This window comes from Pristiophorus japonicus, chromosome 19 (genome assembly GCF_044704955.1).
Source record: "Pristiophorus japonicus isolate sPriJap1 chromosome 19, sPriJap1.hap1, whole genome shotgun sequence".
In the NCBI taxonomy this organism is placed as follows: domain Eukaryota; kingdom Metazoa; phylum Chordata; class Chondrichthyes; family Pristiophoridae; genus Pristiophorus; species Pristiophorus japonicus.
The window spans coordinates 81,412,175-81,484,009 of NC_091995.1; the positions used below are offsets into that span (position 1 = coordinate 81,412,175).

General features: G+C 43.9%; 2 protein-coding genes across 4 annotated transcripts in view; both read left to right on the forward strand.

Moving 5' to 3' along the window:
- Window positions 1-2,189: 2,189 nt before the first annotated feature.
- Window positions 2,190-54,459, forward strand: LOC139229993 (SUMO-conjugating enzyme UBC9). Of its 2 annotated transcripts, XM_070861700.1 has the most exons (8): window positions 2,190-2,370; window positions 26,328-26,379; window positions 32,505-32,589; window positions 35,512-35,595; window positions 40,304-40,376; window positions 45,097-45,206; window positions 45,291-45,370; window positions 48,370-54,459. In XM_070861700.1, the coding sequence occupies exons 3-8, from the start codon at window positions 32,524-32,526 to the stop codon at window positions 48,431-48,433; spliced, it is 477 nt and encodes a 158-aa protein (XP_070717801.1). In that variant the 5' UTR covers window positions 2,190-2,370; window positions 26,328-26,379; window positions 32,505-32,523; the 3' UTR covers window positions 48,434-54,459. The 2 variants fall into 2 exon arrangements, with proteins under 2 accessions (XP_070717801.1, XP_070717802.1); XM_070861701.1 differs by lacking the exon at window positions 26,328-26,379.
- A 5,548-nt stretch (window positions 54,460-60,007) lies between these two features.
- Window positions 60,008-71,835, forward strand: part of LOC139230505 (ciliary microtubule inner protein 4) — a 19,518-nt gene continuing 7,690 nt past the window's right edge. The window contains exons 1-5 of one of the 2 annotated variants that reach the window (XM_070862331.1): window positions 60,016-60,113; window positions 60,213-60,236; window positions 62,598-62,699; window positions 66,807-67,282; window positions 69,546-69,690. In XM_070862331.1, the coding sequence (XP_070718432.1) occupies window positions 60,086-60,113; window positions 60,213-60,236; window positions 62,598-62,699; window positions 66,807-67,282; window positions 69,546-69,690 (775 nt within the window). In that variant the 5' untranslated portion in view covers window positions 60,016-60,085. Of the gene's footprint in view, window positions 60,114-60,212; window positions 60,237-62,597; window positions 62,700-66,806; window positions 67,283-69,545; window positions 69,691-71,835 lie in introns of both variants that reach the window. The other variant, XM_070862332.1, reaches the window with a different exon arrangement.

The following is a 71,835-nucleotide window of genomic DNA, read 5'->3' on the forward strand; positions in this document are numbered from 1 at the left end:
TTTTTATGGAATGCACAAGGTTGCAGCCCCTGTTCCATTATTTGAAGGGGCTGCTCCTGAAATTCTGGCTGCACTTCAGTCCCACTCTCCTGATCTTTGGGCACCCTGTGCGGAGGGGAGCGGGTAGGTCCGAAGGCCTCCTCGTAGGACTGCTCCTGGGCACGGCCAAGGGTGCCATCAGCCGGTCCAGGCAGCGGGCGGTCGAGGGGGTCGTTCAACCTGACTGCCTGCCTCTCTTCCGCTCTTACATCCGGTCCAGGGTGTCCTTGGAGATGGAGCACGCGGTGTCCACCGGTACGCTCGCGGCCTTCCGCGAGAGGTGGGCACCGGAGGGACTGGAGTGCATCATCACGCCCGGCAACCAAATTTTAATTTGATTTTACGTTTTTAAGTTTAATTTGTTTTAATTGCCGGTGCTTTTAGTGTCCCCCTTCCCTTTTATGGGGGGCACTGGGGAAAATTGTGATTTTAGTGCCCAAAAAAAAAAACCAAAAAAAGAAAAACACAAAAAAAAACCAAAAAAAGGGGAAAAAAAAAAAGGGCCTTGAAAATGTCTGGAGTGTCACCCAGGTCGGGTGGCACCGTGTAATGTTTTATGTTTTCGCAGGTAAACTCAAAAGAGTTTCATGCACAAGGACCCCCAGTTCCCTCTGCACCTCAGCATGTTGTAATTTCTCCCCATTCAAATAATATTCCCTTTTACTGTTTTTTTTCACAAGGTGGATGACCTCACATTTTCCGACATTGTATTCCATCTGCCAAACCTTAGCCCATTCGCTTAACCTATCTAAATCTCTTTGCAGCCTCTGTGTCCTCTACACAACCCACTTTCCCACTAATCTTTGTGTCATCTGCAAATTTTGTCACACTGCACTCTGTCCTCTCTTCCAGGTCATCTATGTATATTGTAAACAGTTGTGGTCCCAGCACCGATCCCTGTGGCACACCACTAACCACCGATTTCCAACCCGAAAAGGACCCATTTATCCCAACTCTCTGCTTTCTGTTAGCCAGCCAATTCTCTATCCATGCCAATACATTTCCTCTGACTCCACGTACCTCTATCTTCTGCAGTAACCTTTTGTGTGGCACCTTATCGAATGCCTTTGGAAATCTAAATACACCACATCCATCGGTACACCTCTATCCACCATGCTCGTTATATTCTCAAAGAATTCCAGTAAAATTAGTTAAACATGATTTCCCCTTCATGAATCCATGTTGCTTCTGGCAGAAATGTTGATGATGAAAGGACACAGATTTACATAAGAACATAAGAAATAGGAGCAGTAGGCCATTTGGCCCCTCGAGCCTGCTCCGCCATTCAATACGATCATGGCTGATCTGATCTTGGCCTCAACTCCACTTCCCTGCCCGCTCCCCATAACCTTTGACTCCCTTTATTTAAGGTGATTGGCCAAAGAACGACATTTGGAAAAACTTTTTTTTTACGCAACGGGTGGTTTGGATCGGGAATGCATTGCCTGATCGGGAGGCAGAATCACTAGCCGCCTTCAAAAAGGGAACTGGATAAATACTTGAAGGAGAAACAAATTCGCAGGGGCGCCGGGAAAGAACGGGATCGCTCTCCGGAAAGAGGCCGGCACGGGCTCGGACGGGCCGAACGGCCTCCTTTTGCGTTGTAACCTCACCACGATGACGATGAACTGGATGAATTTCCACCTTTGAGGAAGTTTAAAAAAAAGGAGTTGGAAACCCCGATGACGTCATCGCAGCATCCGCGTGACGCCATGTGGAGGCTTCTGGAATATTCTTCGGCCTTTCCCCCCCCAAAACTCACCTTTTAACAAATACAATTAAAAAAAATGAACACCACTTTAAAAAAAGCATGTACCTAAAATAAAAAAATGAAATAAAGCAAAAAGGATGAAGTAAAACGGCGAGAGAGAGGGAGACGGTTTTTTTTTCAAACCGGGACCGGATCGGACCGGTTCCAACCGGCCTTTCGAGGTGGCCAGAGACGCGCCTGAGTGTTTAAAAACAAAATCCTTAATAATAAGAGGAATAACGCTGGTTTAATAATGTTGATTTAAAAAAAAAAATGCATGTTTCCAATGGAGGTGGTAGTGCGGGGGTTGGCGGGAAAAGGAAGGGGTTTGATGTTGTTGTTGTGGTTGGCAGGCGGGGAGCTGCCCCGGGGAGCCGGGGGTCCTGGCGGGGTGGACGGGGTCTTGGCGCCGCCATATTGCAGCAGTCCCTTGTTGTCCAGTGGATGTGAATGAGGAGCGAGAGAGAGAGAGAGAGAGAGAGAGAATATATATCAGTGGAAGGTTCAACTCCAGCCTCAAGCAACACCCACCCACTCCCCCCTCCCCCCTTTTCTACCCAACAACACCCCCCCTGCTGAAGGTAAGAAGCTCTCCCTCCCTCCCTGTCTGTCCTCACTTCCCCCCCCCCCCACACCCACACCCACACACACACACATACATACATACATAATAATAATAGTATCTCTACTGGGGTGTGGTTCATAATAAGGGGGGTAAGGCGGGGGGAAATCCAACCAAACACACACACGCACACTTCTGGCTGGGGCTCCATGCACGCTCCTGTGCAAACTGCAGTTCGAGCAGAGGGAGTGAATGGATAAGCTGGGCAAGTGTTTATACACACACACACATCTTCCTTATTCCAGATGTTGTACAGTGCAAGAATCTCGTCTGTTCTGAAGTTGTGTAGGGGTTGTGTATATGTTGCACTGGGATTAAGCTTATTAAACTTCAAATATATATATATATATATAGTATGTATATGCATATGTGTGTGAGTGATATATCACGCGCGTGTGTATGTTGCATTCGAATTAAGCTTATTGAAATTTAATCTAAATAGATGTGTGTGTGATTTGTACATATATATCTGTTGCACTAGAATTAAGTTAAACTTGAATCTAAATAGCTGTATGTGTAAAGTATATGTATATATCTGTTGCACTAGAATTAAGTTTATTAAACTTGAATTTAAATATGTATTTGATATATATGTTTGTGTGTGTATATGTGTGTGTGGCTGTTGCACTGGAATTAAGCTTATTAAACTTGAATCTAAATATGTGTTTATATACACATTATACACACATACAGCTGAGGTATGTGGTCAAATAGTATCTTGACTTGGGAGGCTTTTGCAATTTTTCTGACATTTGGTAATTTCAAATGTGAATTTAAGTGGAAATTCCTTTGCTGGAAGGAATTCAAATTCAATATAATACATTTTAGAAAGATCCTTTTTTATTAAAAACTTAAGTTTGGCAAGCCATGATTTGTAGAGGGGGAGGGGAGGGTACAGTTGTGCTGGACTATCTCATCAATGCCAGTATTCATTTTTCAAAACTTACCATTCACATTGTGTTAAACCACTTAAATCTTTGAAAGCAATTGGGTTGGGTAGTAGTGTTTTTTTTATCCCATAATGTCCTGCTGTCTTTGGATCGAATATAATACTGGATTTACCAGCTCATTGTTGTGTCTGCCCCTGTATTGTGTAAAGACTATAAAATGTACATATGGGAGATGCTTCTGTCAGTGCAGTGGGAGTGTTCTGAAAATGTAATGTTTATTGGCATCCTGGTATAGGAAGGATCTATGACTCTTAATTCTTGAAGTGAGCAGTATAAAGTACTTTATTAAAGTTAACTTTGAAAAAGTATTTATATGTAGTGTATATAGGAGGTGAATGCTGCTAACATTTAATTGAAGAATGGCTTTAGTGACCCCCTTATTAGTATATGTGAGCCTTGTTTTACATATTTGATGTAATCTATGTAGTCTAGTACAGCACAGAGACAGGCCATTCGGCCCAACAGCTCTGTGCTGGTGTTTATGTTCCACATGAGCCTCCCTATCCATTGTACTTCATCTCACCCTAACAGCATATCCTTTTAATTCTTTCTGCCTCATGCATTTATCCATCTTTCCTTTAAATGCATCTATGCAAATTACATATTGTAATATAAGTCAGTATGGGCATGCAAATGGTATATCTGAGCTAAGGCTGATCCTATTCTAAATCTAGGCTGACACTAGTGCAGTGCTGAGGGAGCACTGCACAGTCGGAGGTGCTGTCTTTCGGATGAGACATTAAACTGAGGCCCTGTCTGCCCCCTCATGGCACTATTTCGAAGAAGAGCAGGGAAGTTATCCCCCGATGTCCTGGGGCCAATATTTATCCCTCAATCAACATAACAAGAATACAGATTATCTGGTCACTATCACATTGCTGTTTGTGGGAGCTTGCTGTGTGCAAATTGACTGTCGCGTTTCCCACATTACAATAGTGACTACACTCCAAAAGTACTGTAAAGCGCTTTGAGACGTCCGGTGGTCGTGAAAGATGCTATATAAATCCAAGTTTTTCTTCTCCCCTGATGTCATGTGTTTCAAATAGCAATTAAAACTCTGGCCACTTCTTTTTCTCCTCCATCGAAGCTTCGCTGCTGCCAGCTGTAGCATCCCGACTGTGGTCCTGGAGAAAATCAGTTAATGTATCACAGACCAAGTGTTGAACGTAGGACTCTTTTGAGCGTCAGCTATTCTTGATAAAGTTGTTGAGCTTTTGGGAGTGTACAACATTTTTCACATCTTTCTTCAGCTTTCTCGAGCAGTTATTCTGGACAGTGATGTTAACAGGCTTTTTGGGAGTGTGGAGGAAATGCCAGCTGGGCCCGACTCCATCCTTGTCCCTCCTTAGCTCAGGAGTGCTTACTCCGATTGTTGTGTTCAAACTGCTTTTCCAGTTAACTTCAGCTAATTCAAGGCAGACGAGGAATTGAACCCGAGACTTTCTGGTCTGCATGACTCTGATCATTGGCTGCTTTTACCATCGGGAGAGCCTTGAAGTTCTCTTTTTTTTTTTAAAAGTAAAGTTAACCATTTAGCAACAACTTGCATTTACACAGTGCCTTTAATGTAGTAAATTGTCCCAAGGCGCTTCACAGGGACGTTAGAAAACAAAACTTGACACCGAGCCACATAAGGAGAAATTAAGGCAGATGACCAAAAGCTTGGTCAAAGAGGTAAGTTTTAAGCAGCATTTTTTTTTCTTTTTATTCATTCATGGGATGTGGGTGTTGCTGGCAAGGCCAACATTTATTGCCCATCCCTAATTGTCCTTAACTGAGTGGCTTGCTAGGCCATTTCAGAGGGAAGTTACGAGTCAACCACTTTGCTGTGGGTCAGGAGTCACACATAGGCCAGACCGGGTAAGGATGGCAGATTTCCTTCCCTAAAGGACATTAGTGAACCAGATGGGTTTTTACTTCAATCCGGTAGTTACATGTTCACCATTACTGATGCTAGCTTTTTATTCCAGATTTATTTAATTAACTGAATTTAAATTGCCCAGCTGCTGTGATGGGATTTGAACTCACGTCACTGGATCATTAGTCCAGGCCTCTGGATTACTGGTCCAGTGATCCACTATGTTACCATTCCCCTTGAAGGAGGAAAGAGGCCGGGGGGGTTTCGGGAGGGAATTCCAGAGCTTAGGGCCCAGGCAGCTGAAGGCATGGTGGAGCGATTAATGAGGGGATGCTCGAGGCCAGAATTGGAGGAGCACAGCTATCTTCGGGTGGGGGGGAGAGGAGAGGAGAGATAGGGAGGGGCGAGGCCATGGAGGGATTTGAAAACCAGGATGAGTATTTTAAAATCGAGGTGTCGCTTAACTGAGAGCCAATGTAGGTCAGCGAGCACAGAGGTGCAAGTTACGTGGTGTGAGTTAGGACACGGGCAGCTGAGTTTTGGATGATGTCACGTTTGCGTAGGAGAAACAAGGTGCCTTTAGCATTATCAATTAAACTTGCTGCCTTTTTAGGAATGAGTGTTGTAACTTCAACCTATTAGCCAGATAGAGCAGCTTCTGGTTACTGAGCATTCCCATCTCTGGATGTGTAATGATCAGGCAGTACCATTCTGTTCATAGCCTTTCTTGTGTTGACCTATATGCAGCAACCTCAAAGGAATCTACTTAGTTTGTAAGTAGGTGAGAGGTGTTCTCTTGTTGCACCAATCCAGACTATACCCATATGCGTATGTATCTTGATTTTGATCATTTTATTTTTTCATCTTTTTGAAATGCGTCTTACAATCACAAGCCCAGCCATTTAAAAAAAAGTGACATGTCTCGATGGATCCTATGTTTCGTCCCCCGCCCACTGAAGATGTTGACTTGTGCCTAGGCTGCCTACCGTCCAGTATTTTGCTGCTCTTCACGTGAGACACTAGACAGTGAGTGTTGGCAGGATATTCAACTGTAGAAAGTGCCACAGCTGCCATCTGCCTTCAGTCATGTGCACGTGGAATGAACTGGCACAGATCATTCGATCATGGTTCATTTCCCTCACTTCCCTGCCGAGCTGTGTAACTACCTGCCTCAGATCAGCTGACGCAGAAAGTTCTGATTTACGTTTTATCCACCATTAAGGCAAATAAAGTTTTTCTAAATCTAAAACCAGACGAGCCATCACTTGAGCAATGGAAGTGCAAATAGTCACATGGGCCTTGAGGCTGCATTGTCAGGGCTCGGCTGCACGTGGCTGAAGAGTCTCGGGTTGCACCTTCCAGCCTTGTGTTAACTCGATGAACACGAACATTGTCTTGAAGTTTGTTTAATTACCGTCACAAAATGGTTCTGAAACTTTCCATCTCTGGGACCCCTGCACACAGTGATTTGAGCCTGGGTTCCTCAGTCGCGAGAGTCAGCGCCAACTACTCAGAGGAAAGTGGTGCTATTGTTGCGGAAAACATTTTTCTAGACTAAGGTTCTGTGGTTGCTGTGAGGTTGTTTGATCCCATCAGGACAGACCCTTCTCTCTCTCTCCGACTCAGTCGACTTGAGTCTAGAAACCTGTGCTTTATGACATTCCTAAGCTAGAAGTGATCCAAAACTCTGCTGCCCGTGTCTTAACTCTCATCAAATCCTGCTCACCCATCACCCCTGTGCTCGCTGACCTACATTGGCTCCCGGTTAAGCAATGCCTTGATTCAGAATTCTCATCCTTGTTTTCAAATCCCTCCATGGCCTCGCCCCTCCCTACCTCTGTAATCTCCTCGAGCATCCCCGATTTATAATTACTCCACCTTTGGTGGCCGTGCCTTCTGTTGCCTCGGCCCCAAGCTCTGGAACTCCCTGCCGAAACCTCTCCACCTCTCTCTCCTTCTTTAAGACGCTCCTTAAAACCTACCTCTTTGACCAAGATTTTGGTCACCTGCCCTAATTTCTCCTTGTGTGGCTCGGTGTCAAATTCTTTGTCTCGCAATGCTCCTGTGAAGCACCTTGGGATGTTTCACTGCGTTAAAGACGCTATACAAATACACGTTGTTTTTGACTAGTCATTTACTAAAACGAAATATAGTTTTGCAAATTCATTCATTTCCAAAATTGCCGGTTGCAAAAGTTTGGCTGTGGGAGCATAAATCTGATTGCAAAGGAGTAGAAAGTTAGAGCAAAAGAATTGCGGGAGGGAGGAGAAATTACTTTGTTTTTTGAATGCTCCCACAATAATGTTACTGAAGTCTGGACCAGGAGGTTCCCAGGTTCAATCCATGATCAGCTAGCTGATTTCAGCTGAGGATGTTGCAGTTAGCCTTTGTATTCCGGGTTAGGGATGGAGTAGTGAATTCTTGATTCCTCTCCAAAGATCCCTGCTGAAAGTAGAGGTAGATAATGAATGGGGAAAGATTAGGCACAACTTCCCTCCCTGAAGTCAAGTAAGGTAATGATGCTCATTTAGGCTTGCAGGCGGAAAGGCTGCTGATAGCTATGGATTCACCTTCAATGTGGAAGGGGTAGAGGGGAGAAGAATGTTTTTTTCTTTGAAGTGTTCACACATCAACTTTACTTATTTCACTGAAGGGGTTGTGTACCATAAGTTAAAATGGAGGATACCAGAATTGTGACTTTCAACTAGAGCTAAGAGTTTGAAATATCCCCCATCTCCTCCCCACCTGCACTATTAACCAGTCTGGACAAGGGCACTTGCTGCGTAACTGAATGCAAATTGTCCCTGGTTGCTTCTAAAGAGTCATGCTTTATTTCCCCCTGAGCCCCGGCCCAAGTTAGTTTGAGAGGGGTCAGGGTCTCTCTGAGGGACACAAACCCACTAATGCTGTATACTGGAGCTTTAACCAAAGGGTGCTTTTTCAGGAAGTGATGCTGTTTTGGGCCATGGGAGATGGAACAGAGCTGTGAGATGTCGTCGTGCATCAGAGCAGCTTGTGATTTGCGGGACATCATTCGCAAGCTAGCAGGGCAATTTTCAGCTTGGCCAAGCAGGAAAGAAACCTGGTTCTGGCTGGCCAGAATGGTATTTTCTAGCTATGTTTGAAGCTTCCAGTTAACTGTGCTTTGGAATTGAAAAGTTATCCAGGGCTAGATATGTTTTTTTTAAATGCAGTAGAATTTATTAGAGCTGCTAATCGAAGAGTTTCCTGATTTTCTGGCTTAAATTAATCCACTGTCTTGAATGAGGAATGATGGAGACAAACCCACATGGCACGACTGATTTTTTTACCTGCTGTTCATTGGTCAGTCCATTAGAGAGCAGCAGTGAGCAGAGGCCACGGTGATGGAAAGAAAATTGCCACTGCTCACTCTCAACCTCTAGGGAGCTGGTTTGTGTGTTATTGGCAGGGAACTGGGAGCAGGATGGGTGGAGGGATAAAGCAGATGCTCTTTAGGGCGGGAGTAATTAATCTAAGTTTTTAATTTGATGTGACCAATGGCAATGGACGTTCGTTTTAACATTGCCCCAGGGACTGGTTCAGCAGATTATTAAATGCATACGAGTGAGGACTTGGCTGCATATTTTATTTGCACAAGGTGCCACTGAGTTGAGCAGGCTGAGTGGGTTAAAAGCCGAATGTCATTGAGTCACAGGCCTGGTTTGGTGCCTAGTCTGTGCTGTGTTAGCTGACTGTTGTTGGAATGGTATTGGGGCACTAAAGACCTCAGTGCCCCAGGCTAGCAATTGGAAAATCAGCCAGGGTTCCTGTTCTAGGTAACTATCCGGTAGACTCTGCTGCATTGTGGGGTGGGGTGTGTGTGGGACTGACTTCTGAGAGAATGATACTCTTACAAGGGGCCAGTGAAAATGTTATTGCAGCTAAAACTAAGAAATTTGCTTTACATCGCGTTATATGCAAGTGTATTGCGAGGTTAGTTAATCTCTGAAATCATGAGCAAAGTTTAAACTTGTAGGAATTATGTAAGCATTTTTTTTGACCTACTCCTGTGGATTGTCCTCGCTTAGTTCCACTCTTGGCTTATCTGATCGTAGCCAGAGCATATCGAGCAATGGCTTCTCTTCGCACCCCTGTACTGTTGTGTCTCGCGTCCCTCAAGAATCTGTCCTTGGTACATTCATCTTCCTGTGGCTCGGTGGGTAGCACTCTCAACTGGGAGTCAGAAGGTCCCATTTCAGGAACTTGAGCACATAAGTCTAGGCTGACATTCCAGTGCAGTATTGAGGGAGTGCTCCACTGTCGGAAGCGCCATCTTTCGAATGAGATGTTAAGCTGAGGCTGCGTCTGCTCTCTAAGGTGGACATAAAAAATCTCATGGCACTATTTCAAAGAAAAGCAGGGGAGTTATCCCTGGTGTCCTGACCAATATTTATTCCTCAATCAACATTTTAAAAAAAACACAGGTTATCTGGTCATTATCACATTGCTGTTTATGGGAGCTAGCTGTGCCCAAATTGGCTGCCGAGTTTCCCACATTACAACAGTGACTGCACTCCAAAGGTACTTCATTGACTGTAAAGTGCTTTGAGATGTCTGGTGGTCATGAAAGGCACTATATAAATGCAAGTCTATATGCTGCAACTTGGTGGCACTATCTGCAGACATGAGGCCAGCTTCCGCTTGTATGTTGATGACATCCAGCTCGACCCCCTCCACCGCCTTTGTGTTGTCGGACTGCTTGACCGACAGCCAGTCTTAATGAGCTGTATCCTTACGACTGATTCCATCTGTTATAATTCCATCGTTATAATCTGCCAAAATTCTCTGGACTCTGGGGGGGTACCAGCGGATTGGATAGTAGCTAATGTAACGCCTCTGTTTAAAAAAAGAGGGGCAGGCAAAAGGCAGGTAACTATAGGCCGGTTAGTTTAACATCTGTAGTGGGGAAAATGCTTGAAACTATCATTAAGGAAGAAATAGTGGGGCATCTAGATAGGAATTGTGCAATCAAGCAGATACAGCATGGATTCATGAAAGGGAAATCATGTTTAACTAACTTACTGGAATTCTTTGATAATATAACGAGCATGGTGGATAGAGGTGTACCGATGGATGTGGTGTATTTAGATTTCCAAAAGGCATTCGATAAGGTGCCACACAAAAGGTTACTGCAGAAGATAAAGGTACGCGGAGTCAGAGGAAATGTATTAGCATGGATAGAGAATTGGCTGGCTAACAGAAAGCAGAAAGTCGGGATAAATGGGTCCTTTTCCGGTTGGAAATCAGTGGTTAGTGGTGTGCCACAGGGATCAGTGCTGGGACCACAACTGTTTACAATATACATAGATGACCGAGATGAGGGGACAGAGTGTAGTGCAACAAAATTTGCAGATGACACTAAAATTAGTGGGAAAGCGGGTTGTGTAGCGGACTCGGAGGCTGCAAGGAGATTTGGATAGGTTAAGCGAATGGGCTAAGGTTTGGCAGATGGAATACAATGTCGGAAAGTGTGAGGTCATCCACCTTGGGGGGGAAAAAAACAGTAAAAGGGAATATTATTTGAATGGGGAGAAATTACAACATGCAGTGGTGCAGAGGGACCTGGGGGTCCTTGTGCATGAAACTCTTTTTGGAGTTTATCTGAAAAACATAAAACATTAATCCGTCCTTGTGCATGAAACTCTTTTGGAAAAAGTTATGAATAACATTTGAATAGCCCTTATGGCGGTCGAACCCGGGACCTGAGAGATATCGGCATCAGGCTGTTGTGCATGAAACTCTTTTTGAGTTTACCTGAAAAAAAAAACATAAACATTAAACCGTGCCACCTGCCCTGGATGACACAGCAGACATTTACAAGGTCCTTGTGCATGAATCCCAAAAAGTTAGTTTGCAGGTGCAGCAGGTAATCAGGAAGGCAAATGGAATGTTGGCCTTCATTGCGAGAGGGATGGAGTACAAAAGCAGGGAGGTATTGGTAAGGCCGCACCTGGAGTACTGCGTGCAGTTTTGGTCACCTTGCTTAAGGAAGGATATACTAGCTTTGGAAGGGGTACAGAGACGATTCACTAGGCTGATTCGAGAAATGAGGGGGTTACCTTATGATGATAGATTGAGTAGACTGGGTCTTTACTCCTTGGAGTTCAGAAGGATGAGGGGTGATCTTATAGAAACATTTAAAATCATGAAAGGGATATACAGGATAGAGGCAGAGAGGTTGTTTCCATTGGTAGGGGAGACTGGAACTAGGGGGCACAGCCTCAAAATACGGAGGAGCCAATTTAAAACCGAGTTGAGAAAGAATTTCTTCTTCCAGAGGGTTGTGAATCTGTGGCATTCTCTGCCCAAGGAAGCAGTTGAGGCTAGCTCATTGAATGTTTTCAAGTCAAAGATAGATAGATTTTTAACCAATAAGGGAATTAAGGGTTACGGGGAGAGGGCGGGTAAGTGGAGTTGAGTCCACGACCAGATCAGCCATGATATTGAATGGCGGAGCGGGCTTGAGGGGCTAGATGGCCTACTCCTGTTCCTAATTCATATGTTCTTATGTTACCCCAGCCATTGTCTTGGGCGGAACCAGAATGTTCGGCAGTCTCGGCGTCTTATTCGACTGTGAGCTGAGCTACTGGCCCAAAATTCTCTCCATCACAAGGGCACTGCCACAACCTCACGTGCCTCAGCCCATCTACCATCCACTGAGACCTTCGTTCATATCTGTCACCCCCAGATTAGACTAGTCCAGTGCTCTCCTGGCTGGTCCCATTCTAGGAACATTGGGAACAGGAGTAGGCTATTTAGCCCCACGGGCCTGCAGTGCTATTCAATTAGATTGTGGCTGATCCTCTCCTCAACTCAATTTTCTCGGCTTTGCTACATATCCTTTTTACCGTTACCGAATAATCTAGCGATCTCAATCTCGAAAGTTCCAATTATCCTAGCATCCACAGCCTTTTGGGACAAGAGTTCCAGATTTCTATTATCTTTTGTATGAAAAAGTGCTTCCAGATTTCAATTCTGAATGGCTAGGTCTAATTTTAAGGTTATGTCCCTTTGTTTTTCATTCCCTCACCAGAGGAAATAGTTTCACCCTATCAAGTACTTTGAATGTTTAAAAAAAACACTTTGATCAGATCACTCCAAGTTTATGCAAGCTGTCCTCTGAATTTAACCCTCTGAAACATAGAAAGCTACAGCGCAGAAGGAGGCCATTCCTGCCCATCGTGTCTGCGCCGGCCGACAAAGAGCCACATGGCCCTTGGTCAGCAGCCCTAAAGGTTACATGTAAACCCATGAACAATGAACAGTGGCGGAAAGGCAAAGAGTAACCAGTCCGCCCCACATAACTGCGACACCCCTTTAACTAAACATTCTACACTCCACCCCAACCGGAGCCATGTGATCTCCTGGGAGAGGCAAAAACCAGATTAAAAACCCAAGCCAATTTAGGGAGAAAAAATCTGGGAAAATTCCTCTCCGACCCATCCCAGGCGATCGAAACTAGTCCAGGAGATCACCCTGGCCATATTCAATTTCCTGCAGTACTTACCATTATATGTGCTCCGTCCAACAAAAGGTCATCCAGTCTAATCCCAATTACCAGCTCTAGGTCCGTAACCCTGCAGGTTACTGCACTTTAAGTGCCCAGCCAACCATCTCTTAAAAGTGGTGAGAGTTTCTGCATCCACCACTCTTCCAGGCAGCGAGTTCCAAATCCCCACAACCCTCTGCGAGAAGAAGCCCCTCCCCCCCCCCCCTCAAATCTCCTGTAAACCTTTCACCAACCACCTTGAAGTCCTAGTATTCTGATGAATTTGCACTGTACCCTTTCCAAGGCCAATTGATCCTTCCTGAGGTGCAGTATTCTAGATGGGGACTGACCAAGGGTCTATACAAGCAGAACTTCCTTCCCTTTTTGTATTTCAACCCTCTTGTGATAAAAGCCAACATTCAGTTAGTCGTTTTGATTCCTTTTTACTTGTCTACTGGCATTTAATGATTTGGCACTGCAGTGCAGCACTGAGTGCTGCACTGTCGGAGGTATCGTCTTTCGGATGAAACATACTGCTCTCTTAGGTGGATGTAAAAGATCCCGTGGCACTATTTCGAAGAGGAGCAGGGGAGTTATCCCCAGTTTCCTGGCCAACATTTATTCCTCAATCAACATCACCAAAACCGATTATCTGGTCACCATCACATTGCTGTTTGTGGGAGCTTGCTGTGCTTCCAATAAGGCAGTAACTACACTTTTTGGCTATAAAACACTTTGGGACGTCCCGAGGTTGTGAAAGATCTTTTTCTTTGGACCCCAAATTATCTCTGTTCCTTTACAGTCCCTAGTTTCTTGCCATTTAGAAAATACACCAATTTATCTATCTTGGGTTCAGAGTGGATAACCTCACTGGATATGTGGATTACAACTGGTGCCACGAGCTAGTGAGTATCGAAATAGGAGGATAGAGCAGATAAATGTGTAGCTGGAGAGATGGTGCAGGAGGGAGGGCTTTACATTCCTGGAATATTGGGACTGGTTCTGGGGGAGGTGGGACCTGTTCAGGCCAGCCGGGTTGTACCTCAGCAGAGCCAGGATCAATATCCTTGTGTGGGGGCACGGTTGTTAGTGCAGTTGGGGAGGATTTAAACAAATTTGGCTGGGGGGATGGGTACCAGGATGTTGTATTTAGAAGGGAGAGACCTACAGTCTTTGTCACAGGTGGGGCAAACGGTGGTTGAAGGAACAGGTGGGTGGGGTTCCTGGGTTGCCCCGCGTTTCTTCTGCTGCCGACGCTTGGCTTCAGCTTGCTCTCGGCGAAGAGACTCGGTGTCAGTGTCTTCCCGGATGCTTTTCCTCCACATTGGGCAGTCTTGGGCCAGGAGGATGTTACATTTTTTCAAGGCGGCTTTGAGGGTGTCCTTGAAGCATTTCCTCTGTCTGCCTAGGGCTTGCTTGCCATGTCGGAATTCAGAGTAGAGTGCTTGTTTTGGGAGTCTCCTGTCAGGCATGCGGGCGATGTGGCCCATCCAGCGGAGCTGATCGAGCGTGGTTAGTGCTTCGATGCTGGGGATGTTGGCCTGAGCTAGGACACTGACGATGGATTTGCAGGATTTTGCGGAGTCTGCGTCGGTGGTACTTCTCCATTGTTTCGAGGTGCCTGCTGTACATAGTCCATGTCTCCTGAGTCATATAGGAGGGTGGGTATTACCACTGCTCTGTAGACCATGAGCTTGGTGTCGGATTTGAGGTCCTGGTCTTCAAACACTTTCTTCCTCAGGTGGCCGAAGGCTGCACTGGCACACTGAAGGTGGTGTTGGACCTCGTCGTCGAGGTCTGCCCTTGTTGACAAGCTCCTGAGGTATGGAAAATTGTCCACATTGTCTAATCATTGGAGATTTTGATAACTGGGGGTCAGTGCTGTGTGGCGGGGGCAGGTTGGTAGAGGACCTTTGTCTTACGGATGTTTAGTGTAAGGCCCATGCTCTCGTACGCCTTGGTGAATACAAGGAGGTCTAAGATAGGTTTACAGTGCACGTGTGTAAATGCATGAAGCGTGGTAAATAAGGTTGGTGAGCTTCAGGTGCAAATAGCCACATCGCAATATGATGTGGCGATAATGGAGACCTGGCTCAGAAAAGGGCAGGATTAAGTACTAAATGTTCCTGCATACAAGGTGTTCAGGAAAGCTCGGGAAGAGAAGAAAGATGGTGGCAGTATTGATTAAGGATAATATTACCATGCTGGAGAGGAAGGATGTTCTGGAGGGGTCAAAGACAGAATCTATTTAGTTAGAGTTAAGAAACAATAGAGGTGCCATTACACCCCTGGGTGTATTCTATAGGCCATCAAGTAGAGGGAAGGATATAGAGGAGCAAATTTGCAAGGAAATTAGACAGGTGCAAAAACTATAGAGTAGTGATAATGGGGGACTTCAACTATCCTAATATAAACTGGGATAGTAATAGTGTAAAGGGCAGAAAGGGGGAAGAATTTCTGGTGTTCAGGAAAACTTTCTTGATCAGTACGTCTCTGCCCAGCGAGCAAGGAGGCATTGCTGAATCTGGTTCTGGGGAATGAGGTGTCAGTAGGGGAACAATGATCACAGTATCATAAGTTTTAGATTAGCTATGGAAAAGGGACAAGGAACAATCTAGAGTAAAAATACTTAATCGGAGGAAGGCCAATTTCAGTGAATGGAGAATGGATCTGGCCCGTGTAAATTGGAATCCAAGATTGGCAGGAAAAACTGTAAGACAATGGACTGCCTTTAAAGAGGAAATGATTCGGGTACAGTCGAGGTGCATTCCCTCAAGGGGGAAAGGTGGGGCAACCAAAGTCAGAGCTCCCTGGATGACAAAAAGGATAATAACTTTTATTTATATAGCGCCTTTAACATAGTTAAAAAGTCCCAAGGTGCTTCACAGCAGTGTGACTAGACGAAACAGATAAATTTGACACCGAGTCACAAAAGAAGAAATTAACAGATAACCAAAAGCTTGGTTAAAGAGGTAGGTTTTAAGGAGCGGTGTAGAGGAGGTAGGGCCCAAACAGCTGAAGGCACTGTTACTGATGGTTGAGCAGTTATAATGAGATGTTCAAGAGGGCAGAATTTGAGGAGTGCAGATATCTTGTGGGGTTCTGAGGCTGAAAAAAATTAGAGATAGGAAGAGGGAAGGCCATGGAGTGATTTGTAAACAAGGATGAGAATTTTGAAATCGAATTGTGTAGGATTGCGTTGTTTAACTGGGAGCCAATGTAGGTCAAAAAGCACAGGGGTGATTGGTGATTGTGACTTGGTGTGAGTTAGGACATGGGCTGCTGAGTTTTGGATGACTTCAAGTTTATGTAGTGTAGAATGTGGGAGGCCAGCCAGGAGTGTGTTGGAATAGTCAAGTCTAGAGGTAACAAAGGCATGAATGAGGGGTTCAGCAGCAGAAGGGTGGAGGCGGGCAATGTTACGGAGGTGGAAAAAGGCGGTTTTAGTTATGCTGCTGATATGTGGCTGGAAACGCATTTCAGGGTCAAATATGACTCTTGGGTTGCGAACAGTCTTGTTCACCCTCCGATTGATGCTAGAGAGAGGGATGGAGTCAGTGGTTAGGAATGCAGTTTGTGGTGGGGACCAAAGATAATGGCTTCGGTCTTCCCAATATTTAATTGGAGAAAATTTCTGCTCATCCAGTGTTAGATATCGAACAAGCAATCTGACAATTTAGATGCCAAGCAGGGGTCGAGAGAAATGGTGGAGAGGTAGAGCTGGGTGTCATCTGCGTATGTGGAAACTGCCTCTGTTTTCAGATAATATCGCCAAATGGCGGCTTATAGATGAAAAATAGGAGGGGGGGGGGGGGCGGGGCGGGGCGGGGCAAGGACAGATCCTCGGGGACACCAGAGGTAACGATGCGGGAGTGGGAAGAGAAGCCATTGCAGGAGATTTTCTGCTATAATTAGATAGATAAGATTGGAACCAGGCGAGTGCATTCCCACTCAGCTGGACGGTGGTTATGGGATGTTGGAGGAGGATGGCGTGGTCACCTGTGTCGAAGGCTGCAGACAGGACCAGAAGGACGAGGAGGTATAGTTTACCTTTGTCACACTCTCAAAGGATGTCATTTGTGACTTTGATAAGAGCCGTTTCGGTACTGTAGCAGGGCGAAAACCAGATTGAAAGGATTCAAACATTGAATTCATGGCAAGTTGGTCACGGATTTGGAAGGCGACAACATGTTCAGGAAAGGGAGGTTGGAGATGGGGCGATAGCTAGCAAGCAGTGGCGTTAAGGGTTGGTTTTTTGAGGAGAGGGGTAATGACCCCAGATTTGAAGGAGAGGGGAACAGTATCTGAGGACAGAGAACCGTTAACAATGTTGGCTAACATGGGAGCCAGAAAAGGAAGTTGGATGGTCAGCGTCGAGGGAGCAGGAAGTGGGTCTCATGGACAAGATGAGTTTGGCGAGATCAAGAGTGGGGATCACGAGAAACTAGAGAAAGATGTGAGTTTAGGGCTAGGGCAGGTGGGAGCCTCAGATGAAGCTTGGCCCTGTGGGCTAGGGGAAGGAATGGAACTTGCAGAGGCAGCTGATGGAATGGTCTCAATCTTTGAGACAAAATCCATGAGCTCCTCACACTTGTTGGAGGTGACTGGTGGAGACAGGGGAGAGGGGTTTAAGGAGACGGTTAACAGTAGAGAATAGTAGCCTGGGGTTATTTTTGCAATCCAGAATGATCCTGGAATAGTGAGCAGTTTTTGTAGACCAGAGTAGGAACTGATGATGTTTTGTGTTTGAGCCAGATCTAGCGATGAATGGCTAAACCATTTCTCCGCCGCATCCATTCAAGTCTGCGCCCTTTTGACTTGAGGCACCGAAGGTGAGGGCTGCACCAGGGAGAACGGCCAGCGTGGGAGAGAATTTTTTTAATAAGGACTAGGGTATCAAAGGTGGTGGTGAGGGTGTGGTTGAGTAGATCGGTGCTGCAGAAATGTCATTAAGTGTGCCAAAGGTTTGACAGTTTTGAGTTGATAAGTGCAGTTTTAGGAGAGTTTGGAGAGTTTTTTTCTTGGGGCAGATATAGAAGGAAGTAGTTTTGGATTGGGGAAGGGGGATGTGGTTCGAGAGCGATACAAGAAGATGGTCAGATGGCTTTATCTTTAATTGACATGGTTGGAATAGCAAGGCCATGAGAGATTGCAAGGTCAAGGGGATGGCTGTGAATATGGCTTGAGGAATTTACATGAAGGGAGGACAGGAGGGTAATGAACTCAGGAGAGAGAGCATGATGAATGAAGATGGAGGTTGAAGTCACTGAGAATGAGATAGAGTAGAATGAAGCTGAAAAAGGGAGTGTATGACAGATATCAGGTTGAGAATGCAAGTGAGAACCAGGCTGAATATAAAAAGTTCAGAGGAAATGAAAAAGGAAATATGGGACAAAGAGAGAATGAGAATAGATTGGAAGCTAATCTAAAAGGGAATCCAAAAGTCTGCTATAAGCATATAAATAATAAACAGGTAGCAAGAGGATGAGTGGGACCAAAAAGGAGATCTAAGCATGGAGGCAGAGGGCATGGCTGAGGTTCTAAATGAGTACTTTGTATCTGTCTTTACCAAATAAGATGATGCTGCCAAGGGCATAGTGAAAGAGGAGGTCGTTGAGATACTGGATGGGATAAAAATCAATGAAGAGGAAGTACTAGAAAGGCTGGCTGTACTTAAAATGGATAAGTCACCAGGACAGGATAGGATGCTAAGGGAAGTAAAGGTGGAAATAGCAGGGGTACTAGTCATAATCTTTCAATCCTCCTTAGATACGGGGCTGGTGCCAGCATGGATCTGTTAAAGGCAAATCGTGTTTAACTAACTTGATTCAGTTTTTTGATGAGGTAACAGAGAGGGTTGATGGCAATGTGGTTGGACTTCCAAAAAGGCATTTGATAAAGTGCCACATAATAGGTTTATCAGCAAAGTTAAAGCCCATGGAACAAAAGGGACAGTGGCAGCATGGATACGAAATTGGCTCAGTGATAGAAAACAGAGTAGTGGTGAACGGTTGTTTTTTGGACTGGAGGAAGGTACACTGTGGTGTTCCCCAGGGGTCAGTTCTGGGACCACTGCTTTGCTTGATGTCTATCAGTGGCTTGGACTTGGGTGTACAAGGCGCAATTTCAAAATTTGCAGATGAGACAAAACTTGGAAGTACAGTGAGGAGGATAGTGATAGACTTCAAGAGGTCATAGACAGGCTGGTGGAATGAGCGGGGACATGGCAGATGAAATTTAACACCGAAAAGTGCGAAGGTGATACATTTTGGTAGGAAGAATGAAGGGAGACAAATAAACTAAAGGGTACAATTCTAAAGGAGGTGCATGAACAGGGGGTATATGTGCAGAAATTGTTGAAGGTGGCAGGTTCAGAAAGTGGTCAAAAAAGCAGTGATCCTAGGCTTCATAGAGTATAAGAGTACAGAAGCAAGGAAGTTATGATGGACCTTACACTGGTTGTCCTCAACTGGAGTATTGTGTCCAATTCTGGGCATTGCACTTTAGAAGGATGGGAAGGTTTTAGAGAGGGTGCAGAAAAGATTTACAAGAATGCTTCCATGGATGAGGGACTTCAGTTATGTAGATAGCTGGGGTTGTTCTCAGCAGAGAAGGTTGAGGAGATTTAATAGAGCTGTTCAAAATTGAGGGGTCTGGAGAGAGTAGATAGAGAAACTGTTCCCAGGGGCGAGAACCAGAGGCACATAGATTTAAGGTGATTGGCAGAATAACCAAAGGCGACATGATAAACTTTTTTACGCAGCGAGTGGTTAGGATCTGGCATGCACTGCCTGAGAGGGTGGTGGAGGCAGATTCACTCGTGGCTTTCAAAGGGGAATTGGATAAGTACCTGAAGGGGGAAAAAAAATTGCAGGGCTACAGGGAAAGGGCAGAAGAGTGGGACTAGCTGAAGTGCTCTTGCAGAGATCTGGCATGGGCTCGATGGGCAGAATGGCCTCCTTCTGTGCTGTAACCGTTCTCTGAATCTATGACCCCTCAGTTCATCACATTGAACATAATTTTCCAACTCACTCAATCTGTCCGTGTGCAACTACTTGCCCTCCGCTGCAATATTTACTGTCCCTCCTAACTTCAGCTCATCCAGAACCCTACCCGTATCCTGTCCCGCACCAATTCTAGCTCACTCATCAACGCTGTCCTTGGTTTCCAGTCCCCTGGTGCCTCACATTTAAAATTCTCATCCTAGTGTTTACATCTCTTGCCCTCCCTATCTCTAACATCCTACCCCTGATCCCTACATTCCATTGACTCTGGCTTTCTGTGAGCCTCCCTGCTCCCCACGGCCCCCCGTCCCCCCAACACAACACAACACAACACAACCATTGGCAGCTATACCTCCTGCTATCTAGGCCCCAAACTCTGGAATTTGCTCCCTAAACTATTTTGCCTCTCCTCCACCTTCTCCTTTTTAAGCCTCTCCTTAAAGTTCACCACTTTTATCGAGCTTTTTTGTCATCTCATCTCGTGTCTCCTTTGTCTTGGTGTCTGATTTTGTTTGATTACATCTATAAAGTACCGTGGGAGATTCTTTTTGTTAAAAGCATTATATTAATGTAAGTTATTGTTGCATGCCAGTAATTGCTGCTCCGTGTGAACTTGTGCCTTCAGTATGGGTGCTGGAAAGAATTGTTCAGTAATAATGGGGTTGGGAGCATGTTTCCACTAAACTGTGCGGCCGCATAGTGGTCTGGAAGTCCTGCGCAGCCCGTTAAACGGTCCGCACACACAAAAAAGGGGGAACCTTGGTTGGGAGATCATGAGCATTTTAGACTTTAAAGCTGTGAAGGTTACACCAGGGCAAAGTTCGAATTTTATATCCATTCCTGGCTGTAATTACAAATGATTTCAAATACCCCCCCCCCATTTTGATAAAACAAATGTCTGTTTTAACCAGGTTTATTTAGCGTACTGGTAATTGGAGAATCATTTGGGCCAATGCACATTATTGTTATGCCATTATACTTGTGTGATAATTCATCTCGAGCTGTTTCCACCAGTGACCGTTCTATAACCAGCGTTACTTCACTCGTGTTATGCAACACACAATGCTCTCTCCAGACACACAAACAGTACTGCAGGTATTTTCCGTTTTAGCGGACAGAATGTAAACATTTCACACACCCGCAGTTATCCTTCACTAATATTCTAGTGACATTGATGTTTGCTTTGAGAGAGGTAGATATAATCCGGGTGCCTGTTGGGTGGCTCTGTGACCGCTATGTTTACCCCCGCTTTGTGTAAACCCTTTGCTTTTTGTGATTGCTACAAATCTCTTAAGCTGACTTCTGCTCAGTTTATAGTAACTGTCCTGATGGCTCATAATCATAGTGACAGTCATCAACCATTTTAACTTGTTAATTATCAGACAAGTGCTGCAATCCCTCATTTAGTGTTAAATATTGAAATGGGTTACGAACTAAAATTAGCATTTAAAAGCAGATGGAAATGATGGGCTGGAAAAGACTGGCCCGCACATGACTTAGATGCTTCCTACCCTGCCACAGCCATGTAACCTCCAAGTTCCCCTCCAAGTCACACACTATCTGACTTGGAAATATATCACCGTTCCTTCATTGGCACTGGGTCAAAATCCTGGTACTCCCTCCCGAACAGCACTGTAGGAGCACCTTCACCACACTGACTGCGGTGACTCACTTCTCGAGGGTAATTGAGGACGGGCAATAAATGCTGGCCTTGCGACACCCACATCTCATTAACGAATTAAAAAATAAAATCTCTTGGGAGAGGCAGAACCCTACCCACCCCCAGGCCAGTCAGGGTAAAAAAAAAATCTGGAAAATTCCTCTCCGACCCCCCCCCACCCCCTCCCCCATAGTCATCAAAACTAATCCAGGAGATCACTGAACATGCATACATTAACTGTTAACCCACTTACTACTTTATATATGAAGCTAATCTTTGCCTCAGCCAAGAACCGGCCCAGTGGCCTACTGAAGGGATCAAATATTTAATCGATCTTTTTAAGTCATTGAAGGTTTGAAAAAATTGACCAGAACTAATGTCCCCGTTAAGCTGTGAGGCCGTCACTGATCTGGAGATCCAGCGCAGGCCGCTCAACAAGTTTTATAATAGAAAAAGTCATGTATGCACGATAATTTGAATGGACCGTGCAGCTCCTTAAAGGGGCCATGCACCCAAAAAAAATTAACAGGAACATTGCCACGAACTAAAATTTCCTCCTAGTCCAGAACCAGGGGACGTAGTCTTGGGATAAGGGGTAGGCCATTTAGGACTGAGATGAGGAGAAACTTCCTCACTCGAGAGAATTGTTAACCTGTGGAATTCCCTGCCGCAGAGAGTTGTTGATGCCAGTTCATTGGATATATTCAAGAGGGAGTTAGATATGGCTCTTACGGTTAAGGGGATCAAGGGGTATGGAGAGAAAGCAGGAAAGGGGTCCTGAAGGAATGATCAGCCATGATCTTATTGAATGCTGGTGCAGGCTCGAAGGGCCGAATGGCCTACTCCTGCACCTATTTTCTATGTTTCCTCCCAATGACAGAAGTCTAGATTGTGACCTGTTTATTTTTTTAAAGAACTCTTGCTTTGACACACTGTCCATAAATCAGTGCATGAAAATAAAAAACAATCGCTTTCAATTTCCAAAATCTCGCATCAGCGATTTTAAACCTTTTTTTTTCACACTCCAATCTCAATATCCTAGAAAGCAGAGGTTTAGCTGTTTGTTTTACCCAAGTTTCATGGTTTGTGAAAAGAATGTGTTACTTAAACTTGATGAGATTGATAGATTTTTGTTCCGTAAGGGTATCGAAGGATTATGGATCAAAAGTGGGTAAATGGAGGTGAGATACAGATCAACCACTATCTAATTTAATGGCGGAACAGGCTTGATGGGCTGCCTCCTGTTCCTATGAAATGTGGCATTCAATTTTCACGCTGCGAAACTACATTGAGAAAAACTACATTGAGAAAAATGGCCAATTAAATTGTTTGTGGTGTCGTTGAAGGATCAATATTGACCAAGACACAGAATTGGTTTTCAACGCTTGAAAGTGCTGGTGGGTCATCGAGGTCATTGATGGGACATAGGCTAACATTTCTGTCTGCTGTTTGTTCCCCCACATCCTTCCCCCTCATGTCGACTACCTTCTGCTAAGTGTGTTTCTTCAAAGTAATGGGAAAAAACCTTCCATTTTAGAACAGCAGGTCTGTACAAAATTAAATCTGTGACCTTCCAATTCTTCAGGCTGGACGCAGACCCTTGATATTCCCTTGCTATTATGATACAATGATATGCAATAGATGTCGTTTTGGGAGTGCTCTGAATGCATTTTTTGTGATTGAATCTGACTGCATATTTTTTTGGCTCATGGGGTAGCAGCCCTTTGGTAACATTCCTCATGCAAGTAATGGGCTGTTTGCAAAGCTGGGCCTAATCCTCCACCATCCACTGAACGCTTTCCAGAAGCAGTCGCTAAACAGCCAGGAAGCAAAATCTTGGCTGCTCGCCCCTCCCTCCCTTCCACTTTTAGCTTGGGAGCTTTGAAGCCGGTTGTAGTGTCCATCTGGTTGAGGTCACTAACTCTGAGGCAGACTAGGAATTGAGCCTTGACTGGGACTCTGGACTCCACCGTAGGGGGAGAGGGGGGGGGGGCGGGAAATAGTGCTAGAGTTCATATTTTTAAGGTTGCTTGGAAATAATTAAAAGGTAAAATAAACTAGGAACCATTATGGTTTGGAGTTCTGAGTTTGAGCCAAAAACTGTTGGAGCAAGATAAGAACATAACATAAGAAATAGGAGCAGGACTCTAGGCCATTTGCCCCCCCGAGCTTGCTCTGCCATTCAGTAAAATCATGGCTAATCTTCTACCTCAATTCCACTTTCCTGCACTATCCCTTGACTCCCATAATATCGAAAAATCTCCAAAGATATTGTCTGTTTATTCTCTATCTGTGTTCGTACTATCCATCTGTGTCCAGCTGCTTCTAGTTGCATTTTACTGAGGAACTTGGGAAAGTAGTTCATCAATATCTGGATTGAGCCATGGTTAAAGAATGTTAGCATGGTTACATAGGATTACATAAGATAAACGGCATAGAACAGGCCATTCGGCCCAAACAGTCCATGCCAGTGTTTATGCTCCACTAGAGCCTTCTCCTGTCTTTCCTCATCTAAATCTCTCAGCATATTCCCATATCCCACATAAGCTTGTCTAGCCTCCCCTTAAATGCATCTATCCCATTTGCCTCAACCACACCCTGTGGTAGTGAGTTCCACATTCTCACCGCCCTCTGGGTAAAGAAGTTTCTTCTGAATTTCCTATTGGTGATTGAAGTTCTGAGTTTAAGTCAAAAACTGTTGAAGCAAGATAAGAATATAACATGTAGGAGCAGGACTAGGCCATTCGATCGCATTTGAATTCTTGGTGATTATCTTACTAATGGCCTCTAGTTATGTTCTTCCCCACAAGTGGAAGCACTCTCACTCTATCTGCTTTATCAAATCCTTTCATAATTTTAAAGACCTCTATTAGATCACCCTTTTTTTTTAAAGCGAAACCAGACCCAGCCTGTTAATCCTTTCCTGATGGATATACCCTCATATTTCTGGTATCGTCCATGTAAATCATGTACCCTCTCCAGTGCCTCTATCTTTTTTAGAATATAGTGGCCAGAACTGTATGCAGTACTTCAAGTGTGGTCTAACCAAGATTCGATACAAGTTTAGCATAACTTCACTTTTCAATTCTATCCCTTTAGAAATAAACCCAAGTGCTTGGTTTGCTTTTTTTAATGGCCTTGTTAACCTGTGTCACAGCTTTTAGCAATATGTGTATTCGTACTCCAAGATTCCTTTGCTCCTTTACCCCACCCTCCAAGTAATAAGTAATTCTTCCTACCAAAATGTAATACCTTTATCTGCGTTGAAATGAATTTGCCAATGATATACCCATTTGCAAGTTTATTTATGTCCTCCTGTAATTTGTTGCAGTTCTCCTCAATATTAACTACAGGCAACTCTTGATTATTCGGGGATTGGGCTATTCCGGGTAAACAATTTTTCCGTTTATATTTCACATTTATAAGTTAAAACTTTAATGAATCAATACAAACAGTAACAAAAGATGGACATTACCAGCATGCATGTACAGGTTCTGTGCCTGGAACCCAGTGCCGGCACTGCCCCCGTTCCCAACGTCAGCGGCGGCCGTGAGAGACAGCGGCTGCAGCAGCACGCGCACGCACACCAGCAAAGCAAGGGCAGAGGAGGGTGATTTTTACAGTGAGAGAGAGAGAGAGAGCAAACACAAATGAGCACAGTGTTTGGAAGGCGGTTTTTCCAAATTATTCGGGGCTCTCTTTTCACTTGTTAGCAACAGAATTTTAAATCCCATTATAGCGGTTTCCCGTTGGATCTGTGTACAGATAATCGAGAGTTGCTTGTATCTCTTTCCCCCTCTTTTTCCCCCCCCACACCAAATTTGGGTGTCATCTGCAAATTTAGAAAATGTGTTTTTGATTGCAAAGTCTCAATTGTGCACAACAGTGGTCTCAGTACTGATCCTTGTGGAACACCATTATCCATCCACCTTCTGCCACTGTGAATAGCTACCTTTCTCTGATTTCTGTCTTGAAGCCAGCTAGCTATCCAATCCCCTGACACTGCATTCTCTGGCCTTATTCATTAGTCTATTATGTGGTACCTTATCGAAGGCCTTTTGAAAATCTAGATACATTACATCTACTGCATTACCCATGTCTACTCTCTCTGTTACCTCTTTAAAAAAAATTTGAGGTTCGTCAAGCAAGACTTTCCTTTTTGAAATCCATGCTGACTATTCATTATATTTTTGGCTTCTAGATGTTCTATTTGTCCTTTTAGTAGGGATTCCATTATTTTTCCTACCATCGATGTTAAGTCGACTGGTCTATAGTTCCCTGGACATGTTCTATCTCCCTTCTTAAATATAGGTATTGCGTTAGCTATCCGCCAGTCCTCTGGCACTAAACCTTATGTACCGAATTATTAAATATGTGTAGTAATGCCTCTGCTATCACTTCCCTAGATTTTAAAAAAAAATGTGTGGATGGTGTTTAAGGGAAAGTTGTATAAGTGATCTTAGCTTGAATGGTGGGTGTGATAAGAAAGGAAGGAGTATTGACGATGACTATCCTGTGAGCTTAGAGCTGTGTAGGTAACCATTTTATTGATTTAGCAATTGGCTGCAAAGTTATCGATAGTTTGGGAGAAAGGACTCCTAGTAGTTTGTTGCCTGGATATGAACTGACTGTGCTACGTGTCTGCTCTTCCCTCGAGATTCAATGATCTCTGCCTGAACCACTCCCTATGGCAAAGCATTCTATGCTTACTCTGTAAAGACGTTTCTTCTAACCACCCTCCTCACTTTCTTAGTGCAAATAAATAATACTGAATTGCCTGGGCTTCGAGGGTGAGATTGTCTAGGCTCAGGGCCACAGTTTGGACACCTGTATTTTACACATTTGTCAGTCAGAGAAGTTACATTTACGATGACAAAAGCAATGTCCCATTTTCACATTCCTCTTTTCGCCTTTCTTTTGATTTGCATGCACAGGACTGAGCGTGTGGTGACCAGACGACTCAAAGTGCCCACGTCCAACTTGAAGGTACGTAACTTATTGACATTTCTCTATCAAATGATTCATTACTTGTAAAATATGAGTTAGCATTTTGGGTGTAGACCCTTTAAGACTGATCATGTGGCTCTATCCAGAATATTAGCCTGTCCTTTCTTTCAGATGCTGATTGACTTGCTGCATATTTCCATCATTTTCAGTTTTGCTTCCATCTCTACTTTACTAAACAAATGAGTTATTTTTTGAAAATAAGCTACCAAATGCTGACTTGTACATTTATACTGTAAAACAAAGGCATTGGTGGAAAATCTTGGGTTGTAGATGACATAAAGCTGTTGCATTCGGTTCCTGTACTTTTTTCACTCAGTTTTGAGGTCTACTGGCTATACCACTCCGGAACAGTAGGCCGTTCAGCCCCTCGAGCCTGTTGCACATCATGACCGATCTGAACGTTATTTCTCTTTACCCACCTTAATACACTTGCCTAACAAAAATGTATCAAATTCTGTCTGAAATGTCAATTGACCCAGCATCCATAGACTTTTGGGAGAGAGTTCCAGGTTTCTACTGACTTTTATGTGGAAAAATTGCTTCCGAATTCCACTCTGAAATATTCTAGCACTAATTTGAAGATTGTGCCCTCCTGTTCTGTATTTCCCCACCAGAGGAAATAGTTTGTCTGTATCTACTCTATCGAATCTCTTAATCATTTTTTAAAGACCTCACTTGGATCACCTCTCAACCTTCCAAACCAAGGGTGTCGAACTCCACATTTCATTTGTCATCCTGGCACTTGGTGTGGGCCGCATTCAGCGAAAGATATTTGAGAACACAGGGTTGGAATTGGTATGCGTTTCACCTTTTTTAGGCACAATGTGTACAAATTTTTGGGCGCGAGTTCCTGCACCTAACCTGCCGTCGTCCTGTTGGTCTTCATGTTTTGAGGAGTACTGTCAGCAATGTTCCCTTAAACTGCAGGGACACCGCACAACTGGCTTGCTGGCTTTTCAATGGGACAAACCAAGCATGAATTTTGGATTGGCCGCGCACCCAAAATACAATTAACGGGAGCATTGCCTAGCGGCGGTCCTAAGCCTGTTTCAGCACCCTTCTGAAATACTAGGAGCATGTGATGTGCTGGTTTTGCCAGTTCCACAGTCATTTTCTGTTGGTGAGAATTGTAGCTTCGAAATGGTTAGATGAGCAACCAAAACGTATGAAACTCCTGAGTTTTGTTGCAGCACCAGTACATAGCAACTTGGTTCATTTCCTCCTGCTTTGCCATTGCCTCAGAATAAAGGGTAACCTGGGTTCCAATGTTCCTGTTAAATTTTTGGGGGTCTGCGGCCCCTTTTTAAGGGGCCAGGCGGCCTTTTCAAAATGCTGCTTTTAAAAGCCGGCTGCGTGGAAGCTTTCAGAGCACTGCGTGGCCATGCAGCTTAAAGGGAACATTGCTAGGGTCCCAGAACGGAAGAAGTGGTTTTCTCCCACAGTTCACTGCACCGCTGGTTACCAATTTCTGTTGCACAGTATGTGGGAGTGGGGCCTGGTGACTCTCCATTGAGCGAAGAATTGTAGAATTCCTGGTGGTTACCCATGTGTGGTACCGACAAATACTTGCGTGTAGGCTCATCTACCTGTCCTTTCAGCTTCAAACAATTGCATATTAATTGGTACTTGTAGTTCCTATAGCCCCTTTCTGGGGATTAAGTTTCTTTCATTTGTCAATCCTTAAAATATAACTGGCTACAGTTCATTTTAGTGTATTTTTTCATCTTGCAATGCTTGTTGATGCAGGAGCATTAAGGTGTCCCCTCAAATTATAAATAGACATGGAAGCTACATTGGGTTTAGGCTTGATGTATCTAAACTTGGTAGAGCTCCAATACCAAGTGGTGTTTAGCTATTTGTACATTGACGCTATCTATTCAGTTTTGTCTAAGAATGTATTGTTATATAATTGTAGTGTGTCTCTGGAGTTGCTAACCGTGGATAGGCCATTGAGACATCAAAAACATAAATCTGCTGTGACCGCTGCTTACCAATTGAGCCTTCAGTCGCTTACAACCATCACAAACATTTTCTTTAAAAGTGGGTGGTATACTTCGCCTACTAGGGAAAAGGTGGCAAAGTAGGAGAATTGTGTACGGATTTAGAATGGACAGACATGGTGGCAGAAAGAATGACTTGCAATGGAATGGGGAACGACGCTCTTTCTGGTAGAGGGGATGTGTGGCTGAAGGAAATTGCAGAGATAGGATGGGACAAAATGAGGGATTTGCGAGCTTGGAAATTCTAGAATTGATTTTCTAGGGCCCCGGGAGCAAGTGGAATTTGGCACGCTAGGGGGATGAGAGTGCAGGAGCAACATGTGCTGTGCCATTCTGCACAGGATGTAGAGGGTGAAGGTGGGGAGGCCATCGGGACGGTCATTGGAGAAGTTGAGCCTCCAGGCAATAAGTAAGGATTCGGGTTTTGACATCAGTGGGGAGCGAGATTGGGTTAGAGGTTGGGGGGGGAGGGGGGGCGGTGGGGGGGGGAGGGTGGTGGTGGAAGGTGGTGGTGGAAGGTGGTGGTGGAAGGAAGCATTTTTGATGTCGGATCGGATGTGAAGAAGGAGCCTCAGTTTGGGGTGGAGAAGAATACCAAAGTGTTGCACCTCTAGTTTTGATGCCTGTATAGACTCACGGGATGGAGATCAGAGGATCTGCTGTTTTCCTGATACTGATACTTGTGAAGGTTTTATTTTAAAGTGGCAGGATCGGTGATCCTGAGCTGATCTGGTCATTGCGTTATGTAACGGTAGTCTGATCAGCTGTTTGAACTGGTCATTCCTGCACCAGTGAGTGATCGGCTTGTGCACCATTATAGAAGGATTTTGTACTATATGTGGAAAGTCATAAGAAAGAAGTGACAAAGCTACTGGTGTTTTCGCCAGTTAATCATGTACTTGTATTTGATCTGATGAACATACATAATTGAAAGAAAGACTTGCATTTATATAGCGCCTTTCATGACCACAAGATGTCTCTACAGTGCTTTACAGCCAATGAAGTACTTTTGGAGTGCAGTCACTCATACTGTAGGAAACGCGGCAGCCAATTTGTGCACAAGCAAGTTCCCACAAATAGCAATGTGATAGTGACCAGACAATTATGTCGATTGAGGGATAAATATTGGCCAGGGCATCTGTTCTTCTTTGAAATAATACCATGGGATCTTTTACGGCCACTTGAGAGAGCAGACATTTAACATCTCATGCGAAAGACGGCACCTCCGACAGTGCAGCTCTCCCTCCACTGCACTGGAGTGTCAGCCTAGAAATTTTTTGTGTTCGTCCCATCCTTCTGACTCCAAGGCGAGAGTGCTACCCACTGAGCCACGGCTGACACATTTATTATCATATATGAAAGGACCATCAGACCCAATCCTGCTTGGCCTACCCATTAATTGGTGCAATCTTCAGCACTAGTCAGATCAGTTACTGGTCATGCTAACTCCAGGAGTTGGAGGAAACCTTTGGCCAATTTCAAGAAAAGCACTGGGAATTTATTTTCTCATAAATCCCTAAGAGAACACCAAGACACCATGGTTATCTATAAATGTAAGTTAATCCTTCCCCCCCCCCCCCCCCACTTTTGAGAGTTGACACTAACACTATTGTGTATTATGATTTTTGAGAGTTTTCATGACTATGCGGTTTATATTGTAAATTCTGTTATCCAAGTGAGGGATGTTCGTATCAGGAATGTTCTGTTGAGCCTCACTAATGTTGAGAACTTCAGTTGGTTGAAAGTGTTTCCCATAAGTGGGATTATATTAAAGGAGTGTCATCAGTGGCAAGTGTATGAATTGCTTGTTGTGGACAGCATGGTTAGATACAAAGTTGACTTGAAGGCATCTGGATGCCATGAGGTGCTATCGGGTCACTTGCCTCTTAATAAATTTATTTTTCAGGGTTCGTAGTGCCAAGTATAACTGCTAGAGCAGCACATAAAGGGAGGTAGATGGAGTTAAGTTGCAGATCAGTCATGATCTAATTGAATGGCGGAACCAGCTTGAGGGGCTGAATGGCCGCCTCCTGTTCAGAAGTTGTGAAGCTCCATTTGGGGGCTGCTGTTCTGAGACCACACAGAAATCTAACTGTAAAGGGCAGATTGTTGGTGCACATTTGGGCATAGCTCTGCTCCTGTTGTATTTCAGCAGCAAGACGACTCCTTGTTGCGTGATGGTTAATGGGGCTTTCGGAACTGGTGCCATGGGTACAACTGCTCGTTTGCTAATGTTTGATTTGTAGGGCAGGGTCCATTTGTAATGCAGCAACTTTGTAAAGATCTATGGCTACTTCAGTGAAAGGGGCTAAAACATTTCATAGAACTGCTGTTAAGGCATAGTGAATTTATTGAGGTTCGCTACCTATATGCATTACTCTACCAATAAATTGTAATTTAAGTAGAAAAATATTCTCAGTTTTCATAACTTATTTTTTGTGTCCGTGTTAATGGCTCAGTTAGAATAAGACCATCGTTAAATCGATACCGAATTCCATAACTAAAGCTCCAGTTTTGCTGATCGTTGTCTATTGAAATACTTTCCTCTCGAGCTGTTGTAGCTGGATTCTAATGTTCCTAAATTGTGAATGGGTGCAATGCAGGTTTGACTTTTCAATCTCTCCTCATACCATTTACAATCTTTCTGTGCCCTTTTTTCCCCCTCTCCCCAGAGCTCTGGTTCTGATTTTAGAACTCTCATAAGCTAGGACAGAGATGCTGTAGACGACTTTGGGCACACCTTAGACTTGCCAGCTTTAGTGGAGGCCTTGGAGCAGATCAGCCATTGCTCTCGGTCCGCCAATACCTCGTTTTTTGTAAAAGTTCTCGTCCTTGTTTTCAGATCCCTCCATGGTCTCGCCCTTCCCTATCTCTTTAACCTCCTCCAGCCTTACAACCCTCCAAGCTCTCTCTGCTCCTCTGATTTTGGCCTCTTGCGCATCCTCGCATTGGCAGCCGTGCCTTCAGCTACCCTCGGCCCTAAGCTCTGCAATTCCCTGCTTAAACCCAATGTTCCCCCTAAGGTATGTGTGGTCCACGTAACAACCTGGGGTTCCCACGCAGGCTGCTCACAAGCCGCTGCTGCTGGAAAATGCTGCGCCACAAATTTAAAGGGACCACACGGGAAAAAAAAAATTGGGACATTGCACTCTAGCTCTCTTGCCTCCTTTTAAGATGCTCCTTAAAACCTACTTCTCTTACCAAGCTTTTGGTCATCCACCCTAATATCTCCTTATGTGGCTCGGTGTCAAATTTTGTTTGCTCTTGTGAAGTGGCTTGGGATGTTTTATGTAAAAGGTGCTATATAAATGCAAGTTGTTGAGCGGTATGGCCCAGAGAGACCACTGAAACTTGGAACAAAAAGACATTGCATACTATCACAAAGAGCAAGTGCTAGATTTTAAATCTCAAGTTTTGCTGATCAGTTTGTTTCTCCTTTTTTAGAAATCTCTGGTGGCTTTTTGCTTTTTCAGCTGTGGAAAATGTCAAGCCTCTCTTGAGACTGACTTGAGGTGACACTGACTGTGTGCTCTTGTGACATGAGAGTGCTCAGCCAAAGGATATTTCTCCACGATGCTTTGGAGGGAGTTTTCACAGCTGCTTCTCCCTCCCAGTACCCTATCTGACATTTGGAGTTCTATGTATCCTCCTTTCTCATTCTTTCACTTCTACTTGTGCTGCTTCAGCTTGTTGTTCACTGTCTCCTTTTTCTCGCATGTTTTCATTGGGGTTTTTTTCTATTGGGGGAACGGAAGCAGGTTTATTTGCGTATAAAGTTACATTCAATCAAAGGCATTTTAAGGTTGTGCCATTGTGTTTCTTTGAACGTGTTGCCTCAGGTGTTCCAACCACTCCTTCCCAGTATCAATGCTGGACCCATAACTACTGTCCTACTGCTTAAAGACACAGACAAGTTTGGAAGAACAAAATATGTAATTGTTCCCCCCCCCCCTCCCCGAAATACTCCTTCAGTACGGGTACTTAAAAAAATTTCACCCACCCATCATATGTGCTTTACTGAAATCCCAGTGACCGCACCGGACAGGGCTAAAAATCTGGTCAATATTCATGAAAACCTTGGCTGATTGCTTATTTATTCTGCAGGGACTGTTGAAGTAAAACAATGTCCGGAATTGCTTTGAGTCGACTTGCACAAGAAAGAAAAGCCTGGAGAAAGGATCATCCTTTTGTAAGTATACTTTTTGCCAACTACACTGGTCACTCCTTTGAGAATGTTTGGGAACTAGGGCTAGGAAGCCTGTTGAATCGAGAGGCGGAATACTGGAATCCTTTACCGCAGAGAGTTGTTGAGGCTAGTTCGTTAGATATATTTAAAAGGGAGTTAGATGTGACCCTTACGGCTGAAAGGATCAAGGGGTATGGAGAGAAAACAGGAAAGGGGTACTGAGGTGAATGATCAGCCAAGATCATATTGAATGGTGGTGCAGGCTCGAAGGGCCGAATGGCCTACTCCACCTATTTTCTATGTTTAGAGGATTGAGTCTTGATCCCAGACTTGACTTTTGTTCTTTACCAATGTTTTGCTTGGACTGTTTGAGTGTTGACACCATGGCACAGATTGTATAGAAACCGCAAATCTAGCTGACAATTAGAATCATAGAACAATACAGCACATAAGGAGGCCATTCCGCCAATCGAGTCTGCGCCGGCTCTTTCGAAGAGCAATCCCGTTCGTCCCACTCCCCCGCTCTTTCCCCATATCACTACAATTTTTTCTTCTCCAAGTATTTATCCAATTCGCTTTTTGAATGCGACTATAAAATCATAGACTAGTAGAGCTAAAAGGAGGCTGTTACTTCATAAAAGCTTCTCTGCTTGATAATTGCAGCAGCATTGATATAATAAATGAAGAAGATTTCTATTTCAGCTAAGTGAGGAAATTTGTTATAGGATACGCATATAAGAATTAGGAGGAGGAGTGGGTTATATGGCCCCTCGAGCCTGCTCCGCCATTCAATAAGATCGTGGGTGATCTTTGACTTCGACTCCACTTTCCCACCTGATCCCCATATCCCTTGATTCCCCTAGAGTCGAAAAATCTATCTCTGCCTTGAATATAATCAACGACTGGTCACAGCCCTCTGGGGGAGAGAATTCCAAAGATTCACAACCTTCTGAGTGAAGAAATTCCTCCTCAACTCGGTCCTAAATGGCCGATCTCTTACCCGGAGTCTGTGCCCCTTCGTTCTTGACTCTCCAGCCAGGGGCTGGGGGCAGTGTGACTAGTTCTTGCCTCTTTTCTCACACTCCAACAATTCCCTTGATTTTTATTCAGTTATTACTGTTTGTGTTTGATTAGTTTCTGCATTGGGAAAACGGCTGTACGACCAGTACAGGGATCAAAGTAATCACCTCCCTGCTGGTCCTTTGCAGCTAAAAATACTGATTTAATCTGGGGATAAGCTATTTTGCGTTTTATCTTGTATATTGTACCAGAAAGAAAAAAAAAAACTGAGCATTTTCAGAGCTTCAGAAGGCACCTGCGTTGAGTTAAATGGAAATTATTTTGCATTCCATTGGTTGACCTTGTTGTAGAATTGAATATTTAATGTAATGAAGGACAAGTGGTGGGGCATGTCTTGTGCTGTGGGCTCATGTACACTCAGGGGGTTAGGCTCAGATTGTTGAGAGGCATTCCACACAAGAACCTTGCAGCCAGCAGAGACAGGATTGGAATCCAAGTCCTTGAAATGAAAAAGGTCAAAAAAGATGCTGCATTTATATCATAGCAACTTTCATGCAGTCAGGACATGCAAAAGAGCTTTACAACCAATGGAATATATCTTGAAGTGCATTCACTATTATATAGGCAACTTGCGAGCACTTTATTAACCACTAGCTATGCCACTCAAGTATTGATGAGTTGCCTTGACATATAAGCATTGGCATTGTTGCTCTGCAGGGGCAGGAATTTGGAGTATTTTGTTGGAAGTGCATTTCTTCAAATTGTATTGAATGTATTTCTGTGCAGATCAGAAAATAAAAATTGGTGTGTCAGCCTTGGCTCAATGGGGAGCACTCTTGCCTCTGAGTCCGAAGGTTGAGGGTTCAATTCCCACTCCAGACACTTGGGCACAAAAATCTAGACTGATATTCCAGCGACACTGCAGCGCTCCCTCAGTACTGTCTGATGTGCTGTCTTTCGGATGAGACTGCTCTCGGGTGGACGTAACGGATCCCACGCCACTATTTCGAAGAAGCTCACTGGAGTCCTGACCAATATTTATCTGTCAATCAACATCACCAAAACAGATTATTTGGCCATTATCGCATTGCTGTTTATGGGATCTTGCTGTGTGCAAATTGGCTGCCGCGTTTCCTACATTACAGCAGTGACTACACTTCAAAAAGAACTTCATTGGCTGTAAAGCGCTTTGGACGGTGGTTGTGTAAATGCAAGTTTTTCTTTCTTTAAACTCCATTTAAATATATCTCCTAGTCAGTAGAATACTGCACAAATCCTGGCCTTGGGCAGAGCAGTGAAAGGAAGAAAGAAATCTGGCCCTGCAGACCAGTATGTTGTGTGCTGTCAACAAGTTTACTTCTATTAGTGCGCAGTAGAAAATGGATCTGCATGAAATGAAAAATGACTGGATCGGGAACTAGAACAGGAAACTCTTGTTTCCAGATTGTTCACTTTTTTTACTTTTAGCTTGTATGCCCTTTTATCAATGGGAACAGCCAACAAATGGAATCTTCATGGCAGGTTTCTTGTAATTTAATGAGAGTCCCTCACCAAGTGGTTAAATATAAAACTAAATCAATTCCCTTTAATGTAAAATCCAATGCACTTCGCACCCGATAATCTTGCTTTTCGGTGACGACATATAAAGTTATACTTCTACAGCAACACAAAAGTTAAATACGGATGTGGGAAATCAGAAATATAAACAGAAAAATGCTGGAAATACTCAGCATGTCAGGCAGCATCTGTAGAGAAAGAAAAACAGTTAACATTTCAGGTCGATGACCTTTCGCCAGAAGTTCTAATGGTATATTCCTGTCTGGGTACCCACATGTCTGAAGGCCTGACTTTTATACGAAATACAATCTTTCCGCTCCAACTCTGTGTGCTCTGTTTTATTGGCAGGGCTTTGTTGCAGTACCCACTAAGAATCCAGATGGTACTCTAAACTTAATGAACTGGGAATGTGCTATTCCGGGCAAAAAGGCGGTAAGTATAATGTGTACATGATTTATGAGACCCTTCCTGCAATCCTCTTTATGGGAAGGTTTGAAACAGAAGACACGTGTGACACTAGGGGGAGGAAAGAGCTTTTTAAAAAAAAATATTTATTTAAAACCTCTGCCACTGCCTTAAATCTCATTTACAAGCCCAAGCAAAATTATTGATTATCCTACTATATACATTTATTTAAAATGTTAGTGCTTCTTCAGTCTTGCAGTGTTGCTTTGGCGAAATCACTGTGCTCAATAGGGTGGGGGGAAAAATGGAACTATCTCTGGTGCATTGTGGAGGAGGTGCCCTCCTTCAGACAAGATATTCTGGTAGTTCCGATCGATGCTGGTGATGATATCTCGGAGTTTTCTTGATGTCCTGACCAACATTGCTCACTTGAGCAACACCAACAAATAAAGTTAACTTGACCATTCATCTCGGTGGTGTTTGTGGGATCTTGCTATGCGGAAAGTAGATGCTGCAGTTGTCCACATAGGATATTGCACATCAAAGTAATTTGTCCATTTATGAGGTGCAACATTAAATAGAAGTCCTTTGAGGTAGTCATTGGCTGTGTTCCTGTTGAGGTGTGTGCACCGCGCAGTATTCTGGAAGTCCTGCACAGGAACACAGCCAAAGTAAACACTGCACTTTAATGGGACTGTGTATTAAAAGAAACAGACCACGCAGCTTACAGGGAAAATTTGTCATTAGCCTGGTGTAGTTCAGAGTCTGTTGTGTCTACCGTTTGTTAAGTTGAGCTTGGCTAGATCTAAAGTAGCTTCCTTTGTCGTTGCATTCAGTAGAAAGGGAAATCTTCATGCTTTAAAGCTTAACGTCAAGAATGCACCGATCATTTTTTTTTTGTTATTAGGATTGCTTTCTTCGAATCATAGAATAATGCAGCACAGAAGGAGGCCATTCGGCCCATCGTGTGTTGGCTCTTTGAAAGAGCGATCCAATTAGTCCTAGTCTCCAGCCCTTTCCCCATAGCCCTGCAAATTTTCCCTCCAAGTATTTATTCAATTCCCCATTGAAAGTTAATATTGAATCTACTTCCACCGTTTCAGGCATTGCATTCCAGATCATCATAACTCGCTGTGTTTTTAAAAAAAGAGAATTCTCCTCATCCCGCCTCTGGTTCTTTTGCTGGTTACCTTGAATGTGTCATTCGATCCAAATCCTTTGTATTGTTTGAGTTACCATATTTAGGGCAGCTGGTATTTGTTGCAGTTTAATAGGTTACCCCAGTAGTTTATTTTGAACCCTTTTTGGTCTTTTTATTCTCCCTTCTCGAACATCTCTCTTGAATGCTGATTCCAGTCACTAGTGCTTTTCCCCCACTAAGGCATACTTTAGTTTTGATAGCAAGGAGTGGGTGGACACCTTGTGACTTCCTCCCACACTGCCGAAGTGCAGGGCTTCAGCCAAGCAGCGGCAACCAAGGACTACACTCGCCCTGAGCTACGCCCCTCTGCTAGTGATTATTTCAATATTTTTCAGAGTCTGAAAATGCTGTCCAGCTGGAGCCCCAACATGAGTGTTTCTGTGATAAAGGTGGTTAAGTTGTGTGTTCCAGACATGTTGTGGTTTCAAGTGATTCTGACTTGTGTGAAATGACACTGCACATTTCTTGCTGGTACTTAATTTATTTGTATGTTACCTTAACAACAACAATTTGCATTTATATGGGGCCTTCAATGTAGGAAGATGAACTAAGGCGCTTCACAGAAGCGTTACTGGATAAAAATTGACATCGATGCAAAGAAAGAAATATTAGGAGGGGTGACCTGACGACTTGGTCAGAGTGGGATCTAAGGAGGATCTTATAGGAGGAGAGAGAGAGGTGGGAGGCAATTTCAGAGCTTGGAGGTCGAGGCAGCCGAAGGCAAGGCCGTAAATGTTGGGACACATGGCACGAGAGATGAGTAACAGGCCAGAGTTGGATGAATGCAGAGTTTTTGTAGGGCTGGAGGGAGTTAGAGATGGGGAGAGCAATGGTGGGATTAATACACCATGATGGGAATTTTTAATTTTTGAGGGTTTAGTGGATTGGAAGGTAATGTAGATCAGCAAGCACAGGGTTAATGGGTGAGCAGGTCTTTGAACAAGTTAGGATACCGGCAGCATAGTTTTTGGATGAACTCATGGTTTGAAGGGTGGCAGATGAGGCTGGCCATGAAAGCGTTGGAATTTTCATCTCGAGGCCACAAAGGCATGGATGAGGGTTTCAGCAGCAGGTGTGCTGAGGCAGGGGCGGAGATGGCAAGGATATGGTGTTGGAAGGTCAGCTCGGGGTCACATAGGACGCAGAGATTGCGAAGAGTCTCGTTCAGCCTGGGACAATGGCATATGGGGGGTTGGAATTGGTGGCGAGGGAGCTGAGTTTGTGGCAGGGGCCGAAATCAATGGCTTAGGTCTGTCCAGTGTTTAAATTAAATGTGAAATTAAATTAATCCAATTTTTTATTTTAAATTTTGTCACCATTATTAGTAGCCTAAATGATGTTGTAACATTGTGCTGTTGTATAGTCCCAGTAACGTAAAGGAACCGAGATGAGCTTTGCTTTATTGAAAATCGATTCATTTGATGGCAGGGTTCCACAGTTAGTTGTGACATCTAGTCAATAAAACTGTCCTCATTTAATTTTAGCTGTATAATTTACAACAGTGCAGGCATACTGGTAGGGCAGGGTAGTGTACTGGTATGTAACTGGATTAGTAATCCAGAAGTCAGGACTAATAATCCAGAGCACGAGTTCAAATCCCATGATGGCAGTTTTAATAAATAACTCCTAAAAATAAAAAGCCAGCAGCAGTAAAGTGTCCATGAAGCTGTCGGATTGTCGCTAAAAAACCCAACTGGCTCACCACATTATAGGAAAGGTGTGACTGCACTGGAGAGGGTACAGAGGAGAGTTATGAGGATGTTTCCAGGACTGGAGAAATTTAGCTGTGAGGAAAGGTTGGATAGACTGGGGTTGTTTTCATTGGAACAGAGGAGGCTGAGGGGAGACCTTAGAGACGTATAAAATTGAGGGACCTGGATAGAGTGTATAGGAAGGACCTATTTCCCCTTGAAGAGGGAGCACTGTCTATTCCCTAATTACCGTCTGTGGTGGTGAGCCACCATCTTGAATACAACTGAGTGTCTCGCTGGGCCATTTCAGAGGGCAGTTAAGAGTCAACCACATTGCTGTGGGTCGGGAGTCGCATTTAGGCCATACCGGGTAAGGACGGCAGATTTCCTTCCCTCAGTCGGACATCAGTGAATATCACGAGTTTTATGGTCACCATTGCTGATGGTAGCTATTTATTCCAGATCCCATGGTGGGTGAAGAAATGTCCCCTCAAATCCTCTCTCAACTTCCTACCAATTACTTTAAATCTATGCCCCCTAGTTCTTGACTGCTCTGCTGTGGGAAATAGGTCTGTCCTATCCACTAGCTAGACCCCTCATAATTTATACACCTCAATAAGCTTCTCCCATAAAGCAAGTATAAATGGTCAGAGGGCAGCTGCCAGTGGAAACACATGAGCATGATTTTATTTAAGAAGCTTTCTCTAGAGTGTTTACTGAAATATTCCTGGGAGAGTGGGAAAGTTGGATTTCAAAATGTGATCGCAAATGAGATTGAGGCAGTATTTGGGGCACGGCCATTGGTCTTGTAACCGTGGGTGCAGTGGAAGAGATGACTTGCTTCTGATTGCTGTGCAAGTAACCCTGGCTAGAAATGGGATATCAGGTGCTAACGGCATCTGGCTCAGCTGTGATGCCCTTCACAGTTGCACAACTTTTTGCCATTTTGTTTAGATCCACACTTGATGAATGGCCACTTGAATGGTTGCAAGCAATGTTCCCTCTAATTTTTTTTCCCCGTACATGGTCCCTTTAAATTTGAGCGGCCACGCATACACAGTATCTTCCAGCGGCAACAGCTTGTTAGCGGCCTGTGCGGGATCTCCCGATTGATGCGTGCCCGCACATCTTGTGGGGAATATTAGTTGTAAGTTGGCATTTCTGTGAAACTGTTCCGTGTTCCAACAGTCAGTGCCTGCAGAAGAGAGGAAATTGAAGGGGGAAGGGCAGAGAAGAAGCAGATGATTATTTTGACATGCCTTTTCCTGCTAAGTGCAAGAAATATATCTGCTTTTTGTAGGTTCAGCTCTCTCATCCTATTGATAAAATGCGGTGTGGGCGGTTTGATAAGTCGGAGATAGCAAATTGTGATCAGAGTGTGTGCACCCGAGGAGAGAGATTTTATGTGACGTAAAACCTTCAGTTCCAAATTATTTTTGTTCAATTCCATCTTTGTCAATGTACCTTATTATAATGTGTTTTCTGTTTTCGATTGGTTGCAATGATCAGTCTGTCCATTAACCCAATGAGATCATGTTTTACATTTACATTCTTAGAGGGGTGAAAATGAAAAAGGCTCCTGTAGCTTTAAGTAGTACTTTTAGAATGCAAACTCCTACGTGACTGAATTGTTTACAGAAAATAGTAATTTGTACATTGTTCTCAGTTATTGTTAATGCTTTGAGAATTGGTTCAGGTTGGGATTTGTACTCATTTTATTTTTTGCTGACTCTGCCAAATAAAGAACAACTGTGAACTAGCTTACTCTGTCCACTAAAGCAGTATTGATTAGTAACCTTGACGGGTGTATTTGGTCGCCTAGTAACAAGACCTTCTCTTCCAGACGCCGTGGGAAGGCGGGCAGTATAAGCTTCGAATGCTGTTTAAGGACGACTATCCCTCATCACCACCAAAGTGTAAGTGTGTGAAGGCATTTCTGTTTTGTCTTGGGCTGAGAGGAAAGCCAGATGATTGACCTGCTCCAGGCCTCGGTCAATGCTCCAGAGCTGGGGTAAACGAGAGGGGTTTGGTGACTAGTACAGTCTGTTCATCATCATTTATTTTTCTTTCTTCGCTTGCCCCACTTCATCGTGGATCTTCTATGATTAGAACTTTTCGAAATTTTAGTCTTTTTTATTTGAAATTTTTCAGCATTCATTTTGAGCCTTCCTGAGCAGGTTAAAATTTGTTCAAGGCAGTACATTAATAGAAACATAGAAAATAGGGGTAGGCCATTCGGCCCTTCTAGCCTGCACCGCCATTCAATGAGTTCATGGCTGAACATGCAACTTCAGTACCCCATTCCTGCTTTCTCGCCATACCCCTTGATCCCTCCCTAGTAGTAAGGACTATATCTAACACTTTTTTGAATATATTTAGTGAATTGGCCTCAACAACTTTCTGTGGTAGAGAATTCCACTGGTTCACCACTCTCTGGGTGAAGAAGTTTCTCCTCATCTCTGTCCTAAATGGCTTACCCCTTATCCTTAGACTGTGACCACTGGTTCTGGACATTCCCAACATTGGGAACATTCTTCCTGCATCTAACCTGTCTAAACCTATCAGAATTTTAAATGTTTCTATGAGATCCCCTCTCATTCTTCTGAACTCCAGTGAATACAAGCCCAGTTGATCCAGTCTTTCTTGATATGTCAGTCCCGCCATCCCAGGAATCAGTCTGGTGAACCTTCGCTGCACTCCCTCATTGTCCTTCCTCAAGTTAGGAGACCAAAACTGTACACAATACTCCAGATGTGGCCTCACCAAGGCCCTGTACAACTGTAGTAACACCTCCCTGCCCCAGTACTCACATCCCCTCACTATGAAGACCAACATGCCATTTGCTTTCTTAACTGCCTGCTGTACCTGCATGCCAACCTTCAATGACTGATGTACCATGACACCCAGGTCTCATTGCACCTCCCCTTTTCCTAATCTGTCACCATTCAGATAATAGTCTGTGTCTCTGTTTTTACCACCAAAGTGGATAACCTCACATTTATCCACATTTTACTTCATCTGCCATGCATTTGACCACTCACCTAACCTATCTAAGTCACTCTGCAGCCTCATAGCATCCTCCTCGCAGCTCACACTGCCACCTAACTTAGTGTCATCTGCAAATTTGGAGATACTACATTTAATCCCCTCGTCTAAATCATTAATGTACAATGTAAACAGCTGGGGCCCCAGCACAGAACCTTGCGGTACCCCGCTAGTCACTGCCTGCTATTCTGAAAAGTACCCATTTTACTCCTACTCTTTGCTTCCTGTCTGCCTACCAGTTCTCAATCCACGTCCGCACACTACCCCCAATCCCATGTGCTTTAACTTTGCACATTAATCTCTTGTGTGGGACCTTGTCGAAAGCTTTCTGAAAGTCTAAATACACCACATCAACTGGTTCTCCCTTGTCCACACTACTGGAAACATCCTCAAAAAATTCCAGAAGATTTGTCAAGCATGATTTCCCTTTCACAAATCCATGCTGACTTGGACCTATCATGTCACCTATTTCCAAATGTGCTGCTATGACATCCTTAATAATTGATTCCATCATTTTACCCACTACTGATGTCAGGCTGACCGCTCTATAATTCCCTGTTTTCTCTCTCCCTCCTTTTTTAAAAAGTGGGGTTACATTGGCTACCCTCCACTCGATAGGAACTGATCCAGAGCCTATGGAATGTTGGAAAATGACTGTCAATGTATCTGCTATTTCCAAGGCCACCTTCTTAAGTACTCTGAGATGCAGACCATCAGGCCCTGGGGATTTATCGGCCTTCAATCCCATCAATTTCCCCAACACAATTTTCCAACTAATAAGGATTTCCCTCAGTTCCTCCTTCTTACCAGACCCTCTGACCCCTTTTATATCTGGAAGGTTGTTTGTGTCCTCCTTGGTGAATACCGAACCAAAGTACTCGTTCAATTGGTCTGCCATTTCTTTGTTCCCTGTTATGACTTCCCCTGATTCTGACTGCAGGGGACCTACGTTTGTCTTTACTAACCTTTTTCTCTTTACATATCTATAGAAACTTTTGCAGTCCGTTTTAATGTTCCCTGCTAGCTTCCTCTCGTACTCTATTTTCCCTGCCCTAATCAAAACCTTTGTCCTCCTCTGCTGAGTTCTCCCAGTCCCTGGGTTCGTTGCTATTTCTGGCCAATTTGTATGCCACTTCCTTGGCTTTAATGCTATCCCTGATTTCCCTTGATAGCCACGGTTGAGCCACCTTCCCTTTTTTTATTTTTATGCCAGACAGGGATGTACAATTGTTGTAGTTCATCCATGCGGTCTCTAAATGTCTGCCATTGCCCATCCACTGTCAACCCCTTAAGTATCATTCGCCAATCTCTCCTAGCCAATTCACGCCTCATACCTTCAAAGTTACCCTTCTTTAAGTTCTGGACCATGATCTCTGAATTAACTTTCATTCTCCATCCCAATGTAGAATTCCACCATATTATGGTCACTCTTCCCCAAGGGGCCTCGCACAACATGATTGCTAATTAATCCTCTCTCATTACACAACACCCAGTCTAAGATGGCCTCCCCCTTAGTTGGTTCCTCGACATATTGGTCTAGAAAACCATCCTTTATGCACTCCAGGAAATCCTCCTCCACCATATTGCTTCCAGTTTGGTTAGCCAAATCTATATGCATATTCGTGACTGTTCAGTTTTAATGTGTTCCGTGTGTGTAAATGTATAAGTATTCCTTAACGCTTCACATGCAAGGTAAATAAAAACACACGTGCAGGTTTTTGGGAAATCAGAAATTGGCATTTGCAATTCAGATCCGTTTAAATCGCAAATCCACATTTCTCCCCCTCCTTCCTCTCCAAGGTCCCTAAATGCATCATTGCTACCCAACACTACTCGCCTGCCTGTTCTCCGATTTCAAATGACTAAAGTGATGCAGCTAGAATCTTCTGCTTTTGTAACTGGTTAGGGAACAGTAGCTCGGAAAACAGGCTTGAAAAAGGGAACGCTAAAGGAGGAAAGGAAAATGAGTGTATTAAAAGATTAAATCAAGGTAAGAGGCAGTGAATGAAAAAGAAAGGTCAAGCCACAGCCAGTTTGGATTTAAATCCTGGTCTCTGGAGCTGAAATACTGGACGTCCTCCACAGTCCAGCATACCAGATGCAATATAAAGCAGTTTCTCCGAGCCACACAACAGCAGCCTCTACTGCCGAAAGTATTTTGAATTAGTAAGTCTATGACGCCTAGAAATTGCTATTAGTTGAAAGCATTTTGCTGATGGCAATTATGCAATATTATTTGTGGAATAGCCTCTTAATTTGAAGGCGGTTTGTCTTGCTCGTGGCTAAACACGGCTGTTCCTGGCCGAAATACACAGCAAATAAGAGGCTTTCAGCTGCAATGCTGAAATTGGTGTTAATGCAGATGGATAATGGTCATCCCTTTGTGGTCGCTATAAGCGACTGCCCGTTTTAAACGTGGAAGTTTTAAGTGGTGGGGAATGTACCTACATTCTGCTGACCTGGCTTTCTGCTGATGAAATAATTAGTATGTCACCTTATTGAATGGACCTCTGCGACCCATACCATTAATGCTATAAAAAATTTTCATGTCCTGAAAAGTTTTGGTTTGAGACTGCAGGTGGTACCTGTCTAGGCCTGTTTATTATGGCTGTTGTAACTTTTTTATTATTTAAAAAAAAACATTACTTAAGATACAATGACTTTTGTCCGTAACTTCAAACTGGCTGATAATAGAGGAAGCGGAATGGGAGCGGTGGTTGAAGAAAGAGATATGTGCGAGAAGGAATTTGGAGTAGCATAAATGCAAACTTTGCAGACCTTGTGGCTCGGATATTCCGTGCCCTATGACCGCATACTTACTGGTTGTGTCTGTGCGAAAACCCAGAACGTGCGATCTGTCGAGAAATATTGTCAGATCCTCCGCATCCCCGGGAAATTGGCATCTGCTTTTTGTTTATCGAATGCCTGTGAAACTCTAGCGCCTGGTAAAAGCAGATCTTCATTTACCAGTGTACGGGTGAAAATACATATTAAAATAAAATTTTTTAAAATTATTTTAACATTCAAAAACCTGAAGTTATTTTTGGTCCCTTTAAAAAAAAAAAAAAAAAAATTTAAATGTTCAAAATTAAATTTTTGTTTTAAATATTTAATGAAATTGTATTTTAATTAATTTTAAACATGTAATTGTTTTTAATTTCAAGGTTGTGCACGTGTTTTTTAGGTGATTCCTATTGTGTTTATGGGGATTCTATGCGTAAATGGAATCCCCATAAGCATAATGTGAATCCTCTTTCTGATTGGTTGGGCCAGCCCACATGATCCCAGGGGCGTTTGCGAACCGCCCACACACCTGGGATACGTGGGCCTTTACGCAGGCCTACTTGTAGAGGCCCAGGAGCCTACCATCAAGTAGGTACGTAGATTTATTGCGGTTCGGAGGCACCTGCCCGCGGGAAGCCTCCGACCGCAAATTCAGGCCCAGTGTTTATCTTCTATTTCAGTTGTGACTGGAACAGAAGGAATATAATGCAAAAGGGAAATTTATTCTTTCCACCTTTTCCAGGGCAATCTTGTATAGCCTTTAATTCTATTGGCGTGATTCATTTACTTTTTTCGACTATTCAACAGGTAAATTTGAGCCTCCAATATTCCACCCGAATGTATATCCCTCTGGTACGGTGTGTCTATCCATTCTAGAGGAGGATAAGGATTGGAGGCCAGCCATCACTATCAAGCAGGTCAGAAATAATTTTCACTTTTTAAAAAGTTTATGTGGAGTTGCTCTAATTGTTAACTGACCCCTGATCTATTTTTCAAAATAGATATTACTAGGAATTCAAGAACTTCTTAACGAGCCAAACATTCAAGATCCAGCACAAGCAGAAGCATACACAATCTACTGGTATGTAGGAACAGAACACAAAGAAATGCAAGGTTTTAGTAAGCTCAGTGCTCAACTTATGCATCCCATCCAGTGACCAGTTAACCCAAAAATAATACCACTAGAAAAAGTTAATGGAACCACTTCGACGCATCATTTATTTTTTCTTTTCCATCTCGTGTTTATCCTGTTAGCTATGAAATGCGCTGAAGTGGATTGCTTAACAACTACTAATGGTCTGATATTACTGAAGCCATATAATTACTATCCTGTCCTACTGGCATTGGATATTCTAGTTGAATGTTTCAGATGTTGGGTGATCATTATAATAAATGTAATTTCCTGGGACTGGGAGCAACATTCCCTTTAAGCTACGTGGCTGCGAGGCCCTCTAAAGAACAAAAGAATTAGGAGCAGTAGTCGACCATGCGACCCCTCGAACCTGCTCCACCATTCTATAAGATCATGGCTGATCTTCGACCTTGGCTGAGAGTATCGACAGATCGAACATGGAACCAAGCTGCCAGCACCACCTTAGTGCTTCACCTTAAATCCCCTTACTTGGTTGTGTTCTAGCCAACTTCTGTTTTGAAATGATATATAGTTAGGTGATCTTTAGCATTTCTGTTACCTTATCAAAACATTTGGTGCTTTGCTTGTGTTTGTCTTGGCTAGAAACATACTAAATACCAATTGAACTGGGGGGAATTTCATCATGTGGGCTGACTGTTCAAGTTCTGACCAAAAAGATAAATCATACAATCTGACACCCACCTGGAAGCACAGGTTGCAGAATATATTGTGTTTATGCAACTCTTGTGTTTTTGAAAGGGAGCGAGTTTGGATTAATATATAATGTATTTAAAAACTGACAAATGGGCAGCGGGTCACTCGGTACATGAACAAAAGATAAATTGTTTCAAACTCATGCTCTCGCTCCCCTTTTTTTTAATTAAGTGAATTGGTACAGTTGATAGGGGCACACATTATTTCCTAGGTTGCAATCCAGCTTAGACTGGGAAGCGAGCCTACCCTCTCCTGTATTAGGCTTGGATGAATTTCACTTGAGCCGTTTCAGTTCTGCGGCATAGGCTTCTAATGCATTCTTACCCACAGATTATTAGGGAAGCTGATATGGGGGAAGTGATTTGGGGGAGTGGGAAAATCCCTCCTGATGCAGCTCTTTGGAGTTTTCTAAGAAGCGTGCATTTCCTGGTCATTGGCCACCTGGAAAGAAGCTGCCTGCCTTCCTGGCGATGACTGTGGGGCTGGAAATAACGGAGGAAGATTCTGAAGGGGATTGGCAGGGTAGATGAGAGGTTGTTTCCCTTGGCTGAAGAGCCTAGACCTAGGGGACACAGTCTCTGGATAAAGGGTCGGCCATTTAAGACACCGATGAGGAGGAATGTATTCACTCAAGGTTGTGAATCTTTGGAATTCTCTGAGCCAGAGGGCTGTGGATGCTGAGTCTCTGAATATATTCAAGGCTGAGATAGATTTTTGAAGTCTAGAGGAATCGAGGGATGGCGATCGGGCGGGAAAGTGGAGTTGAGATCTATGATCAGCCATGATCTTATTGAATGGCGGTGCAGGCTCGAGGGGGCCGAGGGCCTACTGCTCCTATTTCTGATGTTCTTAAGCTTCTTTATTGGTGTGTCCTCTGCCAAACACACACATGGGGCCCAAGTTTCCACATGATTTGCGCCTGATTTTTAGGAGCAACTGGTGGAGAACGGACTATCTTAGAAATTGCAATTCTCCACTTTTTTTTTCTACAGTTCTACTTTGGAACAGAATTTTTTCTTCAAAAGGGGGCGTGTCCGGCCACTGACGCCTGATTTCAAAGTTTCCACAGTGAAAACGTACTCCAAACTGAAGTAGAATGGAGCAAGTGAAGATTTTTGTAGAAGTGAAAAAACCTGTTCTACACATTAAAAAAAATCAGGCGCAGGTTACAAATTAGGCGTCCAGAACGAGGTGGAGGGGGGGGAAGGGAACTCATTAAATTCTACAATAAATCCTTATTTATACTTCTACAAATATTATACAAATAAATCCAACCTGAATAAACATTTATAAGCAAAGAAAAGATTAAATAAACCATCTTCCTACCTGTGTGAAAGTGCTTCAGGCACGGAGAATTCTGCAGGCGTTCGTTCCCGCGGGGAGGGGAGGGGGGAATTAAACAGCCGCTTCGTTCCCGTGGAGGGGGGAGGGGGGAATTAAACAACCGCTTCGTTCCCGTGGAGGGGGGGGGGGAATTAAACAACCGCTTCGTTCCCGTGGAGGGGGGAGGGGGAATTAAACAACCGCTTCGTTCCCGTGGAGGGGGGGGGGGAATTAAACAACCGCTTCGTTCCCGTGGAGGGGGGGGGGGGGAATTAAACAACCGCTTCGTTCCCGTGGAGGGGGGAGGGGGAGGGGAAGGGAAGGGAAGGGAACAGCCGTTTCTTTCCCGCGGGGTGGGGAAGGAGACAGTGAGAAGGCTGCAAGTGCTAATGTGCTTTTATTAAAAAAAAATTCAAAAATTAAACAGCTACAAAGAACTACAAAAATGGCCGAGTGCCAATGTTTTTTTCACACGGAGCATGCGCGAACGCTCCAACGCTCACGTGCAATGTTGCCGGCAGGAAAAAAAACTAATTTAAATAGTACCCGCCCCCTCCCACTTACAAAATAGGTGTGAATGTAGGCTCCGCCCCCCTGGGCGCCACGCCAGGCAGACAAGGAGCTGCAGAACGCTCCAGAATTGCGAGGTTTTTTTTTAGGCGCCGTTTTAGGTGCGAAAAACGGGCGCCCAGCTCAGAGGGGCGCCCGTTTTCTATCGTGTGGAAACTTGGGCCCATGGAGTGGTTCGGAGCGGTTTATTGTCTAATTGATCCGTGGTAAACTACTGGTGCTTTTGGGATGAAAAACATTCAAAGATTTCTGCTCTTCGCCCCCCTCTCTGTCCTGTCCCCCCCCCCCCCCCCCCCCCACCCCAAATACATAACTCCTCATTTTGTGTTCTTTATTCACAGCCAGAACAGAGTAGAGTATGAAAAGCGAGTGCGAGCACAAGCCAAGAAATTCGCTCCAACATAAAAAAAAAACAAGCGACAAAAGGATGTGGATTTCTGACTGTCGACTGAGAAAAGAAGGCACGCTTTTCACATTTTAGCAAGTTCCTGTTACAAGCAATTGGCAGTCTTTGGGGAAAATAAATTGCAACGTTACTGGGACAGTTATAGTTCACGACAAAAAAAGAGGCAAATCATCTCGGCAAGAAACTTGCTGTGTTTCTGTGACGGCTGTAGTAAAATGTTTTTTTTTTATAAATTGCCCTAGTGTTTGGTCGATTGGCCTTCAGTGTAGCCAGAATTTTGGGGCTCCTATTTAACGCTGGCTGACTGGCAAAATGCGGTTGGATTTTTCTTTTTTTTCCAGCTTACGTCCACTATGAATGGTTTTCAGGTCTATCTCTCAAGCATCCTGGCGTAGTTGGCAAGTCTCCAGGACCATTCATCGGGAGCAAGATTTTACAAGGAAGAAAGTGAGAACAGTTACAAACACATTTTACATAACCATGATCTGCATTTTTGCTCTTTAATGCCAAGGCTTTCTCAAATCCGCAGTGGCCCTTTAAAAAGAGACTTGCAAGTCCTGTAATAAATGGTGTATTTTAACGAAACAGTTAATAAAATGTTCTTTATCCACCCATTCTGCCCACCACTCCCCCAGTACTTGTATACAACATGCGTGGGATGTTGCCCTGTATAAAACATCCGAGGTGTCACAGGTTGCTGTCTTAGTTGTAAGAACCTGCAGCTCTTACTGAGCAGTTCTTGGTTCTCATTCAGAGAAGCTGAGTGGATGCTCTCAGCCCGCAGCCTGCTGCATTTGCTTTTAACTTTTTTTTTTATTGGGTGACTCCTTTTTAAATGCAGTGGTGTTGGTACATGTGACTTGTCTGACTCTTCCCGGCATGGCTGTACGCTTGTAGCCTGCTCTCACTTGTTTCGCTCCAGATTTCCTCCCCCGTGTTACTGTAGGTTGGAGTAAGGTTACGCCATCCTTCTTTTCTCCCTGAACCTTTTACACGTGCCACAATTTTAAAAATCTGAAAATGATCTTGTAAGTGGAATGAAGATATCTTGTGACATCTTAACGCAGGGTTACAGGTTTTGCAACCCAAAAAAGTGTTTTAAATAAGGTGTAAAGCTGGTTTAAAAAAAAAACAGTAAGAAGAAAGGTTTAAGATTGGATTTTAGACTTGTATTTCACCAAGCAGGAATTCTACTTCTGAACCTGGATTTCGCAATGGTGTTTTTGGCGAGAGAGAATTTGGCAGTAATTGTTTTAAGCAGTTGCAACTTTGTGCCCCTGGGAATAGCACAGAAGGTGTTTTTATACCTGGTTGCAGTTTAATTGGGTGCGGCTATTCTCTTGATCCTTTTCACCTGTTTTAGGAGTGAACCAGGTTTGGGTTTGACCTGCTGAGGTCTTAGGTGGCGACAGGTCCTCTTCCTTCCTTTGGCTTTCTTTTCAGAACTGATGGTAGGTCTTATTTTGGTTAAGATGTGCAGCATTGTTAGGCTCCTTTTCTGCAGGCCAGTTGCTTTATCAGAACAAAAAAGTTGCTAATTGTTTTGGGAATTGGAAGAATTAATAAAATCTGAACCTGTTACTGGATCTCATTGACAGTAGGCTCTCTTGTTGGACGGTTCTGATTTTCTAAACAGAGAGCTTGTACCGTTTAGTGTCGTTAAGGCTGGAGTTTAAAACCTGTTGGGCAGTTTGATATAATAATGGAAATGCCTGTAATTCATGAGCTTAAATCAGGGCAGACATCAGTATAGTAAAATGTTGTGGCTGTTTTTATTACCGAGGCTTCAGAACCCCAACTTGATTTGTGTATTGGGATGTCCACGTCGTCACGTTTTGGCATTGCAACCTTTACATCGGTGGCATGGTATATAATGGATCTGGAGCACACCATGTGAGACTGTTTTTGTATGGGCGGATACAGCTCCTGTCAGTGATGATGTAGATGTTGGATGCTTACGCCTGAACCTCTGTACTATAAACCATGTGGCAAGTAGTATAATGCTGCTGTTTACTTCTGAAAAGATTGTTTCGCAAGTACCACTTGCTGACCTGCTCGCGGTTCTCATTCTCTGCGGAGTTGATGTTTACAAAGTGTACCTTTTGGTGATGTCACCATGCATTCAAAGTACAGAGAGCTTGACCTGTTACAATAGTAAGTGCCCAATGCACTTTAAATGGCTCCTGGTTTCCACCTAGCTTTGTGCTCTCTGACTTCTGCATTTGATGTGCAACAAGCTATAGAGCCCTCCAGTACCATTCAGATCACTATCTACGCTGAATCAGACTCTGTGATCAATTATTAATTGGATAGCTCTCCGTGGCTTGTTTCATTTAAATTTAAAAAAAAAAATCATTCTCCGGATGCGGGCGTCGTTGGCAAGGCCGGCATTTATTATCAGTCTCTAGTTGAGCTCTGCTGCACGGTCTGCCCCTCTGAAAAATACTGTCTCCAGTTTTGATAAGGATTTGTATACAATGTAAGGCAAAATCCACCAGTGTTTTTTAAAAATTAAAATCCTCGTGATAACACTACCGGTTCTACATCTGACACTTCCTGCTGATTAGCACTTGGATTACAGTAGTACATTAGCTGTAGGTAGTCCATAAAACTTCAACAATTTTACTAAATGCCAAAAAACAAAAATTTTCTCCTTTCAAATTCTTGGTTTGTATTTTACATCGGTTTATCATACATACTTGAAAATGTACAGAATTATATTTTACTTTTCTTCCACCCCACCTTTAGCGATACATGATCTGTTTCCTGATCTCCCCCTGCTCTCGCGCTCCCACTCCCTCCTCGCTGCAGATTTGCTCTAGACTGTTGCAATCCTGCTCAATGCCCGAGGATTTAGTTTTTGTTTTAGTGCCTCATGTTTCACAGTGTTAAAAAGGTAATAAGGCTGTCTATCATGCCTCGAGTGAATTGGTCTGGTCTTTGGGTGAAATAAGCCTGTTGCACTCCTCTCTTTGAGCAGATAGCATTATGCAGGAGATGGTTTTTGGAGACGTTGGAACCAGCCCCCCAATCTTAGTATTAAGTGGACCTCCTGAAATTTATATTTAACAGTTTTAATTCCCCAATGTGGCATAAATCGAATCAACTGAGCCATGGGATACGATCTAAATCCCGATCTTGGCTATGGCGGTTGCTTGCATGTTATCTGCTCCTAATCCTATTTCACAGCTCCTCGTCTAACCTTTATATACATTCCATGGAAGGCACTGGTTGCTGATTTTGTTGCCACTGCCATTTTGGTCTTGTGAAGTCAAGAAATGGGACTACATAAAGGAGTGGTGATGAAATGCAAATTCTTTTACATTTGAGTTGTTTATAAACATGAATTGGACCACAGCAGCAGCAGCGTGGCTGAATTCCTATGGTGTCCTTGAGACTTGGCGACAAGCTGGTGCCCATAGGAGAAATGTCACTTTACTGTTCACAGAGAAAGACTTTGACGTGGCTGTGCCTGATGGGCATTTCACACGAAGAAATTCTGTCAGTGGCCAGTGTTCTATCCTTTGTGTAAGCGTTTGTGTCTTCATTGTACGTGTACAGTGCCGAACGACGAGTAGTATGTACGTAAACTGTAACTTTCACCAAGAAGGTACTACCGCCTCTTTTTAGATTTCAACTCTCAACGGAATACTCTCCGGTCCACTTCCGAACAGTTGGTTGCCTCGGGAACCTGTGGAGTCATAAGTTAAGGATGTGTGTTCTCTCCCAGTTTGTTCCTGGCCAGATGTATAATTATTTGGCACAGTGTTCACATTTCACATGTACAGTGTTGAGAAGTGAGACTTTGTAGTAACATTTTGAAGAAAAGGGAATATATGCGCTTTTTAAAAAAAAAAATTATGGAATATCTTTTCCAATTGGGAATTCTGACGTAAGCAGCTTACCTGGCGTAATTATCGCAGTTGAAAATTATGGCAAAACTTTAAAAATAAAATGGTTTGGGGGGCAATGAGGGCTGATTAGCAAGGACTCACTTTCTCTCTCCCTGTATCGTTAAAATCTAATTCACAGTGAACCTCCTTAATTGTGCGTCCATTCCAATTGACCCAGAACAGGCACTTGCTAAAGTAGTTTTAAAAAAAAAACGAAAACGCCCTCGGAATACTGGTGCATCCATTTCCTTGTTTATATTTTTTGATGGATAAAGCGACAAAATTAAAAAAAACTTAATGCCGGTATTCCAGGGTGGTGCTGTAAACTTGTACAATACTTTTATATCTTTTTTTCATAGTCCATTGGATTTTGAGTATGAAATTGGCATGTCTTTAGAATACATGCTAATTTTAATGTCCCCACCCAACCCTGCCCCCTCCCCCCTCAAACCCTGGGAAAAGAAAGAAAAACAAACAAAAAAATAATAATATTGATGGTTGTAAATGGTTGACTATTGCATGGCCTCGTGCGGTTGGGACTATGTGGCGTTTCTGTGTCTAACTAAGTGTGTCACCTTGCTCACCATGTTGTAAAGCCAGAAGACCTTGAAACTGTGGTTATCGCATGACCGACTTGATCTCTGCAAAGCCGTGGTTGAAATCTTTACGATGCTCAAGTTGCTATGATTTTGGGTGAAGCCAACATAACATTTGAATTCTGACAGTAAAGTGCCCTTGCATTCCCTAACCCTTCAGAAACTTTCCTTTTTTGTTTTGTTTTTTCTTTGCAACCTTCCAATTGGAAATCGTGGTCTTTTACTGAATTGTGCTGATGTTTTTTGAGCTATCTCTATCATACTTTTCAAAGTGTTTGAGCATTGCCCAAGCACCAACCTTTTTTTAAAAAAAAAAAATTTAAAAAGAAAAAAAAATTCTATGGGTTAAATATGAAGGGAGTTCTCAACATGTATTAAATGTTTTGTAGATTTATGCAATTGTCTGAACTTTGTAATTGCTTTTAGATTTTGGTAGAAATGTTTAGGTTTGGGTGCTTTCTTTCCTTCCTTCGCCTCCCCACCCACCCACCCACCCAACTTGTATTCATCTGCATTCAAAACTGCATGACCGGTTTGTCTCTAACATCTATGTAGTCATCCAAACTTGGGGTGATTGTAAACGAAAAACTGCGAACCAGTTTGCTACCCAACCAGCTTTGATTTGCCACAGTTCTGCAATCGTTTGAGTACAAGAGCTGCAGTTACTTGTGTACCGTAGTTTATTTTCAACCGGACAAAGTACTGATGGAGCATGCTTGGCAGAACACCTGTTTGGACAATTGAAGTTCTTTTTTAAAAAGTTTGACTCGAGCTTTGTTTTTCTTGACCTGATGTCTTTTGTCCTTTTTTTATAACACCCTGAATGAAGTGCAGTTGGAGGACCCTTCGGTTTGTGCTGGGTGCTCGATATTAAATGCTAGTTGACCAGATGGTGGGCCCAATAGCATTCCCTCACTAGGACCTCCAGTCTTGTAAGAGCTAAAAGATTGTAACTTTGCTTTCTTATACAATGGTGTTTCGGAGTCTGGAAAAGCAGGCTGAAGTTTATCGCTTCAGCACATGAGCTTAATCTGATGTGTATGCTGTATCGCTGTTTAAACAACCTCAGTCAGCATTGGACACACAACCCACTGTTAACTGGTCCATTGCTAGGTTGCTCGTTTATCCAGGCCATTGTTCGTTTTGAAGCCTGATTGTGTGAAATATGTATCACTCTGTAATCTTAATACAATATGGTGGAATGTGAGACATTATTGACATGGAATCAGCTGCCTTCCCAAGCACACCTTTCCAAAGGCCATGTTTGCTCTCCTTATCTCTTGCTTGCCCGAAAAGTGAAATTGTAATATTGAAAAAGCAGCTCGGACAGCGAGACAATGCGCTTGTTTAAAATAAATTTCTAATGAATGGAAAGTTTAAACGTGAAGAAATCATTCCATTGTTGAGGCTCAAGCTGCCTCTGAGCACCATGTACCATTGCAGCACACGCACCATTTCAATCACTGATACCTCTGTTTGTATGCTGTTTGTTAATGTATTTGTGTTTAGAAAAAGAAATTAAAAAGCGAAAAGTAAGCAGTGGTTTCCTTGTCTTTTATAAATTGCTCAGATAAATAAACATGTTCATCTCTATTCTACAGCATCTTTTTTTGTAGAATTGTACAGTGCTGGTGACTGGTTTACTTAAAGATTTATGGCATGGCCTACATACATTCCAAGAGTGATGGTGTGTTGGGCACTTATTTGGGTCCACTGTGTTGCAAACGATAAGGCACCCTCATGGTTTTTTTTTTAAGACTGGGTTTCTTTTCCTTCTTAATGCCAAACCTTTTGCCTTCTACCTTCTAATCATAGGAAGTTGATTATTGCAGAGATGGAACTATGTTGTTTGTTCCAATTATGAATAAACGTTATAGAAGTTTGGTTCGGTTTCCTTTGTAAATATGGAGACTTTAATCTTGCATAATTGAAGTCTTCAGGATCGTGAGAAATGGGTAAAATTGATCCAGGCAAATTGTTCCCTGTTGAAAGGCACTGTTTTTTAACAATAACTGCTTAGATTTCTATAGTGTTGCTCATTTAAAGCCATGTCTGTGTGCCTTGCATTCAGGTTGAATTATGAGGGCAGGTTGCATAAACTTGAGTTGTATTCCCTTGGGTTTAGAAGGTGATCTAATTGAAGTAATTTGAAGCCATGTCAGCTGTGGCTCAGTGGGTAGCACTCTTGCCTCTGAGTCCGAAGTCCCACTCCAGGGACTTGGAACACACCAATCCAAGCAGACGTTCCAATGCAGTACTGAGGGAATGTTGCGCTGTCGGTGGTGCTGTCTTTTGGATGAGAAGTTAAACCTCTGCCCCATCAGCTGGGCATAAAAGATCCCATGAGACTATTTCGAAGAGCAGGGGAATTATCCCTGGTGTCTTGGCCAATATTTATCCCTCAATCAAAAAAAAAAATTATCTGGTCATTATCATGTTGCTATTTGTGGGAGGTTCCTGTGCGCAAGTTGACTGCTGAGTGTTTCTCCTTGTAACAGTGACTACAGCCAATGAAGCACTTGAAGTGTAAAGCGCTTTGAGATGTCTGGTGGTTGTGAAAAGTGCTATATAAATGCAAGTCTTAAAATAGGATAGATAGATAAGCTGTTTGCTCTGGTGGGGGAATCCAGACTAAATAATGTCTGGCATGCACTCGGCTGCTTCAGTCAATTTTCTTTGAAGTGTAGTCACTTGTGTAGATATATGGCTGAAATTTTGAGCACAGCATGGTCTCAAAACAGCAGATTAGATGCATAATTAATCATTTTGGTTGTGGTTGAGGGGATGAATGATCACCAGGGCAACTCACTTTTCTCTTTGAATACTGCTTGTGTTCACCTAAAATGTGGCACAGTTTAATGTCGCAACCAAAAACATAAGAATTAGGAGCAGCGGTTGGTCATTCGGCTCCTGGAAGCCTGCTCCACCATTCAATGAGATCATGGTTGATCAAGCAGCACTTCTGACAATATAGCATTTCCTTATTACTGCACTTGCTTGTCTGCCTAGATTATGCTCGATGGTTGATCAAGCAGCACTTCTGACAATATAGCGTTTCCTTATTACTGCACTTGCTTGTCTGCCTAGATTATGCTCGAGCTCTGTAGTGAGATTTGCACCCACAACCTTCCCATAGAATCATACAGCACGGCAGGAAGCCTGGACATAATTTCAAAATTATAGTGCCCATAATTAGACACAGTATTCCAGTTGAGGCCTAATCAGTGATTTATGAAGGTTTAGCATACACTTTAGTACCCCGTCTCTATTTATAAAGCCGATGATTCTGACAGTCACTTAGCCAAGTTGATTGAGATTAAGAGCAAGAAAGGATGTTGGGCAGAACTTTTTGACCCAAAGAGTATTTTGGATGAAAACACTGTCCAACATTAGTTATTTGGCTGACCTTCCAAACCTCACCTGAAGTAAACCTCAACAGCCCATATTTGATTTAGCATCAGCTCCTGCTCGCCCATAACCCTGTCATCGGTGCCCCAGTGCCTCAAATTTACATTCTCTTACTTCTGTTTAAATACCGTCATAGCCTTGCCCCTCTCCATCTCTCCCAGCTCTACAAGCGCCCCCACCGAACTCGCCATTCCCCTGATTATGGTCTGTTGAGCGTTCCTCACAGTTTGCCCTATCATTGTGGGTTGTGCCTTCAGCTGCCTAGGCTTTAAGCTATGGTGGAATGCCCTTGCATTGCCACCGCCCTCTCTTCCTTTAAGACCGTACTGAAAATTCACCTTGGTCACTCTTCCTAATATTTCCTTTGGCTGGGTTTCCCATTTTCTGATCACATCTGAGGTGCCTTGGGATACTATATATAAAGACACTATATAAATGCCAATTGTTGCAGAATAAATTACCAGGGAAAATCATTAAAACTAAACGGAATGTGTTTTTGGGAACAGAAAATTTGAAGAATGTGAGAATAAGCTTGGTAGCAGTGTTTTTGATCAAATGGGATTTCCAGACTTGTCAGCTGTTTGGTGCTGAAGGACACTGTAGTGGCCTGAGTAATGGAGTGCAAATTTGGTTTTGGCTTCGAACTGGCTCCACGTACATGCGGTATGTGGAGATTATTGGATGTCGGTTCAGAGTGAACGGGATTTGGCTACGCTGCCTCCCAAGGCTCATATGAATAATGGCTACTGCAGTGAGGTACCCCAGGGCTCTTGCTCTCTGCCCATTAAGGAGTCGATGCCTTCAGGAGAGAAGAAAATTGACAAAAGTGTGGGTGTAGAATTTTTTTTTTTCAGGTGCAAAAGACCTTGTGGATCTGTCTGTCATTCTATACCCAATAAAGTCTTGCTGAGAACATCGGAACAAGAGAAGGCCATTCAGTCCCTTGAGCCTGTTCCGCTTTCAATTAGATTGTGACTGATCTGCATCTTAACTCCATCTAGAATCCATGACCTTTGTCTAACAAATGTCTCAATCTCTGTTTTGACATTTTCAATTGACCCCCAGCTTTTTGGGGGAGAGTTTTCCAGATTTCCACTACTGTGTGAGCAAAGTACTTCCTGACATCACCCCTCGGCCTGGCTTTAATTTGAATGTCATGCACCGTTATTCTGAACTACCCCACTGGAGGAAATTTTCTTCTACCTTAACTCCTTTCATCATCTTAAACCACTCAATTAGATCACCCATTAATCTTCTGTACTCCAGGGAATACAAGCCCAGTGTATGCAACCTGTCTTAAGTGTTAACTCAGCCCTGGCATCATTCTGGTTAAGCTGCGCTGCAAGATGAATATATCCTTCCTGAGGTGCGATTGGTTGCTGTGTATTATGTGGTTGGTGTGACTTGCATTATTTTGTGGATTGTTACATAGAAACATAGAAAATAGGCACAGGAGTAGGCCATTCGGCCCTTCGAGCCTACACTACCATTCAATATGATCATAGCTGATCATGTAACTTCAGTACCCCATTCCTGCTTTCTCTCCATACAACTTTGTAAGAGGCTAAATTGAGCTCCACTATTAATTCAACGGGGCAGTTTTGTCACTTGAGCGGCAGCCTCCAGACTGGGTTAGTCTTGGTACGGTGCATTCAGCCATTCATGTTTCTGAGCAGGATAAGCTGAATGCCATATTGTACATTGTTGAATGAAAGCTGGGACTGAACAGGACCGGTCACACTGTCACTGTATCTGTCTTTTTCCCGCCTCTCCTCAATTGAAACTGAAATGCACCCAACTGTACCTCTGTTAGTAGTTTTTTTTTTCTTTTATATTTTGCATAAATATAAGATGGTCACCAATAGAGAATTCAGGATAAACTTCTTCACCAAAAGAATGGATAGAATGTGGAACTCTTGCCACCAAGAGTGTTGAGGTGAATGGCATCGATGCATTTAAGGGGACGCTAGAGAAATACCTGAGGGAGAAAGGAATAGAAGGTTATGCTGATGGGGTGAAATGAAGAGAATGGAAGGAGACTCGTGTGGAGCAAAAACACCAGCATAGACCAGTTGGGTGGAATGGCCTGTATCTGCTGTAAATTATGAAGCCTGCATTCATCTTCACACATTTACTTTAGCACTGAAACAAACATTAATACATTGTAAAATGTTAATGCTTTGATAAGATGCTATGCCAGTGTGACAAAGTTCTGCCTGCAATATAGACAGTCTCTGTATGGACCTGCTCAGTTTCATTTGTAGAGCTGTCCTCACCATTGATCTAGTAGGAATATTCCAATTTGCACACAGCAAGCTCCCACAAACAGCAATGACCAGTTAATCTGTTTTAGTGAAGGATAAATATTGATCAGTACACTATTTCTAAGAGCAAGGGAGTTATTCCTGGTGCATCACCTGAGGGGGCAGACGGGGTCTCGGTTTAACGTCTCATCCGAAAAACGGCACCTCCAACAGTGTAACATTCTGTCAGTACGGCACTGGAGTGCCAGCCTAGAATTTTATGCTCAAGACGGCAGTGGGACTCGAATCCACAACCTTCTGACTCAGAGGCTACCAACTGAGTTGTGGCTCTCACGCTCGCTTCATATTGCCTTTAGATTTGGTCTATTTAGGAGTTGTGCTCGATCACACCCAGTCATATAGACTGTATATCCAGAACCTTGGGAAGAAACTAAAGGGTAGGGTCAACTTGATCCAGAAACTTGCCGGATCCACATGGGGAGCAGGCGCTGAAACCCTCCGTACGGCAGCACTCGCCCTGGTGTACTCTATAGGGAAGTACTGCTCTCTGGCATAGCTATCAAGTCCACATGTTATATACGTTGATGTCCAGTTGAGAGAATTATCACCGGTACATTTTTATCGACACCAACACCTTGGCCGCCCGTGCTTGCAAACATTGCACCACCACTCCTACGCCGCGAATACGCAGTCTCCAGAGAATACAACCGTTACACCAGCAAAGACCTACCACCAACTCGTCTCAAATCTAGGAGGCCTTTTTGGACCGTTGCTGAAGCCCTTCCACTGTTCGCCCCTCAGCCTTGATGACCGATCGTGAAATGCTTGGAAGAACTGTGACATATGAAATAGATTCCTTATAGAGGACCCCACAGTACAACCTGTAGGATTAAACCTTCCTCGCAAACAGTGGATAACCATCATCCACCTCAGAACCGGTCATGGTAGATGCTGCCACCTTCTGCGATGGAAGATTAAAGCATCCCCATCATGTGATTGTGGAGCTTACTTAATCCGAAACTGGAGCACTGCCCTCAGGAAATTTGCAGGCGGCCTACAAGATATCTGCACTGTTACACTGGAAGCTTTGGCCTGGATATCTGACTTAGATATTGACATTTGATTCGCTTTGCTGCCACCATATGAAAGAAGTCTAAAAGTGCTGGAGAGAAATGTGACATTTCACAACCGTTACCCTTTTTGTGAATTGACAGCGTTAATGGTAACTACTGTTGCAATAGCCCCTAAGAAGGACGGCCCCTTTAACGCCTTGTGTGATTTACATCCTGGTAGTGGTGCACTTTCATAGAATGTGTATCTGAGTTACCCTGGTAACTGAGGATACTTTGTACGTCACCTGACTGGCTAACTCGCAGCCGGTTGGTGGAGCGCATGTAGCGAAAATGCTGATTGGCAACAGGACAAACACACTTTAACTACAGCCAGGTTAGACAGACCGGAGGCGCAGGTCTATTTCAACCGGAGTTACAATGGATCCTGAATGTCCTCAGTTTCAAGGTTGGTCATTTCACAGCCCTGAAATCCCGCAAATACAAAACGTTTAAAATCTTTAAAAATGCAAAAATTAAATACTTTTTAAAAATTTTCTTTTTGCAGCTTCTGAAATAATCAAATTGGCAGGTAACAACTTTTTAAAATTTTCCTTTCTTGCTTGGAGCTCGTTGATGGGCCTTTAACTTAGCTTTTACAATCGGGGTTTCAGCAACACCACAGGTGAAAAATCCGCCCTGTAAGATAGTAAAAGGAAGGGGAGATTGAAGGGGCGGCTCAATATTGCAGTTTGAAGTTCTGTAAGAGAGAGGGTGAGCAGTTGTGCAACAAATGTAAATTACATTTGAAATAGAAACGGAAATTACTGGAATTATACGGAGGCCACTCGCATTTGTGAAAGAAAAGAGGCATGTTTTATCAGTACCCAATTCTAAGGTCAGGAAAAGAGGTGGTGATAAAAGGAAACTGCAAAGGAAATCGAATATGGAGAAGCCTCCGCCACCTAACATTTCATCTACTGAGAAATATCTTCCTGTGGACCAAATCCAACAGTCATCGACTAATCACAACACCATCATCACATTGTGAAATCTCCATAACTTGGTAAACAGGAGAAATCAGAAAGGACGAGCCAATGAAGATAATCATCATCATAGGCAGTCCCTCGAAGTGAGAGTGACTTGCTTCCACGCCAAAAAGGGATGAGTTCACAGGTGTTTCAATAAAGGACCTAATATTCCAGAGCCCGAACTACATATTGAAGGGTGGAAGATGCCTGTGCGTGGATTATTTTAACGTGTGGTGGCTGTTGCACACCAGCCACTACACGGGCTTGACAGAGCTAGGTCTTGGGTGGATAAAGGGGAACCAGTGGGTGTGGTGTATTTGGACTTCCAGAAGGCATTTGACACAGTGTCACATAAAAGGTCACCGAGCGGCGGCCCCTGGACAGCATGGCGGCCCCAACCTGCGAGAGACCACCAGCGGCAGGTCGGGGCCATAAAAGGAGTGGCGAGTGACGGCCCCCGGACAGCGTGGCAGCCCCAACTTGCGAATGAAGATAAATAATCCTGCCCACCCCCACCCCAGGTAAAAAGAAGAAGGAACACACTAGTTCAGCCATGATCACATTGAATGGCGGAGCAGGCTGGAGGGGCCTCCTCCTGCTCCTATTTCTTATGCTCTTACAAATCCTATTTATGCTCCCTCTTAATTATATCTAGCTGTTGCAAAGGGTGGAAAACATTATTACGACCTGTCTGCAGTGTGCAGATGCAATGCAGCAACTCCCCAAAGCTTCTTCGACAGTATCTCCCAAAGCTGCAATCCCTGCCACCTGGAAGGACAAGATTTGCAAGGGGGATGGAGTATAAAACCAGAGAAGTCCTGCTACAACTGTACAGGGTATTGGTGAGGCCACATCTAGAGTACTGCGTACAGTTTTGGTCCCCGTATTTAAGGAAGAATATACTTGCATTGGAGGCTGTTCAGAAAAGGTTCACTCGGTTGATTCCGGAGATGAGGGGGTCGACTGATGAAGATAGGTTGGGCCTGTGCTCATTGGCGTTCAGAAGAATGAGAGGTGATCTTATCGAAACATACAAGATAATGAGGGGCTCGACAAGGTGTATGCAGAGAGGATTTTTCCACTCATAGGGGAAACTAAAACTAAGGGACATAGTCTCAGAATAAGGGGCCGCCATTTAAAACTGATGAGGAGGAACATCTTCCCTCGGAGGGTTGTAAATCTGTAGAATTATCTGCCCCAGAGAGCTGTGGAGGCTGGGTCATTAAATATATTTGAGGTGGAGATGAACAGATTTTTGAGCTAAGGGAATAAAGGGTTATGGGAAGCGGGTAGGGAAGGGGAATGGAGTCCATGATCAGATCAGCCATGATATTAAATGGCGGAGCAGGCTCAAGGGGCCAAATGGCCTACTCCTGCTCTTATTTCTTATGTTCTTATGGCAGCAGGTGCATGGGAACACCATCACCTACAAGTTCTCCTCCAAGCTACACACCATCCTGACTTGGAAATATATCACCGTTCCTTCATCGTTGCTGGGTCAAAATCCTGGAACTTCCTCCATAAGAGCACTGTGTGAGTACCTTTACCACAAGGACTGCAGCGGTTTAAGGTGGCGGCTCACCATCACCTTCTTCTCAAGGGCAATTGGGGATGGGCAATAAATACTGGCCTTGCCAGTGATGCCCACATCTTGTGAATGAATTTAAAAAAAAATCAATATATGGGTAAAATATGGCATCTGATAGATATCGGGTATGCCTTGTGATTGTGTTAATTGAAATGGCAGTAATTTATGCTGTGTGGAGAGCCCTTCATTTAAGAATTACTCTTCAATAGGACGCGGTCATTAAAGATAAGCGCACATGAAGGCTAGTAATTTAATTTCAAGGATTTTTCTCCCTACAGCTATTAACTTTTAGAAGAGTTTTTTTCTTTCAAAAATAGGGTGTATTTTTTTCTAGCTCATCTGCAGGACACCGAAGACTCACTGACAAAAAAGGGCCTGAGATTCCCTGGGCGATCCCTCTTTGGCACTACTTTGGATAGCAAAGGTTTCTACCAAGGTAAAGAACTGCATAAACCGCAATGATTTACAGCTGGATTTGTAAGGCTGCCATTGTATTTGTCTTGTGATGCTGCACGCCTTCATTTTACAACGGGTTGGAGCACCATTGTGCCACATCAGGGAGTGTTTTAATCTTTTTCATCCTGAATTTTTCCTTCCACTATTGCACACGACTGCTTGCGCACACTTGCGCGCGTGCTCTCACACCCTCACCCTCACTCACACTCAAACATGCAGTTGAATTTCCAATTTCAATTTTGTTGCAGTCCAGTTACCTTTCCATAGGATCTTGGATCAGTGGCTCCTCCTTGTGCTGGCCAGTCGTGGCTCATAAGAACATAACATAAGAACAAAAGAATTAGGAATAGGAGAAAGCCATCTAGCCCCTCGAGCCTGCTCCGCATTCAACAAGATCATGGCTGATCTGGCCGTGGACTCAGCTCCACTTACCCGCCCGCTCCCCATAACTCTTAATTCCCTTATTAGTTAAAAATCTATCTATTTGTGATTTGAATACATTCAATGAGCTAGCCTCAACTGCTTCCTTGGGCAGAGAATTCCACACATTCACAACCCTTTGGGAGAAGAAATTCCTTCTCAACTCGGTTTTAAATTGGCTCCCCCGTATTTTGAGGCTGTGCCCCCTAGTTCTAGTCTCCCCGACCAGTGGAAACAACCCCTCTGCCTCTATCTTGTCTATCCCTTTGATTATTTTAAATATTTCTATAAGATCACCCCTCATCCTTCTGAACTCCAACGAGTAAAGACCCAGTCTACTCAATCTATCATCATAAGGTAACCCCCTCATCTCCGGAATCAGCCTACTGAATCGTCTCTGTACCCCCTCCAAAGCCAGTATATCCTTCCTTAAGTAAGGCGACCAAAACTGCACGCAGTACTCCAGGTGCGGCCTCACCAATACCCTGTACAGTTGCAGAAGGACCTCCCTGTTTTTGTACTCCATCCCTCTCGCAATGAAGGCCAACATTCCATTCGCCTTCCTGATTACCTGCTGCATCTGCAAACTAACTTTTTGGGATTCATGCACAAGGACCCCCAGGTCCCTCTGCACTGCAGCATGTTGTAATTTCTCCCCATTCAAATAGTATTCCCTTTTTATTTTCCAAGGTGGATGACCTCACACTTTCCTACATTGTATTCCATCTGCCAAACCTTAGCCCATTCGCTTAACCTATCGAAATCTCTTTGCAGGCTCTCTGTGTCCTCTACACAACCCGCTTTCCCACTAATCTTTGTGTCATCTGCAAATTTTGTTACACTACACTCTGTCCCCTCTTCCAGATCATCTATGTATATTGTAAGCAGTTGTGGTCCCAGCATCGATCCCTGTGGCACACCACTAACCACTGATTTCCAACCCGAAAAGGACCCATTTATCCCGACTCTCTGCTTTCTGTTAGCCAGCCAATTCTCTATCCATGCTAATACATTTCCACTGACCCCGCGTACCTTTATCTTCTGCAGTAACCTTTTGTGTGGCACCTTATCGAATGCCTTTTGGAAATCTAAATACACCATATCCATTGGTACACCTCTATCCACCATGCTCATTATATCCTCAAGGAATTCCAGTAAATTAGTTAAACATGATTTCTCCTTCATGAATCCATGTTGCGTCTGCTTGATTGCACTATTCCTATCAAGATGTCCCGCTATTTCTTCCTTAATAGTTTCAAGCATTTTCCCCACTATAGATGTTAAACTAACCGGCCTTTTGTCTGCCCCCTTTTTTAAACAGAGGCGTTACATTAGCTGCTTTCCAATCCACTGGTACCTCCCCAGAGTCCAGAGAATTTTGGTAGATTATAACTTCCGCCATCTCTTTTAATACCCTGGGATGCATTTCATCAGGACCAGGGGACTTGTCTACCTTGAGTCCCATTAGCCTGTCCAGCACTACCCCCCTAGTGATAGTGATTGTCTCCAGGTCCTCCCTTCCCACATTCCTGTGACCAGCAATTTTTGGCATGGTTTTTGTGTCTTCCACTGTGAAGACCGAAGCAAAATAATTGTTTAAGGTCTCAGCCATTTCCACATTTCCCATTATTAAATCCCCCTTCTCATCTTCTAAGGGACCAACATTTACTTTAGTCACTCTTTTCTGTTTTATATATCTGTAAAAGCTTTTACTATCCGTTTTTATGTTTTGCGCAAGTTTACCTTCGTAATCTATCTTTCCTTTCTTTATTGCTTTCTTAGTCATTCTTTGCTGTCGTTTAAAATTTTCCCAATCTTCTATTTTCCCACTTACCTTGGCCACTTTATACACATTGGTTTTTAATTTGATACTCTCCTTAATTTCCCTGGTTATCCACGGCTGGTTATCCCTTCTCTTACCGCCCTTTTTTTTCATTGGAATATATTTTTGTTGAGCACTATGAAAGAGCTCCTTAAAAGTCCTCCACTGTTCCTCAATTGTGCCACCGTTTAGTCTGTGTTTCCAGTCTACTTTAGCCAACTCTGCCCTCATCCCACTGTAGTCCCCTTTGTTTAAGCATAGTATGCTCGTTTGAGACACTACTTCCTCACCTTCAATCTGTATTACAAATTCAACCGTACTGTGATCAGTCATTCTGAGAGGATCTTTTACTAGGAGATCGTTTATTATTCCTGTCTCATTACACAGGACCAGATCTAAGATAGCTTGCTCCCTTGTAAGTTCTGTAACATACTGTTCTAAGAAACAATCCCGTATGCATTCTATGAATTCCTCCTCCAGGCTACCCCGTGCGATTTGAGTTGACCAATCGATATGTAGGTTAAAATCCCCCATGATTATTGCCGTTCCTTTTTCACATGCCTCCATTATTTCCTTGATTATTGCCCACCCCACCGTGAAGTTATTATTTGGGGGCCTATAAACTACGCCCACCAGTGACTTTTTCCCCTTACTATCTCTAATCTCCACCCACAATGATTCAACATTTTGTTCATTAGAGCCAATATCGTCTCTCACAACTGCCCTGATATCATCCTTTATTAACAGAGCTACCCCATCTCCTTTCCCTTCTTGTCTATCTTTCCGAATTGTCAGATACCCCTGTATGTTTAATTCCCAGTCTTGGCTCAGTGGGTAGCACACTCGCCTCTGAGTCAGAAGATTGTGGGTACAAGTCCTGCTCCAGAGACTTGAGCACACAAATCTAGGCTGACACTCCCAGGGCAGTACTGAGGGAGTGCTGCTCTGTCGGAGGTGCTGTCTTTCAGATGAGACGTTAAACCGAGGCACCTGTTCGGATGGATGAAAAAGATCCCATGGCGCTATTTCGAACCTTATGTCCAAGTCCTCCAGTGCACGAAAATGCCATGAGGTACTTGCTCTGGTAGGTCAGTTTTAATGTGGGTCGTATGCAGCATAGAGCTTGGGAGTATTTGATGGGACAGTGTAGAGGGAGCTTTACTCTCTGATGTGGCACAAATCAAGTGCTCCCCACTGGCTTGCATTGGGCACTTTTCCCTGGGAGGGGGGGGTGACTGTTTTAGACTGGTCAAACTCCGATTAGGAGACAAGAAATTCACATTTGGCCAAGGACAGAAAAAGAGAATCAGTCAATCAATAATATAATTATAGGGAACGGTAGCATAATGGTTATGTTACTGGACTAGTAATCCGGAGACCTGGACTAATGATCTGCAGGCACGAGTTCACAGCAGCTGGGGAATTTTAAGTTCAATTAAAAAGCTAGTATCCGTAATGGTGACCGTGAAACTACCGGATTATTATTAAAAAAAACCCCATCTGGTTCACTGAAGTCCTTTTTTGGGGAAAGAAATCTTCCGGTCTGGCCTATAGAAACATAGAAAATAGGTGTAGGAGTAGGCCATTCGCTCCTTCCCCATGTGATTCCAGACCCACAGCAATGTGGTTGACTCTTAAGTGCCCTCTGAGCAAGCCATTCATTTGTCAAGCCGCCAACACCACCTCAAGGGCAATTAGGGATGGGCCATAAATGTCGGCCTTGCCAGCGACATCCACATCCTGTGAGTGAATTTAAAAAAAAAATTCAACTCTCGTTTCCTCTGTTGAAAAGAAATTGCGTAACTCAGTGCCACCCAGTTCCTAAATTATTCTTCTAAATTTCAGGGCTGTCAGAGGACCAACCACTGTTTAAGTCCAGTGATGCCCAAGCCCAGCCTTGTCAGCAACCAGCGCCTCAGTTGCCACCAAGCAGGTGTAACCTTAGCAGAGAACCAGTAGGCACTCCTAAAGTGGCACCGTGGAGCTGCCTTGAATCCGAGAGAGTGTTGAGGCTAAAACAAGAAAACGGCAAGAAGGCAAGTGCCACCAGACTGGATACCAAAAGTGTCTCGCCATGTGATGGCAAGCCAGACCCAAGGTACCATCATGAAGCACTGGCCCTCAGCCCCGATGGAAAAAGCAGGGAGGGGCAAATCGACAATGAAATATTCCCTGCGCAAGGAGAGATGTCTGGCATGCAATCATCAGTGTGTGAGACTCCAGAGAGAGTTCCCAGCCGAGAAGAGGAATTTGTAATTCCTCAAAATATCAGACATAAGTTTGGGAGCCAAGTTGTCGATGAGGTCCTAACCAACGACGAGGTTAGTAACAAAGAACACTTGTCTTCTACTTGTAACACAGTAAATCCCAATTGTCCAAACTCTCAAACCTTTTCTCTCCCCTCTCTTTCTTTATTTTCTCTTCCTTTCGTCTACTCTCCCTAATGTGACTTGTCTCGTAGAATAAAATCATAGAATAGTCATCATCATAGGCAACCCCTTGAAATCGAGGAAGACTTGCTTCCACTCAAAAAGTGAGTTCTCAGGTGACTGAACAGTCCAATACGGTAATTACAGTCTCTGTCACAGGTGGGACTGGTTTGCCGCACGCTCCTTCCGCTGCCTGTGCTTGTTTTCTGCATGCACTCGGCGACGAGACTCGAGGTGCTCAGCGCCCTCCCAGATGCTCTTCCTCCACTTTGGATGGTCTTTGGCCAGGGATTCCCAGGTGTCGGTGGTGATGCCCACCTGGGGCTTGCTTGCTTTGTAGGAGTTCCAAGTAGAGCGCTTGCTTTGGGAGTATCTTATCGGGCATGCGAACAATGTGGGCAATAGTACAGCGCACAAGGAGGTCCTAGGGATGGGCAATAAATGCCGGCCTTGCCAGCAGCACCCACATTTCAGGAACTAATAAATTAAAAAAAAATTTGGCCCATCGGGTCTGTGGCGGCTCTTTCAAAGAGCACTCCAGTCAGTCCCACTCCCCCGCTCTTTCCCTATACCCCTGCTATTTTTTCTCCAATATTTATCCAATTCCCTTTTGAAGGCTACTACTGAATCTATCCATCGCCCTATTAGGCAGTGCATTCCAAATCCCGTTGTGTGAAAAATTTTTGCCTCGCATCGCCTCTGGTTCTTTTGCCAATCACCTTAAATCTGAGCCCTCAGCCTTCAGCCATTGAAAACAGTTTCTTTTTATTCACTTTCTAAACCCTTCATGATTTTAAACTCCTCCAAACATAACTCCCCTCCTTCACCCCAAGAAGGTTATGTATGAGGGAAAGCTCTGCATAAGTATTCCCAGACCCTCAAAGGTAACTAAGCTAAATTGTAGAATACATACGAAACCTCCAGTATTGAACCATGACCTGCCATGTTCAGGAGAACATCTTCCTTTCCCATAGCGGACAGAAAATCATTACATTCTTTATAGCATTTGCTCAGATTAGACAGCAGCTGTCCCTGTAAATCTCCAATCCATTGCTAGTTAATTTATTTCGCACCTTTATTGGAAGGAATTAATTATCAACTACTTTTACTGGGAAGCTGTTCTGTACCAGGGAATATTTTTTGTCTCTTTTTTTTCTCATTTTCTCACTCTCTCTGTCTGTTTGTCTTTGTCTTTCCAACAAGTACCTATGAAATAAGACTTTCGTTAAGCTACATCACAATTGTGATACTTCTGTGTGATAGTGTCAGCTGTGGCTCAGTGGGCAGCACACTCGCCTCTGAGTCAGAAGGTTGTGGGTTCAAACCCCACTCCAGGGACTTGAGCACACAAATCTAGGCTGACTCTTCCAGTGCAGTGCTGAGGGAGTGCTACACTGTCCAAGGTGCCGTCTTTCGGATGAGACGTTAAACCGAGGCTCCATCTGCCCTCTCAGGTGGATGTAAAAGATCCCATGGCACTATTTCAAAGAAGAGCAAAGGGAGTTATCCCCGGTGTCCTGGGGCCAATATTTATCTCTCAATCAACATAACAAAAACAGATTAACTGGTCATTCTCACATTGCTGTTTGTGGGAGCTTGCTGTGCGCAAATTGGCTGCCGCGTTTCCCACATTACAACAGTAACTACACTCCAAAAGTACTTCATTAGCTGTAAAGCGCTTTGAGACATCCAGTGGTTGTGAAAGGTGCTATATAAATGCAAGTCTTTATATCTTCTGTACATTTTAAGACTGTTTCTGGTTTTTAATCAGCAGACAATTGCATGAGGAAATTACAAAAGCAGCATTTAAGTAAAAGAGCATTCGGGAACTTGGGAGCCTTGACTCAGCACAGGTAGGCCATCGTCCTGCTCTGCACTGAGTTAGCTGGTCTCGGTGAGCAACCCCCTCCCACAGGTGAATATAGACATTAAATGAGGTCTGGATTGGCTCAGTTGTGATGTCCCTTGGGGTAAAGGCTGCAGACATTCCCTGGCTTCACGCGTGAAGATTGGTCACTTGCGTAAGGTACTAGTACCAATGGAGCCGTACCCCACATACCTCCATGCCTCCCAAGAGAAAATTGGAGGGGAAAGTAATGTCTAACTAGATTTATCTGTTCACCGTGGCCTGCTTTTTATTGTTGTTTCTCTGAAGGTTAAGAAGTTTTTGAATCAAAAAGAACTGTCATCAAAGAGCTCAGATGCTGAGTGTTCCAAAGTGCAGCCACAGGAGAGCGTAACTGATAATCGAGACTGGTATGAAAAGATAGGATTTCCTCTCCGATGTAACGTCTTTCCAGGTACTGCCAATTTTTGCTAAAGGACTGACAAAATAATCACTTTGTAATGTATGCACCTGTGAGAATGCTCACAGGCTTGTAGAGCTGTTGAGTTGGAAGTGGCTTAACCAGTCACGTGATGCTCACAAAACTCAATAAAACCCCAACCAGTTGGGTTCGGGGGACCCACGACGAGGCAGGTGGTTGTGAGCCTGGTAGATGAACTGGTAATGTGTAGTGTGATTGATAAACCTTTGCAAATAAACCAACTGGTTCTTAATAGCAACGTGTCACCATGAATTCTTAAGCAAAGAACCCATGAAGCAAATGCATTATACACTTAAAGCATGCACTTCATTCTTGCCGAAACATGAATGTAAGTAATTCAGTTAAAGAGGAGGGGGAAATATCAAGTTCCTGCATAAGGTACTTTGTTGGCTGTAAAGCACTTTGGGACGTCCTGAGGTCATGAAAGGCCCAAATAAATGCAAGTTCTTTCTTTATAATTGTGCCCTGATGACTCGGCAAACTATTTGTATTTATATGGTAAACATCCCAAGGTGCTTTACTGGGAGAGTGGTAGTGAAAGAGAACGGAGGGATGACTGGGTGGGTTGTGTGGTCGCTTCGGAAAGTTGGGAGAGAACTGGCAAGACGGAACGGTTTAGGGAAGGAGTTGGGCAGGGCAGGCTGAGGCAGTTGAAGGCCCTGTCACTTGTGGACCAGAGGTGTCATGTATGTAACCTCTATGTAACACCATTGCAATACTGTATATACTTAAGCAATGCACACCTTGATCACAGGGGTGAACTTATGGGAGATACTCCTTACCTGGTCATCCAGGTATATAAAGGGAGGTCCCACGCAGGGTCATCACTCCTTGGTCCTGTGACTAAAGGTTCAGGTCATAGTGTGACCTTGTCCATAGAATGTGCCTTGTGTGGGTTTTGTGCCATTGAGTAAGGGCATTACATTGGTGACGAGAAACGGGAATCAACGACCCACGAGAATGGCCACCGGTAGCACAGAGGAATGGTACTGTGTTGGTGAGGACTGGGATGATTTCATTGAGAAGCTCCAGCAGAGTTTTGTCACGATAGAATGGCTGGGAGATGCAGCGGCCGACAAGCGAAGGGCCCATCTGCTGACCAGCTGTGGACCTAAGATTTACGCGCTCCTGAAGGACCTACTAGCACCCGAAAAGCCGGCGGACAAAACCTTTGAAGAGCTCAGCAAACTAAGCAGTGAGCACCTCAAACCGGCGAGCAGCATACACATGGTCCGACACAGATTCTATACCCACCGACGTCTGGAAGAACAGAGCATACTGGACTTCGTTGCAGACCTCCGGCGTCTGGCCAGCCTTTAAGTTCACAGATGCCTGCAGCGGGGAGATGTTAAGGGACTTCTTTATTGAGGGCATCGTCATGCGGGGATTTTCCGAAAGTTAATTGAGACCAAGGACTTGACTTTGAAAGCGACGGCGTGAATGGCTCAGACTTTCATGCCAGGGGAGGAGGAAACCAAAATAATATACGCGTGCAATTCTGCCTCCAACGCGGGGGATCAGGGAGTCAATATCATAAACGCGACTCGGCCCCGCAAGCAGGCAAGGGCAGTTTGACACACCCCAGGCAGCAATAGACTCCAGAGTAGGTTTTCAACAGAGACAATGGCAGGCTGAACAGACATTTACGCCATCACAGTGTACAATGCGGGATGGGGCCATTGACACCCACTAACAGGGTACTCGAGCAGTCAAAGGGACAATCAGCGAGGAATGCCGGGTCATAGCTCCTTTGTTCACAACAATGGGAATCTCAGCTCATGCTGGAGGTGTGGGGGCAAACACTCTGCCAGGACTTGCAGGTTTCAACAATTTGTCTGCAGAAATTGCAACCTCAGTGGCCACTTAGCTCGAATGTGCAGGAAGCCTGCATCCAGGCTAATTTACGAGGCGGATGGACCAGAAGAGGGGTCTGTGATGCAGGATGACTCTTGGGGCAAATCAATGGACGCTGAAGTTCAGCGGGTTCATGTGGCAAACATTCACAGCTCATATACCAAAACGCCACCAATGATGATGAAGATTTTATTAAACGGCATCCCTGTACGCATGGAGCTGGACACGGGGGTCAGCCAATCACTCATGAGCATTCAACAATTT

Excerpts from the sequence above, each read along its gene's own strand:
- LOC139229993 (XM_070861700.1), top strand. The coding sequence starts at position 32,524 with ATGTCCGGAATTGCTTTGAGTCGACTTGCACAAGAAAGAAAAGCCTGG. Across the intron at positions 32,590-35,511 it reads GGAGAAAGGATCATCCTTTT|GGCTTTGTTGCAGTACCCAC; the intron begins GTAAGTATACTT and ends TTTTATTGGCAG. Across the intron at positions 35,596-40,303 it reads CTATTCCGGGCAAAAAGGCG|ACGCCGTGGGAAGGCGGGCA; the intron begins GTAAGTATAATG and ends CTTCTCTTCCAG.